Consider the following 72,089-nt stretch of genomic DNA (forward strand, 5'->3'; position numbering starts at 1 on the left):
TTTGTAAACAAAAATGTGTCTGTTAATTTTAGTTTACCTTCTATTTATCAGTAATTTATTTTTTTATCTTCTATTTAGAATTTATTTAAAATAGAATTTATCTTCTATTTATTCAGTAAAAAAAAGTACTACAAGTACTATAACAGTATATAAATATTTCTAAAATATCACTGCTGAGTGAACTTGAGAACCAACTTTATAAATCCAATAAAAATCAGCAAAACACCAGACAATTTAAAAACTTCAAACATGATAAAGAAGCATGTCAGTGAAGAGAAAGGTCCTGCAGACTTGCTGCATCTAATGTAACAACATTCAGACATTTAGAAATGATTTCAGTTTCCGAATACATTTTGGGGCCAAAGTCAAAAGTTCAAAACAATGAATATGAACCTCAACCTAGTTTTTGCACATTCATAATGTAATCCAGCCCAGCACTCGGTGGTTTGAGAGCAGTTTGGACCGAAGCCCTGAAACACACTGCAGCAGAGGTTCATATCTGTGCTGTAACACGATCTCTCTCACGCCCTCTCTCTCTCTCTGCACTGATATCATGGGTGTCTCTCATGGGTGCTGTAAACACACACACATCTAACACTACATCCAGCTGTATGTGTTACTATAAGGAGTGCTGGGAAACCCCACGTCTGGATACCAATGCTGTAGATATTATTCCGGTTAAAGTCATTAGTAGAAGTATTCTCTATTCAGTGCTTGTGAGGGATGAATTATGCGTCATTTTATGGTAAGGCAAGTGTCATTATTACTAGTGCTCATATTAGGGTTATTGATTTTAACAAACCACAAACCTGAACAGGATTTAATCTGGCAGACGACCCTATCATGGCTGTTCAGAAACATGGCATGTGTTTTTGGAGATGTAAATAAAATAAAATGGTACTATGGTAATGCTATAGAATACCTCTGCACATGAATATGATAAATCTTCAAAACTGTGGTATATGGGCCATTCCAGAATTGGTCCAAAGTCAGAGTTGGGAGTCTTTTTCCAAAAAATGTGTATGCATGCAAATTATATAATATCCAAGGTACACATTTCTAGTAACTGTGCGTAGGTGAGTAATTCTCATATTGCATTTTAAGAAAGTTTTGGAATATTTGTCCTCTCTCTAAATTAGTCACTACCAAAACACAGTAATATATCATTTAATTAGAAAGGTTTTATTGACCTATTAAGAATTTTCTTAGACTTACATTGTAAATATATATATTTTTGCTATTTTATTTTTTTCCAGAGGTAAATCAATAACAATTAAAGTTTTAACAATATTTCAAGTGTAGTTTATTAGATTTACTATTTTATATTGATTTCAAAGTTGAAGCTTCATTAGTTTGAATATACATTCATCCAAAAACTATCATAACATCTTAGTTGATAATTCAGTACTTTTTTTTTTTTTGGACAAAACATCCCATGTTTTATTAGTGACTGCACATTTTCGGTAGTGACAGTAATGTTTTGGTAACGATCACATTACAGAATTTTAACTTGCATACTGAAACACTACCAAAACACACTAAAATACAAAAGATTTGCATAACTGTACTAAAATAAAGCAATAAGCCCCAAGAAGCCGTGATTTACAGTGAATTTATAACAGTTAAGGGGCTATTATAAATTCACTGTAAACCACAGCTTCACTTCATGCTTTTATAAAATGGTTATTCCATATACGTACTAAGGTTTCACAAAATAAAACAGAGCACATAAAGTGTAATGATTTAAATAAAAACAGTATTCTTCCACCAAACAATGTAGTTCCTCAGAAACAGCTGTGGTTGCAACAAAGTGGTTGCCAAGCAACACAAAGACGTAAACAAAGTTTATAGAGTAATTTACAACAGCTTAGAATGCGGCTCAACCAATTAGAATCAAGGACCGGAACTACTAGCCTTTACCCATAATAAAGGATTACGTGTTTCCTTCTGTCAAATTTAGAGGCAGCCAGTGGACTAAAACATACACTGTTTCGGTAGTGAAATTCACATTTTTTTTACAGAAAGCTTTATGATTTATAAACAAAATATAAAATAAATATTTTTTTTGAACTTAAAAAACTGAAAAAAATACAAAAATTATTTCAATATCATTTCCATGAGTTGAAATTTAGGGGTTAGGATTCAGGACAGCCACCGCCCAACTGAAAGTACCTAATAAATGATGATTTAATATATATTGTTGTGCGTTTTAATAGATAATAGAAGGGTCTTAGTAAACATCTAAGACTTTAAAACTTTAATGTGACTCTGGACCACAAAACCAGTCATAAGTAGCACGGGTATATTTGTAGCAAAAATACATTGTATGGGTCAAAATGATAGATTTTTTTTTTATGGCAAAAATCATTAGGACATTAAGTAAAGATCATGTTTCATGAAGATATTTTGTAAAGTTTCTACCGTAAATATATAAAAACTCATTTTTTTATTAGTAATATGCATTGCTAACAATTTCATTTGGACAACTTTAAAGGCGATTTTCTCAATATTTAGATTTTTTTTTTTTATTTACACCCTCAGATTCCAGATTTTCAAGTTGTATATTGACCAAATTTTGACAAACCATACATAAATGAAAAGCTTATTTATTTATCTTATTTATTCACGTATAAATCTAAATAAAAAAAATTTACCCTTATGGCTGGTTTTGTTGTCCAGGGTCACAAATTGTTTGCATAAATTCTGTAGAATGGCCCATGTGTCATAGTTTTATATTTTATGCATGTAGGTGTTTTGTTTGCTTTTTGCGATATACTCTATGATGTCGAATCGCACATATTAAAACAACAACTATGATATTATTGCAGACGATACATATCGCACACCACTACGATGAACTGAAATGTGTCTTAGAGTATTCATCTTTAATAAGGAGGTGTTTCCATTGGCTGCTGTGAAGGTTTATGAGGCTGCAGCTTGAGATGTTTCCTCACAGGGAGGGTCTAATTTCACGTTGGGCTGGTTTATGGCTGCTTTTCAGCCTCTCATCATGTGTTTGAGAGACGTTCAGCTGATGTCAGACAGTCAGATGCGTGTCTGGGGTTTGATTACAGACTGCAGTGTTTCCTGAACTGCAGACCCCGCCTGAGCCCGAGGCCCGTCAAAGCAGCTGCGCTCGCGGCCCCTGAAGCCCACAGACCAGAACACGTGACGGACAGTCAAAACACAATGAGAGCTAGTGGAGAATGTTAGAAAGACAAGGACACACTAGTGATGTGTGAATCAGGAATAATGAACAATCGCTTTGAACCATTTATTTGTGCAATTGAATCCACTTAATTATTGTAATGTGTGATCACAGAGAAAAGGATTCATTTTACTACTCCAAACAAATGATGAAATCAGCTGTAAACTTATTTGTGAGGTCAGAAAAATTAGAGTTGCACAGATTTAATTTGTAATATCACATTTTTGAACACTGTTTCTCTCATGCAAGTTTGGTTTATAAATTCGGTTTATATATATATAGGACAACTTTGATAAAAGGTTTTGATACACTTCAAATGTTGACTAGTGTATACACAGTATATATACACACAGTATATGCATATACATATATATATATACATATATATATATATATATATATACACACACAGTATATGCATATATATTTATATAAATATATATATATATATATATAATATATATATATATATATATATATATGTATATAGCTTTAGACCCATTCTGATAAAAAAAATACTTCAAATCAAGTAAAAAAATAAATAAATAACACTAACCAAATAATCATAAGAACAAGAATTAATGTTGTTTAAAATATTTTAAAAATAAATGTAATAATGTAATAATTAAAATTTATTAATAAAGAATTTATTAAAGAAAAGATAGAGATAAATGATGAATTAATAAAAAGTTATGTACATATAGTGTACATAATGTATGTATGTTTACTGTGTATATTTATTATGTATATATAAATACACATGCATGTATATAAGAAAAATATGTTGTTTATATATTAAATATTTATATATAAATTACATTTATATACATTTTTATTAGAAATTACATTAATATAATTATATACTTGTGAATATTTTCAAAATATGTACTGTATGTGTGTCTTCATATATACATAATACATATACACAGTACACACATATATAAACAAAAACTTATTTTGGATGTGATTTTTCACGATTTCACAAATGTTTTCAATTTAATTTTATTTATAGTAAGTTTGTATTGTTTTTTTTTATATATTTTTAATTTTTAAATATTTAAATAATTTATATAAAGTTTTTTTTTTTTTATTTTAATTAAATGTTTAAGTAATAAAAAGGGTTATTTATGGTTTTAATTTTAGTTCCAGTTGTAAAACTACAGAGATCCCAATCCAGTTCCATTTTACTGTCAGTTATTAGTTTGAATCCAGTTTGCAATTTCCTGACACTGTTCCTCAATGAACACAAACACAATAAAACACTGCAAAATGTCATATGACGAATGCTGAATAATGACACAAATCATTTTGTGAGTCATTCATTACAAACAAACTGATTGAGATCTTCACCATAAGGAAAGAGATGATGACACTGGCTGGTTTATTAGTGTGGTTGAAGAAGTTGTCAGTTATAACATTTGCTGGCATTCAACACTTAATAGTTCATATCGTCAGTTCCTGTCCAATCCCAAAGGCCATAAAGTCTTCACAATAATTAAAAAACAAAACAAAAAAACATTAAAGCCTGTTCAACAGATTTATACACAATACAAAACATGGGCATCATGTTACCAAAAAAAAAAAAAAAAAAAAAAAAAAAATCATATTTAATCATTCATATTCCTATTCTAAGGGGAACAGAGCCACATTTTGGTGTTTTTAAAAAATAAACCTCATTAATTTACAATTGCAGAGCCATTTTCCTAAATGTACCTGTCAAACATGTCAGGACAGCCATCATGAATTAACCAACAGACACAAACAGTCAAACTCAACGTTCTCAAAGGCATCTCAGATTTGTCAACTCAAGGGTGAAATCAGTTCACCAGAAGGAGCCCCAGGTAACATCCTGGCACAGAAAAGAGACACGTACCGTTTACAGAGCAAAAAGGAACTACTGCACATCCCGCCACCACTATTCATGTCGCCGTTTGTAGTGCGAGGACACACAAACACATTCGCACATGAAATGGACAAGAACATGTCCAGGTCACATTTCACCGCAAAAAGGAATAAATAAGAATATTGTGCATGAGAAAAAATTAAGAAATCATTTCAGGACCATTTTTTTCTACATTGTGACATTACGTTTATGACAATAAAAACTAATTGTGATTTAAATGTATATATGTCATAAGTAATATTAACGACCAAATCTTAATTTTTCCATTAGGAAAAGTACATGATGTTTTGTTTTATGCATGAGAATTTGGGTGTTGCAATTTATAAAAGCAGGCTAAAATATATACATGAGCAAATATGACCTGGATATTTCTTTGCGATTTTCATTTATGAAATCATTCAACCGCATTAAAACGACAACACACGAGCCAGTCGCCACAAACAGACGTGATGATTATCCAGCAAAAGCCGTTAAGATGGATCTGTTATTCCACAAGTGTATTAAACGGGCTACGGACTATTTTGTTTTTATGTATGATTGTAACAGACATTTTGGTGCTATTCCTATGCATGTTTGATATCTTGTGCTATTCTTACTGATGATCAACAAACAACTGACAGGGGTTAATGACATTTAGTCAGCATCAACCTACACAACAACACGCACACAGCCAGTCACACGTGCACAAAAGCACACACGAGTAAAAAAACAAAAAAAAAAAAAAAAATATGACCATCAGTGCGTTTCAAACGAGTATATGCAAAGTAAAAATAACAACACGAATCATTTAGAGCAATGACACTTTGACCCTCCCATAATTCTCAGATATATCATCAAAAACAGCCTCCGTCGGTCCAGTTGTCAGTTTAGCATGATTAAAATGCCGTTTGACGTCCATTGGCGCGTCCCTGTCCCAGACGTCCCGTGAAAAGTGGTGCAAATAAAGCCTGTAGTGGTTGCTGATGAATCACGCACAACGTTAAAAACGCCTGACGGTAATCGTTCGTTCTCTAAACACTCTTCCTTGAGTTCAAGGAAGGCATGTTCAAAGTAAAATCCTCCGATATTTACAAGAAAGCTTTAAATCCCTTCACGTTCCCGTGTCCATCTGTGCTTTTTTTCCGTCCCCAGCTCGGCTAAATGAATTTAAAACACTTTGTCTTGTCGTGTGGCAATCGCGTCTTGAAGAGTACCGAGTCCACTCTGAACTGAGTGTATAACAGCGGCATGTATCCGTAGACTTTTACAAAGAAGTTGATGCACTTGTGACGCTCGTGGAAGTGCGAATCGTCGTGCGAAAGAGCCTGCGGACAGCCGGGACAGCGGAAGGTCCAACGTGACGTCACCTGAGAGGGGAAACGCCATGAAAAGTAAGATTTATGACTTTAATTTCAGTCAGTTCCTCAGACAATCCATCATGCAACTTCAGAAGACTGGGGTGTAAGTTTGTATGAACTACTTGTTTTACCTTCGGATAATAACACAGGTTTAAAAAAGCATGACGATGAGTAACTGACTTTCAATTTTGAGTGAATTATTCTTTTAAATCAATCCTATCTAGAGATGACAGTCTTATTAACTTTGTACCACAATATCATCTTTTTCATTTGTGCAGCCTGTTTTCTTATTGCAATCTGGTTTGCTTTTTCATGACAACAAAACAAATGTAATTGATTTGCTTAATCCGCCGGGACGGCATCAGCCAGAACGAAGGGTGTGTGTGTGTAATAATGCCAGAGAAAATCCATCAAATTTCATTACACTGTTAAATCATGGCCGTCCCGATGCTTCAGTCATTGGACTTCAGAACATCAAAGGCTTTTTAAAGCTTTGAAATCCTACTGAATAATCCCACTGAAATCAATTTATTGTAACATGTATGTGTGTTCTCTGGACACTTCCTAGACATTTTGTTTCTTTTATAGTGCACAATAATTACAAAATTGTGGTTGCAAAATGATAACAAGAGGATTTCACAATGTCCAAGTGATATTTCACCACCAAATCAAAAAAAAAGAAATACATTTTGGCATAAATAAAAAATGGAGTTCTGAAATACTTATCTACTCATTTGTTCATTAAAAATTTATTTAGACATTTTAAAGATGATTCCAGGACTTTACCATACAATTAATTTTTTTTATTTGCCAGTCTCAGCGATTGTTATTAGATTTTGATTAGTGTATTACAAAGACTTGGGCAACAAAATATTACTGTGATATATAAATACTATTTAAATATATATTTTTTAATACATTTAAATACTAATAATTAAGGGGGAAATTAAACAGCTCAAGAAATCCTAATACTGCTGAATATTTCTTCATATTTTTTATTTTCTATGGCCTACATATTATATATATATTATTGTGATATATTATTACAATTTAAATAATATATAATTATTTTAGATTTAAATTCTAATAATTAATGAAGAAATTAAATGCCTCAAAAATTCTAGTACTGCTGAATATTTCTTCATTTATATTTTTATTTATATTATATTATATTATATTATATTATATTATACTATACATTTCCTTTAAATTTCATTTTATTCCATTATTTTATTTTTTTTTATTATTTATTTTTTCTTTTGATTTGAGGGTGAAATATGAACAGGATATGTTATGTTCTAATAAAAATGTATCAATGGCAGCATATTTAAATATAAGCCAGATAATTAAAAATGTAACACTGTGCTGTAATGAAGTTTTTAGATTAATTTAATGTTTTTAGTCCTGGCTGGAAGTGAAAGTGCTGCATGATAGCAAAATACAAGCCAATAAGGCGATATTCAGTGTTTAAAACACAATTAGATTTAAGCCAATGAGATTTTTCTGTGGGTGGAGCTACCCAGAGTGACCGAAACTAATTGACTAGCAGCACGTATTGTCTAATTAACATTTATTCACTTCTCACTTTATCAAAAAAAAAAAAATGGCAAGACTGAGCAAGAACCTGAAATCACAAAGCCCCAAAAGGCTTGAAATAACATGTGCTTCAACTAACAGCCCACTGACCTTGATGGGGGGTTTGCGAGTAATATGCGACACAAGGAAGTTCATGGCGATATCCTCACAGTTGATGTACTCGTCCACCATGTCACGTATGGCTTGAGGCATGACGTACGAATAGAGGTACGCGTAATACTGAGGAGAGGCACAAATGATGTATTTTAATAAAAAATGAACAAGAGAGCAAAATCACTTCAAATGCAGCTTGATGTTCCACAGCAATGCTCATAAATGAACGATGTTGTGCTGCTCGTGTATCCATCTGGAAAATTAAGCACTGCATCTTACATTTGGTTGAATGACAGTGTACTCAGTAGCACCATTTCCTGGTGTTATCTGGGTAAAACTACATAAGCCAGGTGTCTATTTTTGGCATAATCAGGCTCTGGAAGTGTCAAAGAGGTCGAAGCTTCACCTTGTGGAAGAAGGCCGCACCCGTCAGCACCATGGAGAGCTCGCAGGAGTAGTTGGAATTGTAGAGCCAAGACTGGTGATTTACATCCCAGGCATGGAACCTTCCTGGGAATCCCACAATCCGGTCTCTGGCCTCCCGCCACACCCTGGTAGCGGAGAAAAGGGAAAAGAGATGGGAATGATCCAAACCGGAGCAAGAATGGTTATTATAATAATATAATAATACCCAGCACAGTAAATTTCTTAGCAATATGTGCACACAAAAAAATGAAATAAGTAAATAAATAAAATTAATAACAATTAATAAATTAACAATGAAGCAAGTTAATATTTATAGATTTTAAAATGCATATACAATTTCTCATTCATTCAGATTACACCACAAAAAAAAAAAAAAAAAAAAAAATGCAATGCATATTTGTCAGTAATAAATTAATGACAGAAAAAGCAGGCCAGATCTTTGTATCAGTACTAATAAACTAAAGATGTGTTTAATGTGTTTAACTTGGCACAACAAATTATATAAATCAAATTTGTTTCAATTGCATGCATTTTAAAATCAGTGAATATTTCTTATTTCTTAGCTAGACATATTTTAACAATATTCACACTTTTCAGCTGAATATATTTAAATGTTTTCACAAAAGCTTTGTTGATTCTAAAAAATCTGAATAAATGAATTTTTAAAACATGAGTATTTGAATAAATTCAAACAGATTCAAATAATAAACTTACCCGTTGCATTAACAGTATGACTGCCAAATATGCATCACATTAAGTTTATTAGTTTATTTTAAAACCGTGTTAATCCAAATGGATGCCAAGTAAAGCTCTTTAATAGTGTAGCTAAACACATAAGCTAAATAACCTGTTTTTATTGCAAAGATACAAAAACAAACCTAATTAAAAAAAAAAAATCCTGGTTGACCATCCTGAAGAATTCCCTAAAATTTAGACACTAATAATATTTCAGACACTGACGTGACCATTTTTACCCCAAAACAAACTGATGAAAAATAAATCAAATCTACGCTCCCACTATCTGCTCATCTTCCCAATGACTAAACACGCAAATAAACATGGAGCTACACAGGGGGGACGAACAGAGTTTTCTTCAACTGTCCTGGACTTTATCAGATCAGATGCTTTAAATTCCTCAAACCAACAACTGAATCTGCAGCTGTTGGCTTAAACTCGCAATATCACATGACTGAATGTAAAAACCCTGCAGGGATACACCACAACAGTTCTCTCTTTCTTGACAAACACATTTAAATAGATGCTAATGTACATTTGAAAACACTTTTTACATCTTTGGATTACACTTTGGATAAAATTTGATCTAAAATGGTATGCTTAAAATGTACAGACCGAGGTGAGAAAACAGATCAGCTTACATGGGGTCTCCAATAGAAATATTTTCCTTCCTTGCTTCATAAAACTAAATTTATTCTTTCTAAACATACTTTAGCCCAAAGCAGTGATGTCATTGGGAGTTTCACATTCTTTTCTAGTAATATAAACAATAAAAAATTAGCTTCGCAAAATATAATTTCTTTAAAAAGGGGCAAAAGTACTGGAGCCACAGCATCATGGGCACAATCCTATACAAATAAATAAAAAATGATGTAATTCAGGGATGTAAAGTTTTAGCAACTTTTTACCAACACAATAGCAAAGGTCTATCTCAAAACTCTTAACCTTTTGACTATACTCAGTATATACCTTGATATTTATGTATTTGCTTTGAAATGGCCGAAAGATGGTGACATTTTCATGAAAAGCAATATGTATAATCACTCAGCCTTATTAAACCGACTATGCTATAATTTTGGCATCGCAAAAACCTTACCTAAACCCAAACATAATTTCGTCATGTCGAAGATGGGCATCATCATCAATGGACAAAATAGCCTCAGTCTCAACTGCATCCCAGGGAAGGAAGCGATTGTTTAAGCTGTTCTTCTCCGTGCGTACCACCTGCAGAGAAAAAGCCCATCTGTTGAGTCAACGTGCCATATTGTGAACGACTACTGAGGTAGAACATGACGTTATTATGAGATTTTACTGGGCCTGCTAGATACATGACCTTATGAAACATGAATGCCAATCAAAACAACTTTATACTTCCAGAAACCATTTTTAATTAATAAAGCAAAGGCTTTGTGTGCAGAAATGATTTAAAATGAGAATAGTTGCTAGTTCCAATACAACTTCGCAATATTACATCCATAATTAAAGATATTACATTTTAAAGTTTCAAGCTAGTTGAAGATAATAAGAAACTTGGGGTACTTCAGCATTCTGTTTGGGTTTTCATTTCAAAGAATAACCTTACTCTGGGCTTAATACAGCACTGTTTCCTTTAATATCACCAGAACTAATTTGGCTTGCTGCCCTAGAGACATGAAAGCAATGCTTCAAAGACAGCAGAGAGAGCAGACCAAATCTACAGCAGAATGCAATGCTTCTGAGGTTCTATCACTTTTAAGCCTTGGAGAATTCCAACTAATAACAGGCTTACATTTTTTTTTCTTGAGTGGTGTCTGATGTGCAAAACTTGCCACCATGATGCTATGCATTGGTAGGGTTATCTGGAAGCTTACTAGGGTGTTTCAGGAGGTTACTAGAAGGTTGCTTACTGGTCCAGTAAAAAGATATGACTATGAGAAATATGATCATGCTCACCACAATTGGCAGACCAATGTCTGGCCAGAGGAGATCGTCGGAAGGTGGTTTAGGGGAATTCCACACAACCACCACTTTGTTGAGATAAGGAAGGCCATTTAGTCTCTCGAGTGAGTTCATAAGGACCTCCTCCCTTTCATAAGTAAGCATGACCACAGTGAACTGCTCCCGTGGGACGTTACCTCCTAGAGCTGCCTGAAACTCTTTACCTGAACCCCCAGATCCGCCGCCGATAGGGCGGAAACCAGTTCCCGACCCCAGAAACTTGGCTTCTGAGGGAAGTACGGGGTCTAGGGGAGTATGTGGAAATAGATGGAAAGGGCCAGGCGCACGATTCCAGGTGCGGTAGACATCAGCAGCAGTGTAGGTGAAGTTACGCAAGAAGCGTGGCGAAGCATAAGGGGGCTCTACTTCAACAGGCCCCAGATCTAAGTCGCCATTGTCAGCCATGTTAGCATCGGTTCCTGCCAACTTTCCAGCCTTGTGGGGAATCTCCTGAGCAGGCTCCTCACGTATAGGCGCCGCTGGTATCTGGATGCTGGTTCGTACGCTAGCCAGGATGGTGCTGAAGATACTCTCTGAGGTGGAGAAGTATGTCTCCCATAGAAACCGGCCCTGCCGTCGCATGGCCAGGAGGTCATTGTCCGAGATGCTACGCAACAGAAAGTGCAGCTCCGTTATGCGAGGCTTGGGTACCATAATGACTGCCTCACTCCAGCGTATAATGTGATGGTAGGGCAACTTCGAGTGGTCGCCAAGTACCACCGGTATTGCCCCAACTTCCAAAGCCTCAAAAAGTCTCATGCTACAGCCAGCAGATGCCACCAACTGGCCGTCACCTGGAGATATCACCAAGGCAAACGTAGAGACCTTCAGTACCTCCAAACGATCCTCACGCTCACCGCACAACGCCCACTCTGTTGGTAAACTCTGCTTGGGCTGATTCTTGCAGGTGAACTCCACTAGAACTTGGTCTAGGTGACTGTCCTGCACAGCCTTAAGTGTGCCAATAATGCGATCATCGTAGTCAGCAGGTGGATCCCCTTCCATTTCCTCCTCGAAGGACTGCGGTGGGGCTTCAAGCAAGCTGCTCCTCAAAGACTCAACCTTTTCTCCCTGAAAGGTGAAGAGGTACTTCCTCTTGACCGGGACTTGCGGAGGCACCTCTAGGAAGTTGGGCTCAGACAGAGCGTGGACTAGAGGAGACACCACCATGTCAAAGCCTTCCCTATATTGACGTTCAAAAAAGGTGGACTGTGCCACTGCTGCTCGTCCTGTGCTCACATTGTACAAGAAGTTCTGTGTCAGAGACTTTCTCGAAAGGTGTACAAGTAGATGGTTGTGGCCGTCCAATCTCCAATACGGCAAAGCCTTGAGCTGCTTTTCAAGGTCTAATGGCGATGCAGGAGGAGAGGAGGGCGATTCTTGTATTTCCCCAACAAGCACTATGTATAGACAAGCAATGTTGGGATTATCAGTCACATATACACTGCTTTTGACAGATGAGGCAAAGGCTTGTTTAACAAGAGGATCCAACTTCTCACCCCAGGGGTACGATCCTGTGTCATAAACGTAGACGGGGAAGCCAGATGTAAGTGGACATCTAGCGTAATCAAAACAAGTATGCAAACGACAGCTTTGGGCCGACTTCGGAGGAGGGTATCCAGGATCGTCTTTATCTGGTAAAAGTCTAACAGGCAACGACAGTTTTGGCTGGTTTTGTGCCATAAGTTCTTTGTAAGAGTGCTCTGTCTGGCTGATGACATTTTTGAGTTGTAGCAAGTCCTGTTTGGCACTGTCAATACTACGTTTGCAGGCCTCGATGCGTAGGTTAAGTCGGGCTATCTCGCCATTGAGCTCTTGGCGCTTTGCCTCAAGCTGAAGCAGCTCCTCGCTGACAGATTCGCGGATACGACACAGGTCTTGAACGTGCTTCGCTTCGCACAGCTCTGCTCCAGGTCTTGGCCCAAAAATGCGCTTATCTGGTCCCCCTGCTTCATCGATTGTGGTGAGGTAGTAGTGTGCAATGAGAGGGAAGAAGACCAGGATGAAGAAGAGCATGAAACTGAGCCAGGTGAGCCGCACACGCCGCAGTACCCATGGCTGGCTGCTGTTCCCGACGATGCCTCCGCTTCGCTGCATCGTGCAACTATCACTCTCCTCCGAACCAGATACGTGAATGCAGCCGTTGAGGAGATTCAGCTGCCATAATGCAACCTCATCTGTACAGTACACACTTTCAGTTTTACCCCTTTCCGGAGTTCGTAATGTATGTGTCCTTGTTTTAACTGGGACTTCTAATAAAAGGAAATTTCATCTTTCTCGTGACAGAATGATATCGTCCAGAAAAAATATGGTCTTGCTTGTTGTATGTATGTTGAAATTGAAACTATCCAAGAGATGAGGGCGAGTCCCAGACAGCAATATTAACTGAGTGCCTTTGATGAAGATCAGCAATGAAGGCATGGCTGATCTGCATTTTGATTTGTGGTATCACACTCCAGTCACTCTTCCATAATTGGGACTCATCAACTGGCAGCTCTTGGAGATATTGCATGCCATCCAACTGCATTCAATCTGCAAAACAGAGACCAAGTGTTAGCTATCTGCGCAATATTTCAGACAACAACTATAAATCTTAACAACCCTGGGTGACTTGATATGACCAATGCTAAGGATAGGAAATCTGAATCACTTTATTATCCCAAGAACATTCAATCTTCAAGTCTAAGACCCGAAACTGACTGTACGCACTTACATTTGCACAGACACTTCTTACAATGCATTCCAAAGTGAACTGTCAGAGTTCTCTTTTTAACGCCCTTTGAATACTGAGTCTGCCACAAAATTGCAAGTATACATGTGAAACATCTATTGCAGGACAGTACAGTGGCAATGTGTTGGCTAAGCATTTGTGCCTGCATTTGTTTGAGACTCTCTGGCCAAATGGCAGTTCTAATTAACGATTACAGTATGCAATTGGCAAGAGACGTTTTTAAAACACGTTTCCACAAAAAACAGTTCACACCCATTTGTTAGATTTGAAACCAACTGGCAGAGCTCAGAATGACCTCACAGGCTTGTCCTATTCACTGAACACATTATCTGGTATGCTGACAGCTAGCTCCAAGCATTAGCAGCTGTTCTAAAACAAACCCACAGAGCAAACACTCCATAAGGCATGCGTACAGGAAAAAAAAACACGTGAATCGCCTCAAGTGACCGTCTATGCTAGATTTGCCCATGCAGGCATCAGTAAAAGCCATGCAACATTTCAGAGAGCTTCATTATCTCTGGATGAGAGGACATGAGGGATGATTTTCCCTTTAATGGAACAGATTTTGACATGCAGCAGGGAAGAGATAAACTATCGCATACTTCTGTCAGACCACTTCCTGATTCATATACTCTACTGATGAAAACGACACAAGACATAAATATATCTAGTATATATTAAAATAAGCCTGGCATGACAGTTTTCATTTTGGCCACTGACTTTCATTTTCTGTTTACATACATAAAGTCTAGTTTTCCACATACACTTCTTGCATTTGCAATAGCATACAAATTGGGATTCAGCACAAGCCTAATCTCCGCTGCCACTTACAGACTATAAGACCTAGACCGTGTAAGAAGGAAGGGCACCGTGTTCTTCTCAGATTAATTACTCTAGATCTCCAGAGTAATGTTAAAGTGATGAGAGACAGACGCTGATACTAAGGGACAAATTGGGGCTCATGAAACACTTCCCCTCTGAACACCTGAAGTGGATAATCACTCTTTTTGACCGTTCCCTGATTAAGCTCCATTATTTAGCCTCCTTCCACTGCTGTAAGGGTTGTTATTTGTGGTTGTTTAATAATACATCACGTTGATGCACTAAAAATAAAACGAGCATGTAAACTTCAAAACATAAAAGCTAAACTCTGTGTTTATGTTGTACAACAGGCAATACAGAACTGATGTTTTGCTCCATTACTGATTTAGCCCATTTCACCTCTAACGAGAGTTTAAAATAAGTCTGCTCAACTGGATAGGCTAATTAATACAATTCACAGCAATCAATATTTGTTTCTTGAGCAGCAAAATAGCCTATTAGAATGATTTCTGAAGGATCATGTGAGAGAAAATTCAGCTTTGATCAAAGGAATAAATTGAATAGCCCCTTTAAGCAGAATAGTTTTCTCATGTTAACATGCAAGATACAGCATGTCTGAGCTTCATCTCCACTGAGTCGTCCAGCCATTAAAATGAAACTGGATGTGCTCTCAAGAAAAAAAAAAAATATATATCACACTGACCTGTGATCAGGTCCGGAAAGTTTCCCTGGAATAACAACTCTCCGTCTAATCCTCACACTGCCTCTGGGTTGCGAAGGCAAAGCAAATTTACCACAAGCCAATATTTAACCAGTTTTGCAAATGGAAGGATTTTTTCCAGTCTGGCCGCGGCTGAGTAGCAGCAAATGCGGATGAAAGCAGGAAATTATGGATCCCTTATTATCAGCGCGAGCATATTTTATGCAGCAATGACATTTCCCGACGACAAGGGTAACCAATTTTCTCCAAGTGAAATTTGCTTTGAAGGCAAGAGTCCAAAAAGGACTAGTATAAATACAAAAAAAAATGAAACATGTTTGGTATTTGAATCAAATATCAGTCTCCACTGGTTTCTGCACAGGAAAAAAACTTTCCATCTCTCTTCCTCTTTTGCCATTTCCTCTTCAGCTGAAATGAAAGTTGCATCAGCAGAAATAGACATCAAAAGTGAGGTTTAAGAAGTCAATATTATTTTTCTAAACTACATACCAGCAACTAGACAACTTATAAAAAGAAGTACTATCAGTGTATTTTCCTTTCTGTGAATCTGAACGGCTTTTAAAAAATCTGATTATACAAAGTTAATGTTTCCCCACATCTCAGTGAATCTTTATCAAATGTTTCTGTTAGAGTTGTTGCTGTCATTGACTTCTAAGCAACACCATTACTCCAATTCATCTTCATTTTATACCATAATGAAGGCAAATGAAATTCCAGGCCATATAAAATAACTCAGCTCAGCACAGAAGCATTCGGCCCTCACGAGTTAACTAGGACAAGCTTTTAGCTGGATCGATGTTCTACATAAGGCAGTTTAAACATCAGACAGATGTTGAGCTGCACTTTGGGACATCTTCTCCGGGCAGGAACGATTTGGCAGTGCTTTTCTCCCAGATGATCTCCAGAACTCCATCAATGAGTCATGCTGTTCCTAATGCACTGCTGAAACAATATAGACCACTGAGGTAATACAGCCTGTCTGACTGTATTATCTTCTATGCATTCTGCCACATGATGTCAATATGAAGTCAAGAGACAGATGCCAAAAAAAAAAGTCAAAAGATGCAATAAAATTTTAATCTTCAAAGTGGTTTAAGCACTCCCTTACCTTTTCGATCTATAAAGTTAAAAAGTAGGCCAGCAACTTTTAAAAATCTTTTATTATTGGTAAAAAACTTCCCCAGCCATCAATAAAACAGCAAGCTGTGCCACTAACAAACTGTATTGGCAGGGAGGGAAAAATAAACCAGTTGTTTACTCACTATTGACCTCGTTCACACATCTTATCTGTTTTTCTGCAGAAAAGTCAAGCTCTTTAATTCTTCCAGTGGAAATAAAGCAGCTGTGTTTAATTAACTCATGCATGACCTATCAGAACATTCTACACTGAATTTAGCATTAAAAAGCTCCAGACAAGAATGGGCCAAGGTTTTGGCATAAGGGCAACACACTGGGCTTTAAACAGAGCTCACTTTGAGATGTTCTGTGTCGATTGGTTCCACAAGAATATGCTCTCATCTTCAAATCTAGTTTTGCTCAAGCTGGATTCTCCAGACAATTCATCTTGCCAGCTGACCATGCATGGATAGTTTTCTATGACTAGCAAGCACTAACAGGTCCCAAAGCGAGACCTCCAACAGTGGCCTTGAGGCACATTTGCATCCTGTTTGCCCTGTCAGTGTTAGCAAGAATTTCATCCTTAATTTCTATCCGTTTCACCCAGATTTGGTGCACACGCCCAACGTCTTCCTCCAGGCAACACGCAATCCCAAAAGGCCCACCTGCAAGTCAGCCTGACGAAATAATATTGCTGATATGAAATTGAGTCATCGGAGCGATCCGAGGAAATGAAATCTAGTCTGATGTTTGTTTGTTTTTTAGTTCACAGCCCATTTCACATGCAATCTCTGAAGAGAAAATATTTATTCAGAAATCTATTGTATAAACAACTGTAAAGAACGCCTATTCTTAAGTACACTGGGAAACTACTAGTCTGCTTAGAAACTACTAATAAAAATTCACAAGCAATTACAGAGATGGCAAGTAACACATTTAAAACTGAAATAATATTTTTTGGTAAATTTTACTTACAAGCTCTAAAAATCTTTTTTTTTTTTTTTTTACAATGCATATCAATATTAGATGACCTAAAAATCAGAAATGCATTTGAAAGTTAATCATCTGGGCGCATTATGCAATTGAGAATTGGCGGAAAACAAACTTACGTGTCACAATAAAAAAGGCTTAATGGTCCTAAAAATAGGTTAATTATCCAAAGAACCCACAGCCCTGAAGTTGTTTATCTGAAACAAAGCAGCAAACGCCCCTTGAGATAAATGATAACGCTTCCATACACAATTATCTATGCACAGCAACACAAAACAAGCGAGAGTCACGCTGAAATCGCCCCACCACCTGCAATCTTGACACTGTGGCTAAATGCAAGGACTGTGCTTTTTTTGTGGACATCCTAACAGTTTTAATGAAGCAAGGTGAGGCATATTCTACAATGAAGACTGCCTGCATGCTTTGCATACTTCTGTTCTGCACTACGTATGTACTTTGCTGGGAATGTGCAAGTACATACCTTTGAGTTCATAACAAGACACTACAAACAGCAGTGGGAGATACTTCCACATCATAAAATTGCATCTTGATATCACTCTGGAATTTCTTGCATAATAACCCAGGAATGTGTATTAAGAAATTAGATGGGACGCACAGGTTTTCTTAAGGTGCATACATTTAAAATGTGCCAGATATCGCCAACTGAAAGGTGGAGAAAGAGTCTAATCACAATCTCATCCTCTCATCCGTTGCTCAAGGGATTGTGGTAAATTAGCCCAAAAGGCAAACACACTTCAAAAAACAACCTTTGGCATGCCATTTTCAACATATTATCATTTCAAATACACTAATCTTAATCAGCTTGGATATTATGCTAACTGGTTTGCAACTATTCCAGTTACCTAAAGTAACCTTGGAATGAAGTGTGATCCAAACCAGGTGTTTACCCTCGTTCCAGCTCATCTTTCAGGCTCAATCGCTGAGGAGAACGGAGCTGTAGTCTAATTTTATTCAGGTCGGAGAGGCTATGAAAGCTGACAGCCAATTCTCATTGCCTACAGGCATCTTCAAGAGAAGTCACAAGGAGGAGTCATCGGCAATCCTTTTCTTAGGAGACAGACATTACGTATAAATAAATAAATAATTGGATATAGATACGGAGCACAGGTATCTGGCGAAAATATATCCACTGTGAGATGTACCAACAAGCAGTACTGAAACATCTTGTGCCTGATCATTGCTCAATCATATTCAGGCTGTTTATGGGAGTTTGTCATTTGCTATCTAGTCTTGCACATCAAGCAACCCACATCTGGAAAAAAAAAAATAAAAATGCTAAAACAACTATTGCAATGCGCATGCCAAAATTTGTTTTTTAAGAAACCAGCATACTACTAGCAAATTTATCAAGATTGCAAATGTAAACCCTCATTAAAAGTAGACATTTTCTGAATAAATGTGAGCTGTGTGTTGCCAATATGTTGCTGAAGTGTTCTGATTGTTTTTTGATCAAGGAACTATGTAAGTCACTAAAATGTTTTATTCTTTGTGAAGCACTTTGGTCAACCTTGGTTGTGTTTAAATGTGCTCTATAAATAAATGTTGTTGTTGTTGTAAAATATTTTGTTAGATAGATACTGATTTTTGCTTATTTTAGTAAATACCCGGTCAAAATCGTTTGATCTATTAGAAAAGTAAAACCACACTTCTCAACAATCCATACAATTTGAGGTATTAGTAATGTTCACGTTCAATTATGTCATCTATATTCATGTCACGTACACAAAGAATTTTCAAGGTATTTATGACAAAGTATTAAAATAAAAGTTTGGTTTAACTTGGAGAAATTGTGACAGAAATATATTACTAGAATGAATGTACTTCTCAAGTTATATATAGTTTATTTTTTTACATAATTTTTCTTTTAATTTTAACAGTAAACCTCTTTTGTGCAGCAAAATAAAAATAAAAATAAAAATAAATATAAATAAAGTAAAAATAAAGAATTGTTCATTTTAATTTGATTACATTTTAAAAGATGAATTAAAACTCTTAATGTGGTATGCCAATTACCACCACTTTTGAAATAAAATTTGTATTGTCATAAACCCATAAAAGTTTAAACAGACAACAGAGCATTTTTGAAAAAAGTAAGCATTTAACTGACTCTATAATTGTTCACATTTAAAAAATGTAAACAAAAATCACAGAATTCAGAAAAATTTTAAATATGGGGAAATGTAAACAATTTGGGGGAAAAATAAAAACTGATTTCATGAACTGTAAAACTGTAGTATAGATTTATGGTTTTAATTAATTAGACATGTTTTTGACTGCTAAAATTTTATTTAACCATTAAATGGAATCCAGAAAAATTAAAGCCGAAAAATGATCATTTAAACATAGCATTTTTGAAAAAGTAAACATTTGATTGACTCTATAATTGTTAAAATGTAAAAAATGCAAAACAAAACAAAACAAAACAACTCTAAAACTGTTTTACGGTTTTCATTAATTAGACAATTAATTTTGTCTTTTATTTTTTTATTTCTAACCACTGAATGTGATCCAGAAAATTTAAAGCCGAAAAATGCAAAAATTGGTAAAAAATAAAACCGATTCCATAGTGTCCTATAACATTAATGGCCAACTTAGCCAATGTCACTAATAAATTAATCACAATTAAGCCTTCTCCAAGCTGTGTGAATTCAGTGTACTTTTTTTTTTCTTCTGACGCAGTTTATGAGTGAAGGAAAGGAAGCTTGATATCACCCAAAGGGGTGGAAGCACTGTGTGTGTAGCTGGACAGGAAAAGCGCAACCTTTCCTGTCTGTATCCCTCTGACATTTATGAGGCAGAAAACAGTGATCACCTGATGTTGTGGTACCGATACCCACCCTGAATGATTCCATTATGGCCGAGCTGAGCTGCTATAGTGAGATGTTACGCTTTTCATTTACACATCCATTAGCCTCAAGCCGGACTGCAGCCGCAGATGCGGAGCTGCGCATTCTATAATTAGCACTTTAATTTAACGTGACTGCACGCTCTGTGGTTTTTCTCTCTTCCATTTCCAAGAGAGTTGATATACAGAGGAAAAAGTGAAAAAGGAAAAAAAAACAGAAGCTACATGATTCAGCACCATCTGACACCTTTAATACCAAACTTCATGAAGACCTGCCACTGGAATCAGACCCACGGTGATCATACTGTAGTGTTTCTCTGCTTATTGCTGTCTGTGTGGGCAACCTGGGAGGCTTCTAACTTAAGCACACAGACAATGAAATAAAAATTCAACTATACAATTATACAGAGAAAATGTGACTTTTTTTAGGCCAGTGAAAGCTAATTACAAGCAATGCCATTAAGACTGTTAAAAAAATACTTGAATTAAAACTAAATGAACCTTTATTAGTGGTTAAAAGGTTCTTCACAGCGATGCCATAGAAAAACCACTTTTGGTTCCACAAAGACCCATTCAGTGAAAGGTTCTTTAAAGAACCATCTCTTTCTTACCTTTTTATAATCTGAAGAACCTTCTTTCACCACAAAGAACCTTTTATGAAATAGAAAGGTTCTTCAGATGTTAAAGGTTCTTTATGGAACCATTTAAACAAAAAGGTTCTTCTATGGCATTGTGAAGCACTTTTATTTTTAAGCCACTGAATAAAAATAAATAAAAATGGTATTTGCAGGTTCACATTTGGCAATTCTGACCTCTCAGATTTGCAAGAAAAGAAATGTGAGTTAAAAAATAACTATAATCCCAAATAATGTTTAGCTTTTTTATTAAGATTTTTAATTTCTGAGAAAAAAATTGCCAGATACAAACTCAGAATTGCAAAAGGCAAAAGGGAAAAAAACCAAAAAAAAAAGTCAAAACTGTTAGATATAAACTCAGAATTCAAAACAATTTTTATTCCTCACAATACAATTCTAGGTCGATTCTGAGGGGTTTTTTTTTTTCTTATGAGCTAACATCTCGCAACAGAATAAAACAGGTAGTTGAGATGTTTTATTTCGCAATTTTTCTTAGTATTCTGAGTCACAGTTGAAATGTGAGATATAAACTCAGAATTATGAAAAATGTTGCAATTACCTTCTTTTTTTTAAACCAGTGATAAAAAAGCTTCCTCAAGTATTACTATTGCTCAAACATTGCACTAATGATTTGAACATACTAATCTTTTGGGAGAAAATGGAATTCATCATAGTTCAATAGTGGTGAACAGAAACTACAAAATATAATTTCTGCATTCCCATTTGCTCCAGTAGCAAAAGAAAAGAATCCACAATAGTGTTTCATAAGGAAAAATATTTTGAGATTGATTACGAAGCTCAAAAGAGAGAAAGATGAAAAAATTTGCGATCACTTACTTTCTGTAATTGAATGTCAAGATAATATAACAAAGTATAGTTTTACATGTACTTGAAGTTTTAACGGAAATATAAAAAAAACTGCTGATTTATAACACTAATATCTGTGGAAACACATCAGAGTCTGTGAAACGGTCCATCAGACACTTTGTTCAGGAAAGGGATGTAAAGTTTGAAGGAAACAGACGATCACAATTTTTTTTTTTTTGCCTGGGTGATAAAATGAGCACCATGGGTAAAAAAAAAAAAAAAAAAAAAAAAAAAAAAAAAAAAAAAACACCATAGATTTACACCAAAGAACTCAAGCCAGAATATTATAGAGATATTGGGCCAATGAGAAAAATATTAAAATGCTAAAAAACACACCAAGGCAACCAACACACAAAAAGAATAAGCGATTTAGAAGTCTGGACTACTGTGCCTCCAGGACAGAACCATTCGAAAACCTTAAGAAGCTTTTAAATCATCTGCATAATGCATCAGGTCCACCTTCTGAACAGCGTAAGGTGTATGGTCAGCTTAATTAGGTCAGAATCTGCAATTGAAAGTTCACAACAATGACACAGCCAAACAAGAGAGAGTAAGAAACAGATGGAAAATCTTGCTCTCTTCCCAGCATATGGCAAAAAAATAACTATTAATGAACTCATTTCAAACATCCTGGAGCTGATGTACTTCGGGATGTCAGAAAGAATATGGCTAACAAACTCACAGCTTCACTCTGTGGGAACATCTCACCCAGAAGTCTGTGCTGAGGAAACATGGCGTGATTTATTAGCTTCTGCCAAGCACCAAAACAGATCAGACTAACACTAAAGTAAAGAAGTAGAGCACATCAGCTACAAACAGAGAACATCAGACTCTGAACAGATCAAATCAGATCAGTTAAACTACATCAGACTTAACTAATTCAAATTAAACAGAAAGAAGAAAATGGACAGACAAGTGGCTGCTTTGTTCACAATTAGAGCAAGTTTCTCAGATGTAGTTTTTCAACACAGTAACAGCTCTGTCAAGCAGAACTCAGAATAGATCTGTGAAATTAGTCATGAGACTCTAATAAATGCCATTTATTAGCGATATTTCCTAACATCAGGGTGTTTATGATGAGGGAAATGTGGCTCTATTCAGTTAACAATCTGACCGCGATAAAACAAACCAAAAAAATTCCCACATGGCATTTGCCATATTCAGCACCTGATCCAAATAAGTCAAATCCCAGCAGCGTTACCCATCCAGAGCAGCAGGCCCTTTCCCAGCCTTATGCCAGATCACAGATTTAACACCAGTAAAATCTTAAGACCCTAGTAACAGCTGCCAGACCTCTGCATATCCACACTGCTGGACAGTGACGGATAGCGGGAGAAGAGCCAGTGTGATTGTTCCTTGGCCTGCGGGGAATTACTGCATTATGCTCAAAAATCACAAAGCCGACTACAGTACCAACAACGACACAGGATAACAGAAAAGCCATGTCTATTTCCATAAAGTTTAGACTAGAATCCGACATAGGCATTACGGGGGCACATTCAATATCCACAGATCTTTACTCCAACTTACATCTTAGCATGCAAAAGGGTTTCTGCAGGTATTATGAAAATTCTTTAAAAGACATTTTTAAAGAGAGAGTGCACCTAAACATATGTTTTTTAAGTAACAAATCTATCAGGGTGTTTAACTTCAAGCCAACACTTCTAGCCAAAATATGAGTCAATAATGCATAATAAAGCTTCCTCCAATGAAAAAGTACTCACACATCAATATCCACCCACGTATTTGTTTAATCTGTTTTGGCTTGTAAGCGTTGCTTGATCTGTGCAAATTTCTTTCCTGAATTAGACAATATGACTTAGATTTAGAGATGTATTTAGAGCAATATTATGGATAGAGGACAACAGCTAGTTAAAAATGTCTTGATAAATTTATTACAAACAAGCAAAATGTTAATTGATGGACTGGAGTGGTGTGGATTATTGGGATGTTTTTATCAGCTGTTTGGACTCTCATTCTGACGGCACCCATTCACCACAGAGGACCCATTGGTGAGCAATTTTCATTTTTGGGTGAACCCCTCCTTCAAGATCACTTAAGAGCAATAAAGAAGATTTAAGGAATATTTTGAAAGGAACAAAATATGCCTGTTTTTTTTTTGTTTTGTTTTTTTAAATCAAGATGCATTTACTTGAAAAGCAACTTAACTCAAGCAAAAACACATTTTCAGATCTCACTGGCAGATATCCATTCTTGTTTTAACCATAAACTCACTTAATTTTGTAACTTCATTTCTTTATTTTGCTTCTCAAGTAAATGTATCTTGATTTAAGAAAGTTTAGATATCTTTTATTGGAAAACAAGACAAAAATACTGAGGAAATTACTCATTTTTGGCACTGAATGCAAGATGCTATACCATGGCTTTGAATTTAAAACTTTCTACCCAGAACATTTTAAAGCCTTAATTTCTGGAAGGGGAAATTAAGACTTTAAGACCGTCAGCATCCCTTCTCTAGTATACAAATAAATGCAAAATTAAAGACTCCACGCACACAACGCCTATAATGAGAGCTGTTAAGACTATAAAAATGGTTTGGTGATTTAGTATTTGTTTTAGTCACGCCTGAACTGGCACTGCATCGCACAGATGGTCGACCATTATCAGGGCAGAGAGACAAAATATTTTTATTTTCCTTCACAAACAAAACGTGCAATGAGTTATAACCTTCACAGATGGGTTAGAAGGAAAACAATCCATTCACACAAACACAGAACTGGTCAGCATGCTAAATAATCACTGACCACCTCAACACAACTCATCATCGACTAACACATCTGTTCCTCCTATTCATCACACGGATGACCAACCAGACAGACACTGAATGCCAGATGTAGATCTACCAATCAGGTCTAATCAATATTACCATGGTGGTCAGATATACCCCCGGTTTCATAGACAAGGCTTAAGCCTAGTCCTAGACTAAAATGTAAGTCTAAGCTGTTTCAACTGAAATAAACTGGCACTGACTGATCTTAAAATATATCATATAACATATATTCAAGATGCACATCAGTAATGTTTTTTCCTAAGGTACGTTTATAAAATTACTTAAATGTCCTAATTGAAATATGACCTAATCCTGGCTTAGGCTAAATCCTGTCTGTGAAATCAGGCCATAATGTCTTGTATTCAGAATATGAGAGGAGAATCTGACACAACATGTTCTAATTACCAATTTCAGATATGATCTGATCTTACATGCCAGACTGAAAATATCTTATGTTGATATTCAGAATCTGATCTTCGTACTGTAACATGCAAAGCTTTTTGTGAGGGTTTAATCTCTGAATCAAACTCTGATTCTGAGTCTGTCAAGTGAGACCACAGCAGCATGCATGTAATATTCAACAAAACTTTATTCAACAAAATTAATATCATATATTCTAAATTATTTAAAATATTAATAATAATAAAAAAAAATCATATCAGTTCACGAGAGTAATTAAGTCTAAAAAAGTCTATATTACAATATATCAGTTCACCATCCGATATTATTGATCAGATCTGAGGTTATTTATTATCTGATATTGTCGATCGACTATGTGTTATAAATTAATTACTAGGTTAAACAATGCTTGCTATTGTTAATCAGATGAAATGAAACATCATAATACAAATTACTGTCTGTCTGATATTACTGAGTAGATCAAACGATACACATTAATGACCAGATTAGAATGTGATCAATATTATTGATCAGTGCAGATGTTAGAAATTAATTACAAGATTATAGAGGACCTGATATTGATAATCAAACGAAATGTTACATATTAACAAATCAGATCAGTGTCTGACATTATTATGCAAATCAGACTATGCATTAATGACCATATTAGAGTATTATATGGTATTATATTATTGATCAAAGCAGATAGTAGAAATGACAAGTGTCTGATATTGATAAATCAGATCAGAGCGATTCTAATACTACTGATCAGATGCTATACATCAATAACCATATTAGAGTGTTATATGAATATTATTAACAAAAGCAGATGTCATAAAGTAATGTTCAAGATTAAAGATTAAATATTACTTATATCTGAGATCAATGTGTGTCTGATAGTATTTGTTTAGGTGAGTCTTATTTGTTCAACGCGTCGTTTAAATGACCAACTTAACGTTACACTGATTCCCTGCAGTACTTTAGACACACAGAGAGCTAAAAATCAAACATATTCCGGCTAAAAAACGACATTATTAATTTTAGAGCAATATCATAACTAAAACACCACCAATATGAGTGTTATTTAGGTTGAAACCAGTAATGTTTTTCTGCATCTGTCTGTTTGATGTTAGCCGCTGCTAACCCAGCCGCTAACGAACGACACAACCGTTATTTTACCGTACCTCAGAATAAATCCCTTAGAACGGACATCGGTCCTCGTGAACTTCAGCTCTTCAGAGTGTCCATGGTGTCGGTAACGGACAGAAACGGCCCGGTAAACGGCTCCTGAAAACGCTCCGTCTCTGAGGTGCAGCAAACCGCGTACGCGCTCCAGCAGACAGCAGCGGCGACGTGCGCGTGCGCGATAGCAGACGTTCAGTGCGTGCGCGTTCTGCCATCTAGCGCTCAGAGCGGAGAACGCGGGAGTGTGTTTACAAATATTTCTGTCTGATTTTTGGTAATATTTTAGCATAATATAAATGTATAATGATTAATTTATTGATAATTGCGTGTTTAATATATTATAAACGGGAGGATCTAGTCAGTGGAAATAGTTTTAAACATGTATTTGCAGCTCCAGGCGTGTAGGTGGCAGTGTGAGCGCAGTTTGTTTGTATTGACTACAGCAGAAGAAAAAACGCTCATGTGTCTGATGTATGCTTTTCCCATCTGAGCCATGGAAAGAAAACACATGTCCGCATTATCTATTTATCAATCATTATCAGGAGGAACAAAAACACAGGAACAGGTAAAAATGTTGCTAATGAAGAATTGCATGATAAAAAAACGTTCTTACGAGGGAGATATCCATCATTTCAGTGCAAAGTTAATTAAGTCAAGCTAATCAGTGTTGGCTTCTAATATAATGAATAAAACACATTGAATATGCTGTATATACGTTGTACAAAACATCTCTGTTCCATCGCTAAGAAAACATCATTCTTTAGCTACCATTTAAATCAAATTGTATATATATAATAGTTAAAAAAAGTTAAAAATGTTAAAAAAAAAATGTTACTCAGTATTAGCAGAGGTTTTTTAAACTGGGGTGTGCGAAAAAGTTTAGATAAGCAGTGTAAAAATGCACAAAAAAACTTGCTTTTGAATAAAATTATTGATTTTAAATTTGATTGTAATAAATCTAAATGTACAGCAATATTTAGTAGAAAAGGTACAGTAATTAAGATAACAGAAAGTAAATATTTTCCGTACAATATTTTTCATGTGTTTATAATAATGTAATATAATAAATAATATAATAAATATTAATGTAATATAATAAATAAGTTATATTTTGTTGTTGTTGTTGTTGTTTTCACTGTAAATCTGGTCTTTATTCATAAAAATATATTGCTGCCTTTTAGCATGGGGAGTCCTTGCACCAGGATGATGACTTTGGGGGTCTAAATAGAAGATTGAAATCTGCTCTATTAAAAATACCATGATATTACCACCATTTTTTTTGTAAAATTGTATGACTTCTCCCTTGCAGGCTAAGTCTCCACCAGCAAAGAAAATCAAAAGGAAGGAGAATGGCATCCAACCAAAAAATAAATTAAATAAGAAGAAAACAGTGAAGCCTCTGAAATCCAACATGAGGCTCAGCAGCAGTGATAAGGAGAAATCTAAGGCTGTAAGTGTTTAAACATATGATGGGAGATACTGGAGCATCAGTTGAGATTTGAGCTTGTGATCTTCTGTTTTTGCAGGAGAAGGAGTGTGAGACACATAACGGTGAAGGAGTTGACAGTCCAGCTCTTGATGCACTCCTGATGGATCTGACGAAGGTCAACAACAGCAGAGATAGAGCTAACAGACTGTTCCAGTGGCTTATTCATCCAGTCCAGGACAAGAGCTTCTTCAGGTGTGAGACTGCAGACCCACACACATTTAAAGTGAACCTGAATTAGTTTCTTAATTAATGAACATTGTAACATTAATACTGTTATTGGATTGAATTGTATGGAAACCTAAAATGGTAACTGCGACTTATCTCACAATTCTGACTTTTTTTCTCGTAATTCTGGGAAAAAAATCCAAGTTGCGAGATATAAACTTAGTTCTTTTCTTCTCAGATATAAACAGACTTTCTGTGAAGAAAAGTCTGAATTGTGGATATAAACTTGCAATTGCAATGGGGAAAAAAGTCAGAATTGTGAGGTACACATAATAACAGTTTATGTCTCACAATTCAGACTTTTTTTTTTTATGAATTTCAAGTTTATATCTTGCAAGTTCTGTTTTTTTCCCCCTCAAAAATTCAAGTTTATATCTTGCAGTTCTATGTTCATGTCTCGCAATTCTGGGGCGAAAAGTCAAAAAGAAGTCTAAATTGTCCGATTTTAAATCACAATTATCTCTTTTGCTTCCATAGAATTGAATCAACAAGCTGAATATTGGCAATATTGTTTTCCGTAGAGCTGCTTTACAGCTGAAATTATATGATTTATTAATTTTTGCAGTAAATAACTGTTATTTTCCTGTTTATTACAGTGAATCTGGTTTGAAACAAGTGCTTTACAAATTAATGTGACTTGGCTTGTTATTTTTGACAATGCAGATTATTCTCCAACATTCTCATTACTGTAATGCAAAAAAAAAAAAAAAAAAAAAAAAAAACTTTATTAGTAACATATTACTGTAAGAAACACATCCTCAGCATAATGTACACTTATTACAACAAATACTACCATACTGAATACTTAAAATAATTATAATTGTACATTAGTTGACTACATTGAAGTTTAATGCTTCTTTTGATGTTGGGTTGAAATATGTCTTGGATTAAATTTACTTAATTCATCCACAAAGTGTAGTATAAGTCACTTTGACTGAAAGATGATTTACAGGTCTTCTTCTTTCCACATTATAGAGATAACTGGGAGAAGAAACCGATTCTGATACAACGACAGAATCCAGACTTTTACAAAGGACTCTTTTCGACGGCTGAGTTTGACCAGATCTTAAGAAATGTAAGCAGTTTTTTTCCTTGATTTAGAGGGAATCAGTGTTTCTGTATGTCACTGTCAGATATAATAATGTTCAGTGTTTTGTTCAGGATGATGTGCAGTATGGAGTGAATCTGGATGTGACAAGCTACACAAATGGAAAAAGAGAGACACACAATCCTCCAGGAAGAGCGTTACCATACACTGTGTGGGATTTTTATGAGGTACATTTCCCTAACAAACAAAATTGATGGGTTATATGATTACTGGTATATATTTTTGGCTTCGTTCACCACATCTTCTGAAAAAGATCTTGTTAATGTCATTCAAACTAATAGTTTTATTCAGCAAAGACACATTAAATTGATCAAAAGTGACAGTAAAGACATTGCACATTGTTACAAAAAATATTCTATTTTAAACGGATCTTGTTCTTTTGAACTTTCTATTCATCAAAATCTTGAAAAAATGAATGCATCACATCACAACTGTTGTCAAAATTGCTAATAATCAGAAAATGTTTCTTGCGCATCAAATCAGTGAAGATTGGAATAATGATGCTAAAAATTCAGCTTTGATCACAGAAATAAATTACTTTTTATAATATATTCACATAGAAAACAGCTATTTTAAATCGTAATAATAATTTAAAAATAAACGCAGCCTGGGTTAGCAAATAAGACCTCTTTCAAAAACATAAAAAAATCCTACCGACATCAAACTGTATAACACTCAACACACCCTGGCTTGTACTTGTTAAGATGTTGCCATCAGGCAGGCGCTACCGATGCTTTAAAACAAGGACTATGAGATTTAAAGGAGAAGTCCACTTCCAGAACAACAATTTGCAGAGAATGTACTCACCCCCTTGTCATCCAAGATGTTCATGTCTTTCTTTCTTCAGTCGTAAAGAAATTGTGTTTTTTGAGGAAAACATTTCAGCATTTTTCTCCATATAATGGACTGATATGGTGCCCTGAGTTTGAACTTTCAAAATGCAGTTTAAATGCAGCTTCAAACAATCCCAAATGCAGCTGTAAACAATCCCAGCCGAGGAAAAAGAGTCTTATCTAGCAAAACATTCGGTTACTTTTATAAAAAATAATACAATTTATATACTTTTTAATGTCAAACACTCGTCTTGTCTTGCTTGACCTCTGTTTTTTTCTTTTTTGTCGAAGAACTCCCATGTTCTCCCTCAACTTCAGAATCATCCTATATCTCTGTTTTACCCTTTTTGTTAAGGGTGTTTGATCTTCTTTGCATGTTCAAAGACATATTGCAAAGACTGCGTTGGAAATTCTGCAGCGATGTAGGATGATTTTGAAATGATTTTTGAAGTTGAGGGAGAAAATACAATCAGAGATTTTCGACATACCCTAACTGTCTTGAATCACAAAACACAGAGTTCAGGGAGAGCAAGACAAGACAAGCGTTTGAGATTAAAAAGTATTTAAATTGTATTTTTTAATGAAAATAACTGATTGTTTTGCTAGATAAGACCCTTCTTTCTCGGCTGGGATCATTTACAACTGCATTTGGGATCGTTTGAAGCTGCATTTAAACTGTGTTTTGGAAGTTTAAAATCGGGGGACCATATCAGTCCATTATATGGAGAAAAATCCTGAAATGTTTTTCTTAAAAAACACAATTTCTTTACAACTGAAGAAAGAAAGACATGAACATCTTGGATGACAAGGGAGTGAGTATGTTATCTGTAAATTGTTGTTCTGGAAGTGGACTTCTCCTTTAAGGACAGTTTCTTTCCTAGAGCTATAAACATTATGAACTCCAATATGTACTGACCTCATACATTCCTCACTTCAATTTGAATGTCAGTCTTGCTATAACATACTTTCATTGCCTACTGTGAATGCGCATCTTAGCCTAATAACAACCCTTTATTGTGCAATACAACTCGTTTTTTTTATTGAGGAGACTTAGTGTAATATACACTTATTGTGCAATATAATTCTCTACTTGCTTTTGTTGGAAGTTAGTCTTAGAGTAACTAGACTCTCTATTGTGCAAGTATGTAACAGTTAAATTTGTGATTTATGTGTTTGTTAAATGCGCACCATGTGATCATGTAAATTATGCTTAGAGGAAGCTATCCTAATTTCATTGTACGACTGTATAATGACAATAAAAGGCATTCAGTATAAGTGTATTAATTATACTATGCTATATATATATATATTAGACATAAAGATTCTCCCATGCTGAGTAGCATATTGGGCAGCATATACAGTAAAAGAAGTTACAAATACATTGTCTACAAAGTGTTTGTCACTATCATTAGTGGAGGCAATATCATGTCAACAATGCAAAGGTGATAATATGCTGTTGTGCAAACATTCCTAAAACTGTCACTTCAATTTAAATAACACTTCTGTAATGCCCCAGAGTTTACTTTACTGTTAAAGTGTGAAGTTCAATCTCTGTTGATGTTTGTCATCTGTTGTCAGAGCGGCTGTTCTCTCAGAATGCTCAATCCTCAAGCGTTTTCCTCCACTGTGTGGCAAGTACTCTCTATTCTTCAGGAGAAGTTTGGCAGTATGGCGGGCGCAAACGTGTATGTGACAATGATTCATAAGCACAGTTTTATTACATTCATTTACTAAAATCTCTGTCAGTTGTCCTTTAACTGCGATGTGCTTTGCAGATATCTGACACCAGCAGGGACGCAGGGTTTTGCTCCTCATTATGATGATATAGAGGCGTTCATCTTGCAACTGGAGGGCAAAAAGCACTGGAGAGTGTACAACCCTCGGTGAGCGATCAGTTACACTTTAAAGGAATAACTCAGCCAAAAATAAAAATGTAATGAATTTTCTCACCCCCAGGCCATCCAAGATGTAGATGAGTTTGTTTCTTTATCAGATTGGGAGAAATGTAGCATTGCATCACTTGCTCACCAATGGATCCTCTGCAGCGAATAGGTGCCGTCAGAATGAGAGTCCAAACAGCTGATAAAAACATCACAATAATCCACACCACTCCAGTGCATCAATTAATGCCTTGTGAAGCCAAAAGCTGCGTGTTTCTAAGAAACAAATCCATCATTAAGGCGTTTCAGATTTGAACAAAGTCCTGTTGTCCTCTCACGTCAAAATCATTCACCAACTTATTTGTTTAGAACTGTTTTTGCTTGTAAACGGTGCTTGATTTGTGCATATTTCTCTCCTGATTCAGACTAGGTTACTTTTTACTGGAGATTTTTTACTCATTTACTGGTGGACTGGAGTGGTGCAGATTATTTGTGGATTATTGTGATGTTTTTATCAGCTGTTTAAACTCTCATTCTGATAGCACCCATTCACTAGAGGATCCATTGGTGAGCAAGTGATGCAATGTTACATTTCTCCAAATCTGATGAAGAAACAAATTCACCTACATCTTGGATGACCTGAGGGCGAGTAGATTTTCAGTAAATTTTCATTTCTGAGTGAACTGGTCTGTTCAAATTCAGCTGTAATGTTCATAAATAAACTAAAATCTTTACTTGCACCGTGTGAAAAGATGCAGTGTTAACTAGTAGCACCTCTGTCTCCCTTTCAGATCTGAAGATGAGGTATTGCCACTGGTGTCCAGTCGTAAGTATGGTTAATTAATAAGTAGTAAGTGGTTATATTAAGTGTTTTGTTAATTATAAAGGCGGTAAACTAACTCTCTCTCTGTTGCATTTCTCCTCAAGCTAATTTCAATCAGAACGAGATCGGGCAGCCCATCATGGATGTGGTGCTGGAGGCTGGTGATCTGCTGTATTTTCCACGTGGCTTTATTCATCAGGGCGACTGTCTGCCTAACGCCCATTCGCTGCACATCACCATCTCCTCCTTCCAGAGGAACAGCTGGGGAGATCTGCTCCTCAAAGTACAATCCTTCACTTCTGATTCTGTGCTGTAAATGAATGTAAAAAAAAATCAGTGATTAATTTTTAAAAGATAAACAAATCTCACAAAAACTATCAAAATCAAAAGAATGCATTTTACCCACATTAGATATTGTCACTTTAGTGAATGTATTTGATTTGCAGTTGATGCCAGCATCTCTGGAGATTGCGATGGAGGAGGACGTTGAGTTCAGGAAGGGACTGCCGCTCGATTACCTTCAGTTCATGGGAGTTCAGAACTCTGAGAAGGTACTTGTGCCTCTACTCCATTAATATACAAACTCTGTTCCGTTCATTCCTGACCCGTATTGACACAGAAATCACTTGTGCATGTGAACAGGATGACCCACGGAGAAGCAAATTCATTGCACATGTTGAGGGCCTGATGAAGAATCTGGTCAGTTATGCACCAGTCGACGCTGCTGTGGATCAGAAAGCCAGAGACTTTCTGCACGACTGCCTTCCGCCGATGCTGAGTGCTGGTGAGTCTCACAGTAACACGGCAGAGCTAAAGGTCAGGTGGTGTTTTTGCTTTAAAAATTCCTTTTTAAAGGTCAGACATTTAAACTTCTTTCTCAAACAGTTCTGAGTTTCAGAAAATATATGTTTGATAAATGTCTAAATATATTATTTTTACAAAGATAACATAGTACATCAAGTATTTGTGTTGTATTAGATATTGCAGTAATATAATAACTGTTTTATACTGAATGTTAAACTGATTAATATGGAAGCTTTTTTCTGTCTACTAAAAAGCTCATTGCAAATTTTAATATCAATTATCTCAGGTTTTATCTCAGAATTTTGAGTTAATATCTCCAAATTGCAATCTTGCTGTTCTGAATTTTCTTTCTTGGAATTTTGAGTTTACAATTAGCAGTTTAGACTTTTTATCTGAATTTTCAGTTTACATCATGCAATTCTGACTTTTCTCTCTGAATTTTGAGTTTACATCCTACAATTCTGAATTTTTACTCATAATTTTGTGTTTACATTCTGCCATTCTAAGTTTTTTCTTTAAAATTTCAGTTCGCAATTATGACTTATTTTGTTTATCAGAATTTTGAGTTTACATCCTGCAGTTCTGACTTTTTTCTTAATTTCAGTTTACATCTCTCAGTTATGACTTTTAAGTTTACATCTCACAATTCAATGTTTTTTTTTTGAATTTACATTATGTAATTCTGACTTTTTTCTCAGAATTTTGAGCTTACATCTCACAATTCTAAATTTTTACTTTTCAGTTTACATCTCACAATTTTGACTTTTTTCTTAGGATTTTGAATTTACATCAAGCAAATCTGACTTTTTTTCACAGTTTTGTTTCTGCTACAGTACTTTGAAACCAATTACCAGAGAAGTTTGTTTCCGACATGGAATAAAACAATTCTGACTTTCCTTCTTGCATTCTCAGAATCTAACAATTCTGAGTTTGTATCTCTAGTTTATATCAGAATTGAGAGAACAAAAGTCAGTAAAAGTGAGTTGTAAAATATGAACTTAAAGGAACACTCCACTTATTTTGAAAATAGCCTCATTTTCCAACTCCCCTAGAGTTAAACAGTTGAGTTTTACCATTTTTGAAACCATTCAGCTGATCTCTAGGTCTGGCAGTAGCACTTTTAGCATAGCGTAGCATAGATCATTGAATCCTATTAGACCGTTAGCATCTGACTCAAAAATGACCAAAGAGTTTCGATATTTTTTCTATTTAAAACTTGACTTTTCTGTTTCTTGTACAAAGACGGACAAAAAATTAAAGTTGCGATTTTTTTTAGGTTGATATGGCTAGGAACTATACAGTTGTCAACTCTGCCAGTTGCAACTCTGCACACAAACTTAGTGCCGGTCACTTTCAGGCGCTGTGTAATATCATTGCGCCTGCTGCACCCATGGTACGGCAGCAAAGTTCCTTGATTCTTACGCCCGAATGAGAGTATAGTTCCTAGCCATAGTTCCAAAACGGTAAAACTCAACTGTTTAACTCCAGGGGAGTTGGTTATTTTTAAAAAAAAATGGAGTGTTTCTTTAAGAATTGTGAGGAAAAAAGTCACAATTACGTTCCGAAGAATTAAGCTCAAATTACCATTCAATAAAATACATTTGTGTATGTTTTGTAGAGGAGAAGGCCAGCAGTGTGTACGGGGCTCCTGCTCGATGGGGAGACGGTAAGGCCCTTGATGTGACTGTTCAACTGAAGGGCCAAACCCAAATCAGACTGGTGCGGGCCGGAGCTGCAAGGTACCTCATCTGTTACACAGTATTTTTTTTTTTTTTTTAATAATAAGACTTCTCAATCTTACATTTTACTCAAGTTAAATAAATTTCCCGTCTGAATTGAATGTGATCAAAGAACATTGGCTGCCACAAACTAATATAACTGATGTATAAAGATACACCTTCATTTTGTTGTAAAAAATGGTATTTTAATTTGAATAAACAGGTTGGAATTAAAAAGTAACACATTTTGTCTTTATAGGTTGTGTGGTGATGGAGACACAGTATCTCTTTTTTACACTACTGAGAACTCCAGAGTCTATCATAAAGAAGAACCCAAGAGCACTGAGATGAAAACAGAGGTAAACATGAACTCTGTGTGAAATGACTGCAGCTTTTACCTTCTTCAGGATTTGACTAATCGTGTTTTTTTTCTAACAGCACATAGATGCCATGGAATTTCTGATTCATTCATATCCCAAGTTTGTTTCTGTGGCCAGTTTACCATGTGAGACAATGGAGGCTAAGGTACCGCAGGCATTTGTTTTATACTTAAGGACTTAAGCTTTTAATGGCATGTTCTTTTGTTCTCAAATTCTTTTTATGTATTCATGCATGTTTTTTATGGTGATTTTAAAATGAATCTAATTTTTGCAGATGTCTCTGGCCGAGCTGCTCTTTGAGAAGGGAGTAATCCGCACAGCCGAACCTTTGACAGCTGAATAAAAACATTTTGTGGCTAAAGAAATGGAGTGTTCTACATCAAATGTTCATTATCTGTTCTTAACTACGTATTTTTTGTAAAATGAAATTATCTAATGCCTATAAAACATCTTTAGAAAGCAAACCAAAGAGTATTTTTGAGGGTTTTTTTTGTCTTGTTGAACAGTTATTGTAAGTGACAGGTCTGATTTTGGTCTGGAAAAAAATATTATGGCAAATGATACGTACAGAATTGCTTAAGTTAAACCTAAAATGTTATTGTCCCTGGACAAGGTTATCCATTAATTTTGGGAAAACTAACACTTCTGTAAATTTGTCCAATCAGTTATAATTCTGTGCCTTCTGATAAAATATGGTACTGCATTTTTTTTTTTTTTTTTTTTTTTTTAGGAAAAAAAAAAAAGTTATTGCAAATGTTATTTTGGCCATATTATTTTAACAGGCCATGTAAAGTAAAATAGGAAATCAAAAATTATACTTTTTTTATTATTATTATTAGTCAAGGTGATGCAGCAAAATCACATCAAATCAGAACGTATTTGATATTTAATAACATAACGACTGAATAGAAACCAGCCAACTAAAAAAAATTTCCCATCAATCGTCCTTAATGTGCTGTAAATAAAAACTACAAGGCATTACAGAACTAAATGCAAAATTTATTGCATTAACATGCTTGCAATCAAAGACAAGGTAGCTGGACAGACAATATACAGAGGGTCCAATAAATATCACTGCAGGAGTCTCACTTCCATGTATACTCCTCACCAGGCTTCAGTTCCCTGAAAAAAGAAATTACAGATTTAGAAATAATGAATTTAAAGGAATAGTTCACCCAGAAATGAAAAGTTGCTAAATATGTACTCACTTTCTAGACATCCAAGACGTAGATTATTTTGTTTCTTAATGGGAACAGATTTAGAAAAATGTAGCATTCCATCACATGCTCACCAATGGATCCTCTGCAGTGAATGGGCGCCATCAAAATGAGAGACCAAACTGCTGATAATGTAATCCACATTACTCCAATGGTTTAGATAAAAACGTCTTAGTGATTGACTTGTTTTTTTTACAAAAATGCAGCTTTTGGCTTCACAAGATGTTAATTGATAGACTGGAGTGGTGTGGATTATTATGATGTTTTTAATCAGCTGTTTGAACTCTCATTCTGATGACACCCATTCACTGCAGAAGATCCATTGGTGAGCATGTGATGGAATGCTATGTTTCTTCAAATCTGATGATGAAACCAACTCATCTACATTTTAGATGGCCTCAGGGTGACTATAATTTCAGCAGATTTTCTTTTTTTATTTACCTGCTGTATAAAGCACTCTTGTTCCTGAATGCTGTGAGTTTCTGGTCATTCCATCGGTCCAGATAAACCCCAATGACGAAACCCAGAGGGACCAGAATATTGACCCAGTGCGTACGAATTGCTGCTGCGAAGTTTACCATGATGCCTGTGATTAAAGAAAACATAAATTAAGTTTAATGACTGACTAAAACTATGCTTCTCATCATCTTAAAAACTTAATGATCTAAAGGCTTCTGCTTAAATGCTTGATTGCATCAAATAAATGATCAAATGAACGAGCACATGCATCCAAAACATTTGTCTGGTAGTGTAGTCCATAATGTGGCTTTAATTGCATAACATATGTCAGTATATGATACTGTCAGTCATGTGGAGTGAACATCAAACAGTAAAAGCCAATGAAATAAAGCAATTCTGCTTGTTTGTAAAACTCTACTACGTTTACAGAAACTATAACTATTTACTGACCCAAATAAAACATATCTGCAAATCAAAATGCCATAATGAAAACAATAATCACATTTTTTTATACTAAAATACGTGTGTTGATGTGAAGGTGACTGCTCTGGGCCCGTGTTCACACTATCTGCTACTGTCCTCACATAAACACGACAATTTAATCCCCTTATGTCCGCATAAAACTCTTAGAAACGTTTACTTATTTTTAATACTCACAATTAAGCATAAAACATGTTTATTAGTTGAATACATATACATTTACAGTCATTTACCTTCCGCTAGTTTCCTCTGTATGTTATTAGCACAGCAGCATTAGCAGGAAGGGTTAGAGGGCTTTGGACTGTACCAACTATCAACGTGACAGTTTGAAGGGAGACGCTACAATTTTCTTTTTCATTTCTGTGAAACGTTTCTGTGTTAAAACACGCGTGCGAGATTGTTTATATATACTGACGTCACCTATTTACATTTTTCATATATGTGACATAAAATAATTTCCATAAATTGTGAAATTATTTAGATGCCTTTGACAGTATGACTCCGAAAGGCTGAAGAGTTATTACATCCAGACATTTTTTTAATCAAAGACATTTTAGAGATTTTTTTCGTTAATATGTATCATAAAATGGTTGCTGTGTATCGTTTACGATTAAAAATATTATGAGATTTTTATTAATTATTTGTAAGCGCCCCTCTGCTGCTGTCAGTGGTAGAGTCCAGTGACGTCGGCAGCGGCGGTAATGGCTGCTGCTCTCATGCCGCCGATCTGAAACATTACTATGAATTTAAGATGATTTTTCAGCGATTTCCACCACTTATTATTGACCAAACCTGCTGAGATCAAAAGTGACATAACGAGATACGGGTATGCAAGTTTCTGTGTACATAAATCAAGTCAGTTTTTAAAGAAAATCTCTTCATTTGTTTGGCTGATGTATGTTTTCATTGAGTTCAGATTAAGTTTAAACGTCAAATTAATCTAAAAGTTGAGTAACTGTATCATAGATGATGGCTCATGAATATTAAGTTTATTCATTCTTTGCCTTTCTGTCTCAATCTGTGTCCTGAACTTACAGTTCATTTACAGTTCTGTTATTTTATGCGCGTTTATTAGTATTGTATCATAATTTGCTCTTTTTAATGGTTTAAAAAACGTACTTTGGCGGTACAGTACTGGTTTTAGATAATATTACTGTGATATTTGGATATTTCTTGTCATATTTATGGTATTTACATGCTATTCCGTGATACTGAAAAGAATACCACGGTATTACCGTGGTACATGAGTCATTGCAATGCCAATACAGTGGTTTTACAGATACTGTAAAACTATAGTGGTACTGTGATACTGAATAATTGATTTCCATGTTTATATACCGTGTTATGAATAACTTTTTCAAAGAATATCGTGTTATTGCCATGGTGCATGTCCAAAAACATAGTATGTTTTTAGTACATTGCTTTTCATGACTATTAATACAAACAAATGCTCAAAAGTAAACGTGAGTTATTAAGTTGGCTTGAGAAAGCCAACTTACTGATCTACTATTTAAGAATATTATTATTCTTCTTCTTCTGAGCCAAATTTCAGTATCTGTCTCCTCCTAGAGTTTTCAAGCTAGAACCACCAAACTCGGCCCAGACCTTCAGACTGGTCTGACTCGGTGTGCTGTGTCTTTTCTAACTGATCCGGCTTACGGTTTTCATAAACCAGACTATCAAAACCACCAAAAATCCCAAAGACTTACATTGACGGAATGTTCAAATGAGCAACACTATTCAAACTCCAACTGACAAAATTCAAATCTAAACTCCCAGAATCCCTTGAGCCTCAATCAAGCTTCCCTTCTATGTACTATTTCTAATCAATTTAGACTCATGTAAGCTTCCACTCTAATATTTCTAATCTATCTAGCTATCTAAATCATGCTAGCAACATGCTAGTAACATGCGTGTTAGCAACATGCTAATCACGTTAGAAACATGTTAGTAACTTGTTAAGCATGCTAGCAACATGCTAGTAACATGCTAATCATGCTAACAACATGCTAGTAACTTGGTAATAATGCTAGCAACATGCTAGTTACATGCTAATCATACTGGAAGCATTCTAACAACATGTTAGTAAGATGCTAATCATGCTTGCAACATGCTAGTAACTTGCTAATCATGCTAGCAACATGTTAATCATGTTAGAAACATGCTAACAAAATGCTAGTAACATGTTAATCGTTTTAGCAACATTTAATAACATGCTAATCATGTTAGAAACATGTTAACAACATGCTAATCATGCTACCAACATGCTACTAACTTGTTAATCATCTTAACAACATGCTAACTAATCATGATAGCAAAATGCCAGCAACGTGTTAGTAACATGTTAATCATGCTAGCAACATGCTAGTAACATGCGTGTTAGCAAAATGCTAATCATGTTAGAAACATGTTAGTAACTTGTTAATCATGCTAGCAACATGTTAGTAACATGCTAATCATGTTAACAACATGCTAGTAACTTGGTAATAATACTAGCAACATGCTAGTTACATGGTAATCATACTGGAAGCATTCTAACAACATGCTAGTAAGATGCTAATCATGCTTGCAACATGCTAGTAACTAGTAACATGCTAATCATACTGGAAGCATGTTAATCACATGTTAGAAATGCTATCATGCTGCTAACAAAATGCTAATCATGCTAGTAACATGTTAATCATGTTAAAACATGCTTTAACAACATTTAATAACATGCTAATCATGTTAGAAACATGCTAACAGCATGCTAATCATGTTAGAAACATGCTAATCATGCTACCAACATGCTAGTAACTTGCTAATCATCTTAGCAACATGCTAACTAATTATGATAGAAAAATGCCAGCAACGTGTTAGTAACATGCTAATCATGCTAGTAACATGCTAATCCTGCTAATCCAGCAGTATGCTAACCATGTTAGAAACATGCTAACAACACGCTAATATAATGTTAATCGTGCTAGAAACATGCTAGTAACATGCTAAACATGTTAGAAACATGTTAGCAACATGCTAGTAACATGCTAATCATGCTTTAGCAACATGATAGTAACATGCTAATCATGCTAATAACATGCTAGTAACTTGGTAATAATGCTAGCAACATGCTAGTTACATGCTAATCATATTGGAAGCATTCTAACAACATGCTAGTAAGATGCTAATCATGCTTGCAACATGCTAGTAACTTGCTAATCATGCTAGCAACATGTTAATCATGTTAGAAACATGCTAACAAAATGCTAGTAACATTTTAATCGTTTTAGCAACATTTAATAACATGCTAATCATGTTAGAAACATGTTAACAGCATGCTAATCATGCTACCAACATGCTAGTAACTTGCTAATCATCTTAGCAACATGTTAACTTATCATGATAGAAAAATGCCAGCAATGTGTTAGTAACATACTAATCATGCTAGCAACATGCTAGTAACATGCTAATCCTGCTAATCCAGCAGTATGCTAACAATGTTAGAAACATGCTAACAACACGCTAATATAATGTTAATCATGCTAGCAACATGCTAGTAACATGCTAACCACGTTAGAAACATGTTAGCAACATGCTAGTAACTTGTTAATCATGCTAGCAACATGCCAATCATGTTAACAACATGCTAGTAATATGCTAATCATGCTAGAAACATGTTAACAACAAGCTAGTAACATGTTAGCCATGTTAGAAACATGCTAGTAACATGCTAATCATGTGCGAAACATGCTATCAGCATGCTAATGTCCATGCTTTTGTCCATCTGTTGGTCAGACGGCAGAATGACGTCCATCATCAAGCTGACGGCCCTTTCCGGAGTCCAGGAGGAATCGGCTCTATGTTACCTGTTACAGGTAGACGAGTTCCGATTCCTGCTCGATTGCGGCTGGGATGAAAGTTTCTCCATGGACATCATAGATTCCCTGAAGCGGTATGATTTTTTGACAATGAATGGGTGTTATTGATACCATTTCCTGTATTTGATGTGTGTTTCCTGTTCTTTCTCTGTTAGGTATGTCCATCAGGTGGATGCAGTGCTGCTCTCTCACCCCGATCATCTGCATTTGGGAGCTTTACCGTACGCTGTGGGTAAACTAGGGCTCAACTGCACCATTTATGCCACCATCCCTGTCTACAAGATGGGCCAGATGTTCATGTACGATCTCTATCAGGTGAGATGGACTGGTTTCAAAAGAAGCACTGATTAGGATTGTCTTATAAATCAAAAATCTTTTTTCTTAATTGTGTCAAATCAGTAAAAAATTAGTAAAAACTTGACAGTTCATGGCAACATTTATATGATGAAAATCATATAAAAATCAAACAAAATGTACACATGTAGACATACAATAATTTGTATTTTCATATTCAAATAATTTTCATGTTATAATTTTAAGATATTTATTTTAACAAAAATTAAAAAAATGTTTCTTTTAAATAACTAAAACATTAATTTTTAAATATTTTTGTTTAATATTATTATTATGTGGTGTGTTTTGTCAAGTACTTTTTTCATACTATTTTCTCAAATAATTATTTGTAATCAAATACATAATATTTATTATGTACTAATTAATAAAAGTAATTAAAAATTAAACCAACATCAGATACAAAAGTAGCTTTAATGCAATTTGAGTTTGTTTTATTATGAAAATGTTTAAATGAGTTTAAATGGGAAAAAAAATCCAGGTTACATCACCCTAAAATTAATAAATAATTAATAAATAAAATAAAAATCTAAATATATAAAATGAATATTATAGGACCAGTACAAATTTAAGTTGCATAAAAATTAAGCACATTTCCTTCCAAAACTACCTATTACTGTAATGCATCCAAATTCTAATGATTCTCATTACTCTAATACACATTTTTTGCTTTACTATAGTAAAAATTGTAATCAGCATAAAGGCAGTACAACAAATATTATTTGAATTATTTTCACATTACAGTAATAAAGTATTTTTTTCAGGATGTCAATTTATGGGTTCAAATATACTTAATTATCATGGAAATAAAGTCAGATTTAATAGATTTAAATAGGACGTTTGGGAGCATATCACTTTTTTTAGTGGTAGTATGCAGTATTGACTGCTCTTTATTAAAACAATTTTACTTTGACAGAGATCTATGATGCATCGACTCGAATCGTTAGTTGAACTTAAATTCCCCAGTTAAAAAACAAAGCAAAACATTGTTTTCTAGTGTTCGATACTTTAGCTTTTAGGCAGTGATGAAATATTAATTGTTTCATCTTATTTGATCTTATAGTCTCGACACAACACAGAAGATTTCTCTCTGTTCACACTGGATGACGTCGATTCAGCTTTTGACAAAATCCAGCAGCTGAAATACTCTCAGATCGTCAACCTGAAAGGTGAGAAAACGTGTCCTCATTCACTCGTGTACAGAAAGAGAAAACCCCAATCCAAAATCTTGGAAATTTATCATAATTTATTAATGAACAGGAAAAGGTCACGGTCTGTCCATCACCCCACTTCCTGCGGGTCACATGATCGGTGGCACTATATGGAAAATAGTGAAGGACGGAGAGGAAGAGATCATCTATGCTGTGGATTTCAACCACAAGAGGGAGATGTAAGTGTGAAAGAAATCACCTGTAGATAAAATTAAAATTGTATCAGGAAGTTTTATTTATTAAGTGACAATATTTGGACCCTGGGGAAAATACCCTCAGGGGTATTTTCTGCCCTTTATAAGGTAATTTAGCCCAATAAAAACATAAATGCACTTACTGTTTAGTTACTGTTAACAAATAAATATTTACTGTGTACTAATTAATAAAAGTAATTAAGAAGTGCTGAATTCACAACAATTATGGCAGTTATTTAAAAATCGAAACTTTAATTGTGTGGAATTAAACTCAAATATAATAGTATATGAATTTAAATATAATATTTTATATATATATAATATATAATAATAAATGTAATTTAATATATAAATTATTATTTGAGAAAAATATGAAAATCATTTTAATTTTCATATTCATGCAATGTAAATCTGTCATAATGTTAAGATAATTAATTAGTAATTTTAGAATTTTTTTAAGCAATGTATTTTTTGTTTAGTATGAAACATTGAAATATGATTCATTTATATTTGAGTATTCATTTTATTTCAAATTTTCTCAAATAATATTTTATATATAGTTTGAGTAATTAAATTATAAATGATTATAATGATTTTTCTTTAAATGATAAAACAAATTAATAAATGCTGCAATAAGAACAATCATGACTATTAATTAAAAATCAAACCAACGTCAGATACATATGTAGCTTTAAGTTCTGGTTAATTTCTGATCCCAGTGTAGAGTAAAATGATTTTACATAATGCTTGCTGTGTCCAATTAGTCATCTGAACGGCTGCTCTCTGGAGACCATCAGCAGGCCGTCTCTCCTCATCACAGATTCCTTCAACGCCTCGTATGTGCAGCCTCGCAGGAAACAACGTGATGAGCAACTGCTGAGTAAGTTCAACAGTAAAATGATTTTGGTGATTTGCGGCACTGCTGTTATTTTGGTTAAGTGTGACGTTCTGCATTCTCTTCCAGCCAATGTCATGGAGACTCTCCGTGGCGATGGTAATGTGCTGATCGCTGTGGATACGGCGGGACGAGTGCTGGAACTGGCTCAGCTCCTGGATCAGATCTGGAGGACCAAAGATGCAGGATTGGGCGTTTACTCGCTCGCCCTGCTCAACAACGTCAGCTACAACGTGGTGGAGTTCTCAAAGTCTCAGGTCTCACTATCACATTAAAATCCTGCCATTATAAGTTGTCTGTGTTGTCTGCGATAATATCATTATTGTTTAATGATGTGCAAGCTGGCATTATAGAGCATGTCACTCGCTTTGCGTAAACCAAACAAACTTGCCTTATAAGTGCATGCTTTCACTGCATGATACTTAATGCCTTTTGAATGCCCGCGATATTTAGAATATACAGGGCCACATTTCCCACGTGAGTTTTGTCTTATATTTATGTCAGAGTAGGAATGTCACATGAGCAAGAGTGCTGTTTTTCCTGAATATTAGCACGATTGCACGTCACATTGATCTTATTAAACAGTTTGGTTAACAGTAAGTTAACATTTTAAGATTATTTTTTTTCTTACAGTTGTGAGTTATGAAACTGCAGTTCTGACTTTTTTCAGAATTTTGAAGAATTCTGACTTTTTTCTCAGAATTGTAAATATTTTTTCTCATAGTTGTATAGTTTTTATCTTTTTTTTTTCTCATAGTTGTATAGAATTCTGCCTTTTCTTCTCAGAATTGTGAAAAATTTTGACTTTTCAGAATTATGAAGAATTCTGACTTTTTCCTTAGAATTGTTATAGTTATAGTTATAATCTCAGAATTCAGTTATTTCTCAGAATTAAGAATTCTGACTTCTAATAATTGTATACAGTTTTGCCTTTTTTTCTCAGAATTGTGAAGAATTTCTGACTTTTTTTCTCAGAATTGTCTAGAATTCTGACACTTTCCTTAGAATTGTGAAGAATTCTGACTTTTCTCAGGATTGTGTAACATTCTAGAATTCTGACTTTTTTCAGAATTATAGAGTTCTGACACTTTCCTTAGTATTGTGTAGAAGTTTGACTATTTTTTCTCATAATTGTGAAGAATTCTTTTTCAGAATTTTAAAGAATTCTAAATTTCTTTTCAGATTTGTGTAGAATTCTAGAATTTTGACTTTTTTCAGCATTATGAACAATTCTGACTTTTTCATTAGTATTGTAAGTTTTAATCCCAGAATTATGATTTTTTTTTCAGAATTAAGAATTCTGACTTTTGTATAAAATTTTGCCTTTTTTCAGAATGATGAAGAATTCTGAGACTTTCCTTAGAATTGTGAAGAAGTTTGTTTTTTTTCTCATAATTGTGACATACTGACTTTTTTTATATTTAACAAATTCTGACTTTTTTTCTCAGCATTGTGTAAAATTCTAGAATTCTGACTTTTTTCAATGTTGTGAAGAATTCTGACTGTTTTATTAGAATTGTGAAGAATTTTAACTTTTTTTCTTTATAATTTTGAAGATTTTTTTTTTTTCAAAATTTGTCAAGAATCCTGTTTTTTTTTCTTCCAAATTTGTAAAAATTCTGAATTTTTTTCTCATAATTGTGTAGACTTTATTTCCTCAGTTTTTCTTAGTTTTTTTTTTTTCTCCTGCATTTTGAATGAATCAGTTCAATAAATGGTCCAATGACTGAATAAATTAGTTGTTTCAATGAAACATATCTTATAATTCTAATTGAATTTATTGATTAAATATAAGAATTTGACCTAAAAAATATGGATGTATCTGTAAGGTGATGAAAAAGTTCCTATTATAAAAGTTTTTTATATCGCTTTGTAGTGGGGTAATTGTTTATCACAACATTATCACTGCTGTGAACTGACCACACAATATGAAGAGTATGAAAAGCTTAAAACAGCACAGAATCCCAGGAAATATCTAGCTTTTTGTAAAAAAAAATTTTCACGTGTACCGAGACAGAAATCAGAAAGCCCTCATGTCCTCTCACAGGTCGAGTGGATGAGCGATAAACTGATGCGATGCTTCGAGGACAAGCGGAACAACCCTTTCCAGTTCCGCCACCTCTCGCTCTGTCACAGCCTGGCCGATCTGGCCCGCGTGCCCAGCCCGAAGGTGGTTCTGTGCAGCCAGCCCGATCTAGAGTCCGGCTTCTCACGGGAGCTCTTCATACAGTGGTGCCAGGACACCAAGAACTCTGTCATCCTCACCTACAGGACCACACCAGGAACGCTGTCCCGCTACCTCATAGACAACCCAGGGGAGAAGAGGATCGACCTGGAGGTGAGGTCTTGAACTATACAACTTAAATTTTTTTAAATCAGCATCAAGTCTTTGCAATAGCGATGCACTGAAATTTCAGCAACTGGAGATATTCTATATTCAGCCAAAACAGTTTTGCAGTGCCATTTACTTAATGCATTTTGACTGTGTCAGTGTCTATTTCATGCACAGCTGTCAATCAATTAATTTTTTTTGAGGTCTTTTAGTCTGTGCTATTTTCAATTAATGCCTGGATAAAACTTCATTAAACATTATTTGTAGCAACTTCATAATTGAGCTTAACCCCATCCAATAATTTGTTTTTACATCAGTAAAGCTATTCTGATATGTTTGATTTGTTATTTTAATGATTTGTGTTTTTTTCTTTAACCAAACCAGATAAGAAAACGTTGTCGACTGGAAGGACGAGAACTAGAGGAATACATGGAGAAAGAGAAAATGAAGAAAGAAGCTGCCAAAAAACTGGAGCAGGCGAAAGAGTGAGTAGAAATGTGTTTGTGACTAAAACTCTGTCAGAATGAAAAACTGCTTCGATTCACCCAGAATACACTGCTCATAAAAACCAAGACTTTCTAGAGGCACTTACGAAGTGTGCTGTGGGTAATTCTCTACAAATATTCATAAGACAGATCCTCACTGAAAAAAATTGATCTATAAATACTTTATGAATCATTCATCCTAGAGCTGTGCGATTGGGTCGCGAAGTCGTAGGCTTTTTGAGCTGTGATGTTAAGCATTCAACATCTCTTCTCCTGCTGCTGCTTAAAATGGAATAAAAGCAGTTTGAAACAGCAGCTTTCGTGTTGATCAGGGTGTGCAAACTTGCCTTCATATTTATTCATGTTTTGCCTTCTGTTGCAAGTAGAAGTGCCTAAGGCTGTTCACATGTATGCTTTTTAAAGAACCCGAACTCAGACCCAAAACAAGTGAACTGACTGGAAAAATAACCCAGTTCTCTTTTACATTAGAGAAACAAGTTTCTTCTGCTGGCCAAGGCTGCATTTATTTGATCAAAAATACAGTAAAAACAGTGTAATATTATTACAATTTAAAATAACTGTCTTTTGTGTGAATTTATTGTAAAATGTAATTAATTCCTGTTAGCAAAGCTGAATTTTCTCCAATCTTCAGTGTCACATGATCCTTCAGAAATCATTCTAATATGCTGATTTGCTCAAGAAACATTTTGAATTATAAATGTTGCAAACAGTTGTGCTAATTAATGTTTTGTGTAAATTTGATTAATTTTAAATCTTCAATTATACAATAAAAATTAATAAAAAAAAAAATAAATATATATATATATGTATATATATATATAAAATATATTTATTTAAATGTACGTCTAAAACTGTTGTTTTTATGGCATTATTATCATTAATAATAATATTATTAATAATATTATCACATGAATTGAGACTATATGAAACAATATCAGACTTGGATTTGGAAAAACTATTGAATATTTAAAGGCAAAAAGGTGATTTAAAAACTTAAATAAAGGCCAAAGGCCACTTTATGCAATAATATTCATGTTAACCTAAAGATATTGAGAAAAGCACAGTTCATGAACAGGTTATATATCAACCAGACTTTTCTGTTGTCATTTCTTCACTTTTACAGAGCGCTGTAAGGCTGTCTCAGTCGTTTATGGTGTAATAATGCCATTACTATTATTAGATCGGCTATCCTAACCTTACCTGAGGTTTAATAACAGCGTTCTATGTTGACGGTCAGGGTGGACATGGACTCGAGCGATGAGAGCGATATGGAGGACGATCTGGAGCAGCCGGCGGTGGTGAAGACCAAACATCACGACCTGATGATGAAGGGCGAGGGCGGGAGGAAGGGCAGCTTCTTCAAACAGGCCAAAAAGTCCTACCCCATGTTTCCTACACACGAGGAGCGGATCAAATGGGACGAGTATGGAGAAATCATCAGGTGAGTGAGACGAATTAGGAGTTATTGCCCTTAAAAAAAATTTAATCAGATGGTAATGCTATGATATTTATCATGGGTGCGTGCTATTATTTACTTCATAACTTAATAAAATGTTTCAGAAATCCTTTATGATGTGTACTTTTGTTTACGTTCTGTTTCATCTTATGTTTATTGTGTAATGTTCATGTTTTGTATTTTCTCTGGAATGACCTTTGACCTCTAACCTTCAGGCCTGAGGAGTTTCTGGTTCCTGAGCTCCAGGCCACAGAAGAGGAGAAGAGCAAACTGGAGTCTGGACTGACAAACGGAGAGGAGCCGATGGAGCAGGACCTGTCCGACGTCCCCACCAAATGCACCAGCACCACACAAACACTAGAGATCAGGTGAGGATTCATCATCAGTCTGACTCTTATTACTAATTATGAAAATAAAAATACAGAAATAATGGACTACTTGCACAAGTAGTACTGTGTTTTACTTGATACGGCTCGGGAGTTTCTGGTTAGAGTTCAGCACACCTACATACACACATTTTCTCATGAGAACACAGATTATTAATACATTTTAGGGCTGGCGTTTCTTTAAAAACAACAGTTAATCATATTCACTGCGTTAACATGAATCATCTTCAACCTGCTGAAATGTTACTATAAATATATTTCCCTTCCGTATGTGCATTCTGAATAATAATAAATAAATACATTTCCCTACTAACCTGCCGCGTTCTCAAAAAAGTATTTTTCTTTTACTGACCATATTTCATACCTGATGAATGTACAATTTTAATTTAAGTTTGACTGATAATAGGAAAATGAAAGGGTCGTGAAACTCCCCTGTTTCACTACTGGTTAGTTCCCACAGTTTTGAAAAATGCTGCAAAAGTGGGCGTGGTGTGCTGTGGAGCGGAGGGGGAAGAGGGGAGAGAATGAACTTCAGGTTCAGACTGTTTAGACTGTTTCATTTTGCTTCCATCGAGTTAAGAACGCAAATAAATGCACAGACATTTGCACTCTGCATCGAAAACGCATATATAACCCTGGACCACAAAACCAGTCATAAGTGTCAATTTTTTGAAATTGAGATTTATACATCATAAGCTTTCCACTGATATATGGTTTGTTAGGATAGGACAATATTTAACCGAGATACAACTATGTGAAAGTCTGGAATCTGAGGGTGCAAAAAAATCAAAATATTGAGAAAATCACTTTTAAAGTTGTCCAAATTAAGTTCTTAGCAATGCGTATTACTAATCAAAAATTAAGTTTTGATATTTACAGTAGGAATTTTACAAAATATCTTAATGGAACATGAACTTCATTTAATTTCCTAATGATTTTTGCCATAAAAGAAAAATCAATAATTTTGACCCATGCAATATATTTTTGGCTATTGCTACAAATAGACCCCAGCGACTTAAGACTGGTTTTGTGGTCCAGGGTCACATATATGAACACGCTGTTGCACCTTAACTTTTAAGGCTTATATTGCGACGTTCATGAACGTTTCTCGCAATTAATATCAGTGTTGGGCAAATTACTCTGAAAATGTAATTAAATTACTGATTACTCCTTTTAAAAGTAATCAAATTACTGTTCTGATTACTTTATTTCAAAAGTAATTAGTTACATTACTAGTTACATTACTTTTTTTCTGCACATCCACAAAATTTACGTGAAATAGGAAGTCCCAGCATAAACGCTCCCAATAAAATATTTGTTATTAAAGCATCAACATTCACAAACTACTGTTATTTTTACTAAAAGCAATAGGCTGCTGCATGCGTGGTTGCAAAATGCACGGCATTTCGAGCAGAGAGTGGATTCTCTGATTGTCCACTGCATTCCAGAAATCAACATTGTTTAACGCTGGAAACACGTGTTATAAATAGAAACTCTGCCTATGCTTATGCGCGTTAATTGTTTTTGTTTTATATTAGTTGTTCTTGTTGCTTTTGTGCAATACATGAATAGCAATTCATTTGTTTTAGATATTTTATGTTTAGATATTTCTACTTTGCGGGAGTCCCGCAAATCATTGTATTCTATCACATCCCGCACATTGCATCTCTGCCCGCCCGCAGCCCCACACCTGTACTCGCCATCAAGGCTTGTCTTGCGCCATGCGTCGATGCAACAGAGAGCGGTGCGGGACAAGACTTGATGGGTGAGTGCGGGTACGGGGCTGCGGGCGGGCAGAGACTCATGTGAAGACAATAGAAGTTGATGCGTTGCTCTCCGCACCCTGTACATTCTCAAGAAGTTTTAATGTGCTGTGCTGCCCTTCCAGGTGTTTTAAAATGGATATAGAGTTTTTCACGGTTGAAAAGGTTTTCTTCCCCTCTGACAATGCACAATAATGTTCTTTCCCTTGACAGAAATAGACTCAAAATAATGATTGTATTTCCAGCTACAAAACACGTACTTTCCTCTCCCCATTGCTGACTTTTTCATTGGTAGAATCAGCCTCATGGGCGCTTACCAGTCAAAATAGGTGTCAGGTAGAGGACGTCGCGTGTGCTAGCCAACACCCTTTTTACAATCTAGATAATAAAACAGATTATGTCGGCAATGATGTAACGCAGCAGTAACGCATGCTTGTAACTATACTCTAATTACTCATTTGGAAATTATAACGCGTTAAATTACTCCGTTACTAAAAAAAGAATCGAATTACAGTAACGCGTTACATGAATAATTATGAGACACCAGCGCGTCATCGATGTACTATAGTCCGTTGGCACGTCGCATACTGTGACGTCAGCACAATGTAGATTTTAAACCCGGAAGATGAAAATTGCGCAAAAAAGTTTAAAATTAACCAGTTTTGTCCAACAATTAAAATTAACAGGTGCTAACACTGTCATCTATGATCTGCAACACAAACACCTCTGCTAACATCTCAGAAAAAGTAGTCCAGGGTTTCATGAACCTTTAACCATGGTTTTACTATAGTAAAAATGCCATGTTTCTTCCATTTTTACCATTTGTGTAACAACACTTTTAATACAAATAGCCTACCACTGTTAAACTATAGTCAGTGTAGTAAAATCCATGTTAATTTGTGGTTATATAGCCATGGCTAAACCATAGCTAATTTGTTTGTGTGCGTTGGTTCTCTTATTCTGAGCCCATACTGCTTATTACATTTTTTAAATGGCTGAATAAATGTGCGGTAACTGCCTTATTTAACGAAGTTAAACATTTAAATAATTTTTAACCGTAACACGCTGACAGTGCGACTATTGAATATTCATATTTTGGCATTTGACTACATACAGTCAAATGATGACAGAATATGACACACAATAGTGACTAACATATTTAATACAGATAAATAAAGGTTCATTATGATCTTATTTATCAAATCTCACAAACTGCAGCGTCGCGATTAGGCCACTACAGAGCACTGACACCCTGTGGTGAACAATCACGTATGATTACCAGCCACCGCTTTCTCAGATCGGTTTATGCTGGATTAAAACTTCACGTTTCATTGAGTTTGGAAAATTCTGTACACAGTAATGATCAGAATATGTCTTCTTCTGTCTCTGAAAATTCGAATTTTGAATTTGAAATCATCCCGCGATCTCTTATTTTATTAGGTGTTTAAATCAACTAGATTATTATTTATATAATAAAAAAAGTCAAAATGAAAAGGTTTAATATATAAAACAGAAGACTTATACCTACATTTAATTTGTTAAAATGTTTTTTAAGAGATGTATATAAATTAAGGACTTATTGTATACACTAGAAAAAAAAATTGGTGTAAAAATGTAAATAAAAAAAAAAATTGCTAGTAAATTCACAAACTTAGTTACAAAGAAACGGGAAGTAACACATTGAATTAAATGAAATTTTGAAGTAGAAAAACTAAAATAGTATTTTCTTATAAAATATACTCTTATAAAAAAATATTGTATATATAATGACTTCTTTTTTTTTTATTGTGTACAAAATGCTAGTTAAAATAAAAGGTTTTCGAATATAAAACAGACAATGTACCTACATTTAATTTGTTTAAATGTATTTAATAAATATTAGCAAATTAATGAAATTAAAAAAATGACAAAGTGCCTAAAGTATAAATAAAAAAAAAATAAAAAATTGTATTTTAAAATCCAAAACATTTAATTTGTTAATTCAAAACAAAGATTCACATATAATGTACTCACCCCCTTTGTCATCCAAGTGTTCATGTCTTTCTTTCTTCAGTCGTAAAGAAATTTTTTTTTAAGGAAAACATTTCAGGATTTTTCTCCATATAATGGACTGAAATGGTGCTCCAATATTAAACTTTCAATATGCAGTTTAAACACGGCTTCAAACGATCACAAATGCGGTTGTAAACGATCCCAGCCGAGGAAGAAGGCTGTTATGTAGCGAAGCGATTGGCTATTTTCATAAAAATAATACAATTTATATACTTTTTAATGTCAAACGCTCATCTTGCCTTGCTCTCCCTGTACTCTGTGTATTCTGGGGGTGAGTACTATATATGTGAATCATTGTTTTGGAAGTTGACTTCTCCTTAATGTGTGTTAATTGGATAAATTGTACTGGTAAGCAGTGATTAGGATGTGTCGTCCTTACATGTGGCCTGCAGGTGGCGCACACCTTGTAGTGTGTGAGATTTTCACAAATTAGCATTCGGTAAAAATGTGTCCTGCTTTTACTAAGATGTAGCTTCATAGACGTATCCTACAGTCAGTTAAAAATACGAGGTCTCTCCCAGACACACTCAGATGTGCGTGTTTGCCAGTACACACACCACTGTCAGTTTTAACTGAATAATTAGCCCTTACACCTAATAACCTTTCATCCATCTCTAATGAATTGCTCTTCTGTGGTTTGTGTGTTTATCTGCCGCTGAACTGATAATGTGATTTCAGACTCCATGAGTGATTCTAATCTCCAGTGGTGAGAAAATGTTTAAACCATTTGAGATTTGAGCTTAATTTAATGCTAGTACATTTGCCAGCGTTTTACAAGCAATATTTGCCCCCTTAAACTGATTTCCATAATAATATAAAAATAATTGTACATTTTTAAATTGTGAATAAATATCTTACCAATATTTCAGGTTTAAAAAAAAAATTCTGTCTGTCTACTCTAAGTTTGAATCTAAAAATGTGAAATAATTATTTTTTTCTTCATAGCTTAGTCATACAGTGATTACAACAGTTATATATGAGTGTGTATATATATATATATATATATATATATATATGTATGTATATGTATATGTATGTATATGTATATTCTATATTTCTATAATTATAATTCAGTTGATAGTGATTGATTCATCTGTTGCGTCCCTCAGAGCTCGAGTCACATACATCGATTATGAGGGCCGTTCTGACGGGGGACTCTATTAAGAAGATCATAAACCAGATGAAACCCAGACAGCTAATCATCGTTCACGGACCGCCTGAGGCCAGTCAGGACCTGGCCGATTCCTGCAAGGCCTTCAGCGGGAAAGACATCAAAGTTTACACGCCAAAACTGCAGGAGACGGTGGACGCCACCAGTGAGACCCACATTTACCAGGTAATGACTCTCTCTGTCACACAGAACCTGGAATTAAAATATACACTTATATAATATAATATCTCTTTCACTGATCCTTAAACTTAAGCTAAAATTAAACTAAAATGCTTAGGCTTTGAATGATAAATATAATTGTCTGACCTCTCTATATCAGTATAGTTGGCATTTCTCAAAATTGTTTAAATACATATTGTTAATAAAAATTTAGGACCTTTTGAAGGATACTTAAATATTGTGGGAGTTTTTTTTTATTTAAAAAACATCATATTAAAAATTGTATTTTCTTTTATTTTTGTTGTTGTATTGCTACATATAAATTAAAATGATTAAATATCGTTGCTCTTAGTGTTCATTTGGTGAAAAACATGATGAAAACATGTTTTGATTATTTTAAAACACCTTGTTTTTAATTGTATATTATTCCTGTTCCAACTGCTTTAAATAGTTTAATACATTTTTGCCTTGTTTTTTCTTATTTATTATTTTTAATGGTGTAGCAAAATATTTCTGAAATATATTATAAACTAGAAATATACACACTTAAAAAATACAATTATTTTATTTTATTAAATTATGACAAAAACACAACAAAATCCCTAAGACTTGAACTAACAATGAAAACAGAAAATATAACGAAGTCTAATTTAAAATATCAACAAAGACTATAAACTTAAACTTGTTTTATATCGTCTAGGCATCTTTTCATTGAAGTGCTAAAATAACTAAACAAAATAAGCTAAAACCAATAAATAAATACTTTATAGTGATATTAAAAAATAGTAATCAAAAAACTTTTACTAAAATTAAAACAAAAACAATCTCTCTGTATAAATATCTATTATATATAAATCGATATATATTTATTTTTATATATAAAAATATACTGGAATATAATGTATGTAGTCTCAATTAATATGAGGTTATATATATATATATATATATATATATATATATGAATTAGTAAAACGTTGCTTGAAATAAAATATTTTGGTCTTGCAGTGTGAAATGCTATACTCCATCTTACTGCTCAAAATATAAATATTAAGATGTTAAATATTCCACTAAAGTTTCGGGGAGCTTTGAGTTGTGAATGTTTCAAAAGAGCATCATTTATCATGGCATGATTCTCTTTAAATATAACTTTATCTTTGATGTTACACAAGGTGTCCAGTTATCTGAAATGTTCACAGACTGATGAAGCTGTAAATGTCGCTGTAGGTCAGGCTGAAGGACTCGTTGGTCAGTTCGCTGCAGTTCTGTAAAGCCAAAGACACAGAGCTGGCCTGGATCGATGGCGTTCTGGACATGCGTGTGGAGAAAGTGGACACTGGTGTCATCCCAGAGATGGGAGACGCCAAAGAGGAGACAGAGGACGGAGAACCGGCCATGGACGTCACACCGGAGCTGACGACTGAGCCCAGCGCCGTGGCTAACCAGCGGGCCATGAAGACTTTGTTTGGAGAGGACGACAGGGAGATTTCAGAGGAGAGCGACGTCATTCCCACGTTGGAGCCACTGCCTGCTAATGAGGTGAAAGAGACATCAAGTACAGCACAAATGAGACGCTTAACATGGTTATTATTGTTAACTACAGTTAAAACCATATTTAAAAAAAAAAAAAAAAAAAAATTGTTATAAATTTTTGTTATTTGCCACATAATATTACTCATTTACATTTAATATATATATATATATATATATATATGCAATTAAAATAACTATAAATAAACTGAAACGGAGTAAAAATGTATATTTATATATGGACATATATTTATTATAAAATATTTAATAATAAAAATATATTTACACTAATAAAAATGACAAAACACAACAAAATAAAACAAACAAATAAAACATGGCAAAATTAAAGTGAAAACAGAAAATATAAAAAAAAATCTTATTTGAAATATTCACAAAAATCATGAACTTAATTTTTTTCAGCTAGTTGTCAGGGCAACATTTCTCATTTTTATTTAGTTTAAGTTGAAATACTAAAATAATTAAAACTAAATAAAGTTAACTAAATTATAAATTAAATAAATGAATATTTATTGTATAGGCACATTTTAAAAATAGTAGTAATGACAAAAACTTCTTAAAAAATTCTAAAACTTAAAACTTCAGAAAATGTAAGAATAAATTTAAATTCAAAATAGCAGCAAAAACTAAACTTAAATTTTATTTCATTTAGCCCGTCTCATTTTTAAGTTTGTTGAATTATTATAATAATTAAAACTAAAACTTAAACTAATGAGTAAAATTAATAACACTATATAGACGTATATTAAATATTTAATAATAAAATATATACACTAATAAAAATTACAAAATTAACTACAAAATAAAATTAAAATTACATTGATTTTCACATAATTGAAGTTGAAGTAATTAAAATAATTAAAAATAAAATAAAATAAAATAATAAATAAAAATGAATAAATACTATATAGACATACAAAAAAAAAACATAATAATGACAAAAATTACTAAAACTTTAAAATTAAAGAGAAAAATAAAATCTAATTTTAAATATTAACTGAAACTGTAATAGTATATCAATAATATTTAAATAAAACTAGATTTATGGCTTATTGGTAGGAGAATACGAGTCTGCTGCAATGCAGAGCAAGAGAATAGAGGAAAATATATGTGTGCAATGAAGACAGCCAGTTACCATGTAAATTAGGAGAAAATGAGCTCATGATGCAGTTTAAAATAAAGCTCTATATTATGCAGCTGATCACCAGAGGAAAGACATTAAACTAGATGTGCTGACTGTAGAAATATCTTCTCAAACACTGCTCTGGGATAAACAGATAAGGTGTTTTATTGCATATGCATAAAAAATAATATGTGAAATTACACTTATTCTCCTAAGGTCCCGGGTCATCAGTCTGTGTTCATCAACGAGCCTCGCCTGTCGGACTTCAAGCAGGTTTTGCTGCGCGAAGGGATCCAGGCGGAGTTTGTGGGCGGAGTTCTGGTGTGTAATAATCTGGTGGCTGTCAGGAGGGTGAGTGGAATCAGATTACACAGCACAATATGCAAATCAGCTCTCATGAATATTTGATTAGTGGCCAGCACATTAGGATGCGTTCTCAATTTGTTGCAAAAAAAACAGTCAGTATCCGACGACTCTGAGATAATGCCGTTGAAAGACGTGATCTCTACATATTATTTTAAATTGAAAAATCAAGTGTAATTAATATAGTAATATATCTATAATCTGCAATACCCTTGACGATAGAAATACAGCTTTTTAAGCATGTGCAGCTTCCTGTCATGCTGCATACATCTTCTTGAGACTCCAGCTTTACGCTGTTTGGTTATGCAAGAACACATCCTGTGTGAACGGCCCTTAACATGCTCACCTGAACACCTCACTGCGCCGCTGTACAACACTGACCCCACTGACCTCTCTCTCTCTCTCTCTCTCTCTCTCTCTCTCAGACTGAAGCGGGCCGCATCTGTCTGGAAGGCTGCCATTGTGATGACTACTACAGGATTCGTGAGCTGTTGTATCAGCAGTACGCTGTAGTTTAGCTCTTCTGTGCTGAACGGATCTCAATCAGCTCCAGCGCCTCCTTTCATTTCCTTTCCTTTTGTAGGTTTTGAGTTGTGTATATTTTATTATTGTTTCCCCCCACGTTTACATGGCAGATGTTCTCTCTGAAAGCAACCCAGAATGAGAGCATCTGTCTGGACTGAAGAAGAATTGTTGCTACAATGCTTTTGTTCCGAACTGCTGGATGCAAAGAAACGTTTAAGCCTTTTTTTACCCCTTATTTTGCTCAGATAAACCTCAGTTTTCATAATGAAACATTTTGTCTGTGTGGGTTTGTGCATTTATATTTATTCATTTCAGTGCTTTTATATAAAATAACTTAAGCTTGTTTAGAATAGCATACTACCATCTGCAGTGTATAGAATGTATTCTGTGCATAGTATGCTTATTTTCTGTATGCATGGAATACATACTACATTTGCTGCAATTTTACATATTACAATTTTGACTTTTCTTCTCAGAATTGCAAAGTACTTTGCAATCTGAGTTTATATCATGTAGTTCTGTGTTTATATCTTGCAATTCTGACTTTATATTGCAGTTCTGAGATTATATCACAGTTGTTTATATCACACAATTCTGAGTTTATATCGTGCAATTCTGAGATTTATATCGCAGTTTATATTGCACAGTTCTGAGTTTTATATCAGTTTATATTCAGGGTTCCTACAGGGTTTGGAAAAGTATGGAATTTGATTCAAGTGTTTTCCAGGTTTGAAAAAGTATGGAAAAAGAAAGCAGAGTATGGAAAATTATTTGTGTTTCCAGACTTTTGCCTGGAAGCAAGGTTTCATGGCAGCTGTTTAGTGATTATTTAGTGATTGTTAAATATGATTGAATGTATTCAAGATGCACTTTTTCATTATGCAAAAGTCAGGTTATAAGCATTTTGGTTTTTTTCTCACTATATTCTTAGCACTGTATTACATAGCCTCAGGTACCTTTGCAAAAATAAAAAATATACAGACTTTTATATGCACACAAGAAACCATTAAATTTAGAATATAGGACAATGCACACGGATCCACCCATTGTGCCATCAGCCCGTTTCGCAATGTGGTTTCTTGGCTACCACAGACTATGCATTAAAGAGACCTAAGGCCTTGAAATATGGCATGCTGCCCTAACGGAAGCCAAACTCTTTAAACATTTTTTTTATTTTTTATTTTTTTTTTATATAGACCCTCGAACTTGGCAAATTTTATGCCATCAGCCCCTTTTGTGCCACAGAGGATGTTAAATTAGACATTAGGCCTTGATATTAGAGGTACTACCATAAGAAAAGCCAAGTTTTGAGCAAGAAGATCTCTGTTCATGCATGTGCATTCATGCTCTTGTTTTTAGAAAGATGGCAGTGATGCACAAAGGAAATAGGTTATATAAAACTAGAAAATGTAATGCGTAAGCATGCAAAAAAATTCCCATGCACATGAATAGTTTCTCGAGGGCACAAAGAAAGATTCTTGTGTGCATGTAAATGTATTTAGTATTTTTTTATTATTAGTTATTTTAGGGGCTCTGTATGTTGTCACTTTGAGTAAATCGATTAAAAAAAATAATATTTAATAAAATAAAATTAAATCAAAAATATATTAAAAATATTCAATTAAAATATTTACAAATTACTCAACTATATACAAAATATAAAGCTGAAAATAATGCTCTATGAACCATTTATGTTAAAAATGGTCGGAAAAACAAAAAATTTTAGTCTGGAAAAGTGTAGAATTTTGAAATGGAAAATGTGTAGGAACCCTGTATATTGTGCAATTCTGCATTATCTTGCAATTCTGACTTTATATCGCAGTTGTTTATATCGTGCAGTTCTGAGATTTATATCGCAGTTTATATTGCGCAATTCTGTTTATATCGTGCAATTCTGAGATTTTTATTGCCATTTATATCGTGCAATTCTGAGTTTTATGTCCTTTATATCGCACAGTTCTGCATTTATATTTTGCAGTTCTGAGTTTATATCATAGTTGTTTATATTGCACGTTTCTGAGTTTATATCGAGCAATTCTGTGATTTATATTGCAGTTTATATCACGCAATTCTGAGTTTATATCACAGTTTATTTTGCACAATTCAGATTTTATATAATGCAGTTTTGAGTTTAAATCGCAGTTGTTTATATCGCGCATTTCTGGGATTGATATTGCAGTTTATATCATGCAATTCTACGTTTTTTTATCGCAGTTGTTTATATTGCGCAATTCTGAGTTTATATCGAGCAATTCTGAGTTCTGTATCGCAGCTGTTTTTATTATGCAATTCTGAGTTTTTATAGCAATAGTAGTTGTTTATTTTGCGCAATTCTGCGTATCTTGCAATTCTGAGTTATCGCAGTTTATATTGTGCAATTCTGAGTTTATATCGAGCAATTTTGAGATTTATATCGCAGTTGTTTATATTGTACAATTCTGCATTTATATCTCGCAATTCTGAATTTGTTGCAGTTGTTTATTTTGGGATTAAAAAGTCAGAATTGTGAGAATTAAACTCAGAATTGCGAGAAAAAAAAACTTATTTACCTTTATCTCATGAAGGAAACAAGCTTGTATAATGGGTACAATATACAATGCAATCTCAAGTTGACTTCAGTTTGGTGAATGAACTAAGTTATAGCATCTATTGTGTTTTTAACTTTTTTTACTAAGAAATTTTCACTTTAATCAAAGTCCAAAATTCTGGTTCTGGTTGGAACCGCCCAGTACCTGCATAACTCGTCATAAACAAAAACAGAGAGAAGTAGCTGCCAAAAGTGACAGACTGCAGCTTTAAATATAAATATATACTGCATATTATGCAATAAGCTAGTATTTCATTCTGAACAAGTTCTTCAAGCTCTGCGTTCTCTCCATGTGTGTTTCCTAGAAATCTATCCCGTGACCTTTAACACTCCACCCTATGAGGATGCTGGGATAATAGTTTTTTCTAACACTCCACACAAAAAAAGACACCATCAATTATTTTTACTTTCATATTAACTATTGTCCTTCGTATAGTCTTTGAGCTTGTGACTGTTCCACGTCATGCCCTCTTTCCTTGACCTGAATAACTGATCCAGGGTCAAAGCTTCCTGTGATATTCATAAATATTTCCAGCACGGCTGATCCTGAGTCAGCTGTTTGAAGGCACAATCTGCCAGCACTGCAAACATTATGGCCCAGATATGTTTATTCTCATCTCTACACAAAACATCCAGCATTAATATGGGATTAGTCACTTCTTTTGTTTAAAGTTTCACTCTTTCTACTAGATATTTAAATTTTGTTCAGTATTAGTTTAAACTTGGTGGTTTTGTGTTTCTTCCACAAAGTGCAGCAAACTTTATTAATCCTGTATTTAGATGAGTTTCTCCTGAATCATAAAAAACAGCCCTAGATTGTATTTCCTCTTCCACCAAGCTCCAGCTCGTTACAGCTGACCGGGCATCTGTTGAACCTACATTCATCTGTCAGACTCCCAGATGGTGGCGTGTGACCCATCAGGCCTGGGATGCTGCTTCCACTGACCCACGGTCCACATGGTTGAGCTTTACACCATCCTGACTGACACTTGGCATAGTGATCCCAATTCATGAAGGTATGAAAATAAAGCACCTTGTGGGACCTTACTTGTGCTGAGTCTAAAGGTAATTAAGAATGATTCAGTTTTTAGCTGAGAATATGTATAACCTACTACTCTGCACTTTTTATTTACAGCAGCAGAACTTTAATCTCTTTAAAATCATTAAAAATGCAAAAATATTTGTAATTTGCATATTATAACCAAGCTAACAGAATGTTTTCAGAACATTGTTAATGGAACGTTCATCTTGGCTTTTTAAACGTTATTACTTCATATTCTTTCAGAATGTTCAGACGACGTTTAAAAGTAACATTGTTTGCAAAATGTTAGCCCAAAAGCGTTATCTATGCATTATTTTATATTATTTTATCTATGCATAAGGGTTTTTTTTTTCCCTGAAGTAATTTAGTTGGACATTTGTCTAGGTGTTTTTTTTTTTTTTTTTTTTTTTACTAGTTACTAGGGGAGAGCTTTTCAGATCAGATTATTGGTTATAGTGACTATGTTGTTTGTATAACGCATGTGTAAAAACATAACATTTTAATCAGTGTTTTCTGAGCTTCTAGTAGGCATTTATATTGTGTTAAGCTAATATACGAAGATTTATCACATTGTTGCAACTGTCCCAACATGATGTCCCATACCACAACATTAATTTAAAAGTCTGCCACAACATTACATAATTGTACTTTTATGGCTTAATAATGAACCCCTTTCAATAGTTCGGTATCTCTCCTTTTTTATTTAAGTGAATAGGTTAAAAATCTATTTGTTACTTGAGAATGTTTTTCCATTTACTATTCCTTGGTTTTATACAGCCAATTTACCTTATTGAAGACCCTGTCTGTGCACAAATAAAATAAACAGATTGCAAAATGATATTCAGTAATGATTTAATTACATTTCAATAAATGTTGCAACTGTCCCCTGTTGTGGGGTCAGTTGCAACATTTCACTTTGTCTGTTCAACAGGATTCCCACACCTTGGTTAACTTCAAATTCAACTTTCTAGGTCCGATAGCCTCAGATTCAAGGATTTAATGTGGGGACACATTTCAAGTGAGAGCAAGGTTACATCGTGTTGCCTTGTAAGATGCATTGTTGCAGTTTTCGTGTGTCAAACACAACTATGCAAAAAGGCTTTTGCTTTTTTTTTTTTTTTTTTTTTGGCCATATGACAGAGATCTGATATTCTATTTGTCTTAAATCCGTTTTGCATAAAACTGAAGAATATTCAGTACATCCTATACTGTATTCTAAAATGATCTGATATTAACTTTTGCATAGATTTTATCGAAAAGAGCTTTGGCTCATGTAACGTTAAGTTAAGGTAACATGTAAATGCACAAAACTAACAAAAATCAAGCAAGCTAGTATGCGTAGGTCACAAAGTGTTGGCGAAATAACACATGCTAAATAACACATAACACAAAATAAATTCAAACACTTTCAAGGACCTGTATCTATGTATGTTTCTTTTCAAAAACTTTCCAGGGCCTTGAATTTCTTTTTTTCAGATTCACAAACTTTCAAGGATTTCAAGCACCCGTGGGAACCCTGATTCAAGTGTAAATTGTACGTATATTATCATGTGTACACATATTACAGCAATGTGGGTGAGACAGATGTGGCTTTATTGTATTAAAATTTTGGCTCTGTAAAACAAACGGTCTCTGAGAAACTAAAGGAAATGCAAAAAGTGTTGCAACCATCCCCGCTCTTCCCTACTTATTTCACAGTGTTCAGGGATTCAAAAGTAGCATTCCCATAACATTTGCAAAAAGATAAACATTCACCAAACAGCACAAAAACGTCATTTATACATTGTTCATGGAACATTTTTTCTGAAACATATTTTTACTACTTGTTGTAACATTCCCATGTTTGCAAAATGATAAACACTTGCAAAACCTTAGCACAGAAAAAGTTGTCCTTAATGGAATGTTTTTCAGAAATGTAAATGTTTTTTTTTTTTTTAAATGTTAATTTTTTTTCCATGTTATTACTTGTTTCAGCATGTTCAGATGACTTAAAAGTAACGTTGCCATAATATTTGCAAAATGAAAAATGTTTGCAAAATGGTAGCGTGAAAAATGTCATTGGTTCATCTTTTTTTTGAAACGTTTTAGTTCAACATTGGTCAAATGCTTTTTAAACGTTGTTACTTGTTCAGTTTTCAGAGAACATTTAAAAGTAACACTTCCATGTTTTCAAAATGGTAAAACCTCATTTATGCATTGTTCATGGAACGTTTTTCTGAAACATTTTAGTTGGATATTCGTCAAACATTTTTAAAACATTATTACTTGCGTTCAGAGAACGTTCGCTCTCATAATGATTGCAAAATTATATAATGGAGCATTCCCGTAATGTCATTTAGAAAACTGGGTATTTTGAACATTTAGATAACATACAAAAATAATGGGAACATTGGCTAAACTTTCTTAGAACGTATATAGTTCAAAATATTTAAAAGTAAAACTTCATGTGAAGGCCAGAACATTGTCCATCCTCGTGTTTTATGTCCCTCAGAGTGAGTCAACTCCAATAATCCTCTGTGTAAAAAAGTTGAAGAGATTTAGAAAAGGCGAGCGCGATTCCTTGCTAAAGTGGAGCATGATTCCAGCTCCACCTCTCTGCTTTTCATTTTGATAAGTGACAGGGACCGGCAGAAATGTCCATCAGTTAATCCTCTTAGCGTTCATAACGCTGACTCTGCTTTAATGGACCTGACAGCTGAGCTGTAAGACCAGACTGGCCAGAAATGGACCGTTATATTCCCAGAGCTCAGAGTTCAGCCGCTCATCCACAACAGCAGCGATCTAGTAGGTTAGTGGGTGCAGATGGCAACATAAGCACTGTACTAAACCTAAAACCTACCTAGACAGCATTTTAAGACATTAACTTGCAGTACAACAGCTGTTTAGTAAGGTGTATTCCTTCTTTTAACCAAAATTTGAGACTGTTTTAGATATCCTTCACTGTATTGGGGAAAAACATTCAAGGTGGATGGCATTTTGATAATAAAATTGTTCCCAAAATGTAAAATATTACCCATATTTATGTGTGCTATTTGTATAAGTACCATGTCAGTAGCTTAGTCCCATGCTAATAACACAACTGGATTGACTTGAACTCTCACCAAATGAATTGCAGTAGTCAAACTATTTCAATTAAGCTACAAACTTGATCATAATGCACATACATTTTGAGGTGCCGCTCCTCATATTAATTGAGTGTTTCGTTATAGTAGTAAACATGCTACCTCACCTGAATATGTTTGTAAATTTGTGTTGGATGTTTTGAGGTGGAAATCTAAATTTCGGGACTAAAATATTGATATTGTATTTAAAAACGCATACCTTTTCACTTATTTCAGTTAATGTCATAAAACTAGCTAGATAAGCCAGTAGTAGTACTGACATATATAGGTGTTGTATAAACATGGCTAAAGGAGTAAAACGCGGAAGAAAAGACAAACCGATTCAATTGAGTGAGTCATTTACTCTTGAACTTGATTCACTAGCAAAAACCAGATCAAAAGAGCCATACATTCTCGAATTTTGGCATCGCTTGTAATTATTTTTTAATTTTATTTTTTTTTGTTATTATAAATCAAATCAAATCAAATCAGTGATTCACTGTTCATTTCAGATCGGGACTTCAAAGCGTGTATCGCGAATCATTTGATTCAGATCGGGACTTCGAAGCGGGAATGGCGAATCGTTTTATTCATATCGGGACTTCGTTCGGAGCGGGTTTGCGAATTATTTCGCGAATCAAAGCTTCGTGATACGCATTCCTTCCGAAGTCCGGATCTGAAATGATGGTTCGCGAATCATTATTCGGATCGGGACTTCGAAGTGCAGATCGCAAATCATTTGATTTAGAATAGCAACTTCGAAGTGGGTTTGCGAATCTTGTGATTTAGATTGGAACTTCGGATCGGGTTCGTGAATCTTGAGTCAAATCGGGACTTCAGAGGGTGGATCGCGAATCATTTGATTTAGATTGCAACCTCGGATCGGGTTCGTGAATCTTTTGAGTCAAATCAGGAAATACTGAGCGCGTATCATGAATCATTTGATTCAGAGCGGGAATTTAAAGAGCACATTATGGCAAATAATTTGATTTAGATTGTAACTTCGGAGCGAGTTTTTGAATCTTTTGAGTCAAATCGAGTCTTCAGAGGCTGGATCGCGAATCATTTGATTTAGATAGCAACGTTGGAGTGGGTCTGTGAATCTTCTGAGTTAAATCGGGACTTCACAGGGTGTATCATTTGATTTAGATAGCAACTTCGGAGCGGGTTTGTGAATCTTTTGAGTAAGATCGGGACTTTGGATTGCAGATCCCGAATCATTCGATTTAAATGGCAATTTCGGAGCAGGTTCGTGAATCTTTTGAGTCAGATCGGGACTTCAGTGGGTGGATCGCGAATCATTTGATTTAGACTGTAACTTCGGAGCAAGTTCGTGAATCTTTTGAGTCAAATCGAGTCTTCAGAGGGTGTATCGTGAATCATTTGATAGCAACCTCGGAGCGGGTTTGTGAATCTTTTTTTAGTAAGATCGGGACTTTGGATTGCAGATCCCGAATCATTTGATTTAGATCGCAACTTCGGATCGGGTTCGTGAATCTTTTGAGTCAAATCAGGACTTCAGAAGGCGTTCCTTCCAAAGTCCGGGTCTGAAATGATGGTTCACGAATCATTATTCAGATCGCAAATCATTTGATTTAGACAGGAACTTCAAAGAAGTCCACAAATTATTTGATTTAGATCAGAAATGCTGAGCGCATATAATGAATCATTTGATTCAGAGCGGGAATTTAAAGAGCACATTATGGCAAATCATTTGATTTAGACAGGAACTTCGAAGCAGGTTCACAAATCATTTGATTTAGATCAGAAATACTGAGTGTGTATCATGAATCATTTGATTCAGAGCAGGAATTTAAAGAGCATATTATGGCAAATAACTTCATTTAGATTGTAACTTCGGAGCGAGTTTGTGAATCTTTTGAGTCAGATTGGGACTTCGGAGTGTGGATCATGAATCATTTGATTTAGATAGCAACTTCATATAGTGGGTTTGTGAATCATTTGAGTCAGATTGTGAATTCGGAGGGCATATCGCAAATCATTTGATTTAGATCAGAACTTCGGAGCGGGTTTGTGAATCTTTTGAGTCAGATCAGGATTTCAGAGGGTGGATTGTGAATCATTGGTTTTAAATCTGAACTCTGGAGCGCATATCACCAGGGGCCAGTACCCTTTCAAAAGGTAGTAGGCCTAATATATACTATAATATATATAGGTACTAATATGTACAATTTATGTATAAATATGTAATTTTATGGTACTAGTATGCATCTTTTAGGGGTAAAGAAGGTACAAAAGTATACCTTTTCCAAATTGTGCAAACCGGCTCCTCAGTAACAAAGGTCTCTTTATCTTCAGTGGTGGAGCTCGTCTCAGCAGTGGGTGAGGTTGTTGTTCACCCACAGATAATTGAAGCAGTAATTTTGGAGCCAGCGAATGGCATCACTGCGTGTGGGATCTTTTAATGGTGAACCAGATCAAAGCTCCGTAGATTTACCCACAATCCTCACCAAAACCATGCAGTATACTGTAGTTTTAGGGACAGCTTTTTGCATTTTCTGCTTGCAAAAGTCACTGTGTTCTGAATGGTTGCTATGCAGTTGCTAAGGTGCTCTGAGTGCATGCTTGCCTTTGCAAACTGTTTTATCATTTGGGTGGTTTGTGTTGGTCTGCGAGATTATAACTAATGATGTGTGAGTGTGGGCAGCATTAGCTGCTAGTGAAGACACTAATCAAACCCAACGCTCAAGATTTCAACCACAGTCAGCAGAATGAAATCATGCTTGATAACATTTTCTCCTCCTCACAGCAAAACAGCAGGAATATGGGACATGGTACCATGGAAATAACATTTAATAATTTAGCAGACCAACAGTATTATTGGCAACAATATTAGCACTGCTGCAATAACAAATTTTTCTATTCTATTTCTTTTGGAAAATAGCATGGTATTTTTTTGCATTGCATTACCATTTAATAACACATTTGCATTATTGTTCCCATTTTTTGAAAAATACCATGGTATTTTTATTTATTTATTTATGCATTGCATTACATTAACATTTAATAACAAATCTGCATTATTGTTTCCATTTTTTGAAAAATACCATGGAATTTATATATTTATTTATTTATTTTGCATTGCGTTGGATTATTATTTAATAACAAATTTGCATTATTGTTCCCATTTTTTGAAAAATACCATGGTATTTTTATTTATTTATTTATGCATTGCATTGCATTACCATTGAATAACAAATTTGCATTATTGTTTTTTGGAAAATACAATGTTTTTGCAGTGCATTAATAATGTAATTGATAAGATTAATAATGTACATTATCATGTACTTTCAATTCAGTTCATTTTCACATGCATATGTTTAAATATACACTGCATAACCGGTGATAATATCCACCATGTGCTTGAATTGCAGATGATCGACTGAAAGTTTGTTCTTGAGGTGATGAAGTTCGCGATATGCAGGAAAGTACAGAAATAGCTGTCAGTTTCTGCAGGAAGAATGAATTATGCCCTGCTCTATCAATATTATACGACATGGAAACAGAGTGCATTGTGGGTAAGGTGACGCTGTCATTTTTTCTGCAAGAGAGAGATGTGGCTGTGCAGATATTAGATAATATTCTCTAAAAAAGAGAGGAGCAATAATGTGAAGTGCAAGAGAATAAAAACGCTCCCTGTGAATGTTGACTCTTGTTAAGACTATAGCATTTCCATTAATATTTTAAGAAATGGCAAGTAACATTGAAATAATAAATTGGTAGAAGTTACAAAATACTTAAAAAAATAAAATAAAAAAATGAATATATAATTATACATCTAAAAATATATAATTAAAGTCACAATAGTTATTTAGTTTCCTGAAGATGATATAAAACAAAATATTCAGCTGGTTAGAGAGTATTTATTTTGGCTTTAAATGACTATGCATTCCCATAACATGGTATTTGCATTATACTCCAAGGTACTTTAAAGAATACTGTGGGTTTTGTGATTGTCCTCAAGGTGAATTCATTAATAGTTCTTCTGCACTGAAGTGCAATAGAGACACAAACAAACCGTTTGTTACCGTCTTTATCATGACGATGCCGTCACTGCAGATTAAATGGGCTCTTTCGCTGAGTAATAACCTTTGTGGTTTGTCTTTGTCTGAGAAAAGGTTACCCTCTTCAACCCCCGCGTTTCTTCTACACACAGCTAAGACGGTAAGTGGTTGAATTGAAACACTCTACTTTGGGAAAGCAATACATAGTATACAATGCGTAACACCCACAAATGTGCAACTTTTTATATTTAATGAAATATGAATACATTTATATGTCTAAAATACGTTTATGATGCTTTATTGTTGCTTTTTTGTCATTGTGAAGCTTGACATCTTATATTGGAACCATGTTCTTAAAAATGTTTGTTTCACAGAAGAAAGTCATACAGAATAACATGTGGATGAGGAAATGATGAGGTAACACATTACTTTAAGGTCCTATTCGTTAATGCATCAACAACAGTGACATTAACTTAACTAGAATGAGCAATACATTTGTTACAATATTTATTAATCTTTTTTTATGTTTTTTTTTTTTTTTTTAAATACAACTGTTCATTAGTCCTTGTTAGCTCACATTAAAAAATATAAACATATACAATTTTTGATATTAATAATGTATTAGTAATGTTACAATTAAAATGAACTAAAAAAAAGTGCTTCAGAAATAATGCTTCATTAACAGAGTAGTTTTATTAACACTGAGATACCATTATAGTTTTTAGTATTTTGAATTTATTTTTGTGTGTTATGTTTTGTTGTTTTATGTTTTATCATTTTGTGCCATTTTAATTTTAGTTTCAAGTTTTAGTCATTTTGTGTGTTTTTTATTTAGTTATTTACTATTATTATTTTTAATGGATTATTCGTTTATGTATAGATTTTATTATTTTTTATTTCAGTTTTAGTTATTTTAATACATGAAGTTAAACTAAATGAAATTGAAAAATATTTCCTTGGAAACTAGCTGAAATATTATAATTTTTTTATTTTATTTTCTATTTCAGTTAGCATTTATTTTAATTTTAGTTAAGTTTTTTTTTAATGATTTTTGTTTTAGTTTTAATTATAATAATGACACTTAAAAAAAGAACATAAAAATAGGGTGCAATGTACTGTTAATAATAATTTGAGGAAATTGCCTACATTTATTTTATTTATTTATTTTTCAATAGGTGTTTTACCTGAAAAAAAAATGTATTTTATTTTTTTAATTTGAATTTTGAATTTTACACTGCATTGTGTTGTGTTTTAGAGTTAACTGAAATGTCTGTCAGATTAATGGATAATGTCCTTGTAATGAGCTGCCAGTACTACTTCTGTTATTTTACATATTTAGTTCTTACAATGAACCCTGATGTTAACTAATGGAACCTTATTGTAAAGTGTTACCAGTGATGACAGGATTTTCATTGAAATGAATAGCCATTTGCAATAAACCAAGTCTAGAAATACACATTTAGAGTTTCTGCATTACATAAACAGTCTCATTTTCATACTCGTCCTGTTCTTCCTCTGCTGAATGTGATGGTGAGCAGATGCGACTGAGAGGCCAGCGCTAAAGGTCAGTGTTTCTCGGCCCGCAGGTTTGTAATCATTAGCGTTGGAGGGGAGATGTTTAGCGTGTAATGAATCTGGCACAAGCCGCCGTCTTCCTCTGACACGGTTTATTCTGTGAACGGGTGCTTGCGTGCCGTCCAAACAAACCCCACCACACCGCCGTGACTGTGGCTCATGATTATGATGAATATTTTATCTTCCAGCCAGTGATGCAAAAGCTTGTGGATGTATTCAATTCGGAGCGTACCGGTGGGACAGGAAGCCCTGCGTGTGTTTGCACTGTCTGTGACATCAAAAACATGCATGCATCTCATTGCATCTGAGAAATATGAGCTACTTCCCAAGCTAAAATGGTTAAAAAACTGTGTTTTACAGTAGAATCACTGAAATAAAACATTCGGGTACATTACAGTTGGGTGTAAAAAACCTGTATCATATTTGATATGCAAATTTCTAAAGCCTAAAAATAGATCTACTAAACAACTGTTGCACACAGTTAACTTCATGCCTTCTGCCATCAGATTGATAATTTATAATTTTTTAGCAATTTATACACCGTAAAAAGTTTTCACCAGTTTCAATTAAAAAACTTAAGTTCAGCAGCTGCTTAGTTAAATCCACTTAAAACTACTAGTCATTTTAACCCATTACAATAAAATGAGTTAAAGTGACTTGTACTTTTATGTTGATTTAACTCAAAATTTAAAGGCAAAATTCAAAGTTGAAACTGCTGAAAACATTTTACAGTGTACTTTTTTAGTCACTATTAATATGCGAGGTATTAAAGTCAGTTCGTTTTGATGCTTGATATTGCAAATTGGTGTGTCTTGCCATATTATTTTAATGTATAATCTTAATTAAGAACACACTGGTTTGTAGTGCAAACAGTTTTACCGTTTACTGCATGTTGTTATTCTTCTCGTTATTTCCCTATAGCGGCTAATGAACCGAAGGTCTTGCCCATAGGTTTACTGTACTTCTGCGTTTAAGAATAAGGTGGATAGAAATAAAAATCATCTAGTTCAGATGGAAAACGTACTGTACACTAAACTGAAAGCGTCTGCTCTGCACCATACAGCCAGGGTTGCCAGGTCTGCGTGACAAAACTAGCCCATGCCAGTCAATAACAGCCCCAAGTAGTGCGATGACCATATCCCAAATATCAAAATGTTATATTTATAATTTATATTACCATTCCTAAAATACACGTTTTACAGTCACTATTATGCATATTGATCATATAATCTTTGGCCAAGATACAATTATTTGAAAATCTGGAATCTGATGGTGCAAAAAAATCAAAATAGTGAGAAAATCGCCTTTAAATTTGTCCAAATGAAATTCTTAGCAATGCATATTGCTAATTAAAAATTAAGTTTTGATAGGAAATTTCCATAATACTTTCATCACAGCAAAATCCCCAGTGTTAATTTAACACTCTGAGTGTGGACACATATAAACACTGAAGCAGTGTTGAAGGTAATGAGATAATTAGGTGATTAACAAAGTGATGATTGATCATTATTAAAGACACCTGATGTTAATAAGCAGAATCACCAAAGGAGAAAACCAAAATTTTTAAGCAACCATTATAGTGGTCAATGTTTGCATTAGTTGGGCTCTTGACCCTTAAATCTTTAATGCTAGATTTTGTTTGGCTGCTGTATTTGAGTTGAAACAGCCAGACAAGCCGAAAGCTCAAGTCACCAGGTGATTATGTTTTAACATATTCACTGTTTGACGTAAATCACCTAGAGTCTAATCTCTAAGTTAGGTTTTTTTTTTTTTTTTTTTTTTTTTTTTTTTGCTTATTGTAATAGCCTTGACAATCCACAGAAGATCCAGCACTTCCTACACATTTTGGAAAGATTTTTTTTTACAACCTGTTTAAAAAAAAAAAAACATTTCACCTAGGCACACATAGACATCAAGAACCAGCCCATGAATCTCAACAATGGTGACAAACGGCATATTCAGATAAACAGATCAACTCTAAACTCTCATAATTTATTCATGCCGCAATGCATGATGGGAGTCATGGATGAGTTCTGATTGGCTACAACACGCTTTT

At 34.5% G+C, this 72,089-nt stretch overlaps 4 protein-coding genes across 4 annotated transcripts; 2 read left to right on the forward strand and 2 right to left on the reverse strand.

Annotated features, from left to right (window-relative positions):
- Positions 1–4,731: 4,731 nt before the first annotated feature.
- On the reverse strand, positions 4,732–26,551 carry extl3 (exostosin-like glycosyltransferase 3). Its single transcript, XM_051139137.1, has 6 exons — positions 26,398–26,551; positions 11,231–13,807; positions 10,395–10,522; positions 8,544–8,688; positions 8,135–8,263; positions 4,732–6,457 (listed from the first exon to the last, which is right to left on the reverse strand). Exons 2-6 carry the CDS (start codon positions 13,370–13,372, stop codon positions 6,248–6,250), a joined length of 2,754 nt encoding a protein of 917 aa, XP_050995094.1. The 5' UTR covers positions 13,373–13,807; positions 26,398–26,551; the 3' UTR covers positions 4,732–6,247.
- A 266-nt stretch (positions 26,552–26,817) lies between these two features.
- riox1 (ribosomal oxygenase 1) lies at positions 26,818–36,119 on the forward strand. The gene is made up of 15 exons (XM_051137858.1): positions 26,818–26,963; positions 27,708–27,848; positions 27,925–28,079; positions 29,088–29,187; positions 29,274–29,387; positions 31,632–31,738; positions 31,829–31,936; positions 32,725–32,759; positions 32,861–33,039; positions 33,203–33,307; positions 33,399–33,540; positions 35,179–35,299; positions 35,538–35,637; positions 35,717–35,803; positions 35,933–36,119. Exons 1-15 carry the CDS (start codon positions 26,892–26,894, stop codon positions 35,999–36,001), a joined length of 1,635 nt encoding a protein of 544 aa, XP_050993815.1. The 5' UTR covers positions 26,818–26,891; the 3' UTR covers positions 36,002–36,119.
- A 517-nt stretch (positions 36,120–36,636) lies between these two features.
- LOC127183208 (NADH dehydrogenase [ubiquinone] 1 beta subcomplex subunit 1) lies at positions 36,637–38,174 on the reverse strand. The gene is made up of 3 exons (XM_051139117.1): positions 38,048–38,174; positions 37,317–37,461; positions 36,637–36,780 (listed from the first exon to the last, which is right to left on the reverse strand). The coding sequence occupies exons 2-3, from the start codon at positions 37,454–37,456 to the stop codon at positions 36,744–36,746; spliced, it is 177 nt and encodes a 58-aa protein (XP_050995074.1). The 5' UTR covers positions 37,457–37,461; positions 38,048–38,174; the 3' UTR covers positions 36,637–36,743.
- A 338-nt stretch (positions 38,175–38,512) lies between these two features.
- Positions 38,513–57,967, forward strand: cpsf2 (cleavage and polyadenylation specific factor 2). The gene is given in 16 exon segments (XM_051092125.1): positions 38,513–38,640; positions 41,589–41,745; positions 41,827–41,986; positions 43,086–43,191; positions 43,283–43,412; positions 44,192–44,307; positions 44,392–44,579; positions 46,370–46,660; positions 47,039–47,139; positions 48,398–48,601; positions 48,832–48,984; positions 53,927–53,966; positions 53,968–54,153; positions 55,372–55,683; positions 57,032–57,166; positions 57,604–57,967. Coding segments are annotated over 15 exon segments (2,364 nt in total). The 5' UTR covers positions 38,513–38,640; positions 41,589–41,596; the 3' UTR covers positions 57,697–57,967.
- Positions 57,968–72,089: the final 14,122 nt, after the last annotated feature.

Source organism: Labeo rohita, chromosome 20, assembly GCF_022985175.1.
Source record: "Labeo rohita strain BAU-BD-2019 chromosome 20, IGBB_LRoh.1.0, whole genome shotgun sequence".
Classification (NCBI taxonomy): domain Eukaryota; kingdom Metazoa; phylum Chordata; class Actinopteri; order Cypriniformes; family Cyprinidae; genus Labeo; species Labeo rohita.

Coding starts and splice junctions, on each gene's coding strand:
- extl3 (XM_051139137.1), bottom strand. CDS start 13,372: ATGCAGCGAAGCGGAGGCATCGTCGGGAACAGCAGCCAGCCATGGGTA. Junction 8,689..10,394: donor GAAATTATGTTTGGGTTTAG/GTAAGGTTTTTG, acceptor CTCCGCTACCAG/GGTGTGGCGGGAGGCCAGAG. Junction 6,458..8,134: donor CTCGCAAACCCCCCATCAAG/GTCAGTGGGCTG, acceptor TTCCCCTCTCAG/GTGACGTCACGTTGGACCTT.
- riox1 (XM_051137858.1), top strand. CDS start 26,892: ATGGAAAGAAAACACATGTCCGCATTATCTATTTATCAATCATTATCA. Junction 29,188..29,273: donor TTGACCAGATCTTAAGAAAT/GTAAGCAGTTTT, acceptor TGTTTTGTTCAG/GATGATGTGCAGTATGGAGT. Junction 32,760..32,860: donor ATTGCCACTGGTGTCCAGTC/GTAAGTATGGTT, acceptor TTTCTCCTCAAG/CTAATTTCAATCAGAACGAG.
- LOC127183208 (XM_051139117.1), bottom strand. CDS start 37,456: ATGGTAAACTTCGCAGCAGCAATTCGTACGCACTGGGTCAATATTCTG. Junction 36,781..37,316: donor AAGAGTGCTTTATACAGCAG/GTAAATAAAAAA, acceptor TTCTTTTTTCAG/GGAACTGAAGCCTGGTGAGG.